The 72,089-nt window shown below is 32.2% G+C and overlaps 1 protein-coding gene across 1 annotated transcript; it reads right to left on the bottom strand.

The window, feature by feature from the left end:
• Positions 1 to 14,748: 14,748 nt before the first annotated feature.
• Positions 14,749 to 67,348, bottom strand: LOC127704548 (uncharacterized). Its single transcript, XM_052208634.1, has 12 exons — positions 67,006 to 67,348; positions 36,646 to 36,885; positions 33,082 to 33,174; positions 31,631 to 31,825; positions 27,677 to 27,724; positions 25,665 to 25,727; positions 24,253 to 24,468; positions 23,888 to 23,941; positions 22,220 to 22,459; positions 21,331 to 21,360; positions 20,101 to 20,586; positions 14,749 to 18,052 (listed from the first exon to the last, which is right to left on the bottom strand). Exons 1-12 carry the CDS (start codon positions 67,091 to 67,093, stop codon positions 17,361 to 17,363), a joined length of 2,445 nt encoding a protein of 814 aa, XP_052064594.1. The 5' UTR covers positions 67,094 to 67,348; the 3' UTR covers positions 14,749 to 17,360.
• Positions 67,349 to 72,089: the final 4,741 nt, after the last annotated feature.

The raw sequence follows: 72,089 nt of genomic DNA, 5'->3' as shown, positions 1-72,089 counted from the left end.
TTTTCAATTTAGACTTGTATATATATATATATATATATAAGTCTAGAGATTTGCACAACGATACTAATATAAGATGGTATTATACGAAGATGTTGTTATTAAATCGTGTTGACAAATATTTCGGCTTAACAAATAGCCTTCTTCCGTGTCAATAATTTTAACAACTGTTAAAATTATTGACACGGAAGAAGGCTTTTTGTTAAGCCGAAATATTTGTCAACACTCTTCGTATAATACCATCTTATATTAGTATCGTTGTGCAAATCTCTAGACTTATATAATTTTTTCCTTATCTGCACAGTATCGTCTATTCTAGACGATCCGGTACATAGTAAATTTGCTGGTTGGTCCTTTTTATAGACTTCTATATATATATATATACATACAACTCGTCTAAACATCAGCCCAACAATGTTAGATCTGTAAATTTGCTTTCGCAAATTTTTTGTTCTTCCCTCGCCGGGATTCGAACTCATGCTTCTGAGATATCGTGGCACCAAATCGCCTGCACTGTATCCGACCACACGACCACCTAGGCTTCACAATAACAAAGCTTTCGGTTGCCGGGTGTTACCTTTCCTCGTCAGTTTTAATCTAGCGTCGTAATGCAGTACATGATATATAAGGCATGAAGATGGAATTGTTACAGATCAGCTGAAATATCTATTGTAAAGGATCCTACAAATTAATGCAAGATACAGTCACAGAAATAATTATATTTATAAGTACGTCTGAACCAGTGACAACTCTACAACAGATTTATCCATCGGATCACCGGCAGCAGTGATGGTGATACATGGCTGTGTACATTCTGTATATACAACTCGTCTAAACATCAGCCCAACAATGTTAGATCTGTAAATTTGCTTTCGCAAATTTTTTGATTCCCTCGCCGGGATTCGAACTCATGCTACTGAGATATCGTGACACCAAATCGCCTGCACTGTATACACTGTATCTATTAGAACATTTGTTTAATAACACCCTTGCTTCTTGGCTTATATCTTGACTTCTAAGTTTCTTAGTAATTGGCTCACTATCTTTGCGTCATGATCTATCACAACTCGCTCGTATTATAAGCTCATACGAAGATATTAACGAAATCAGAGATCTATATTTTAATATTTATCATGTATTATGTTTCTTGTCACTTGTGTATACAATGTACTATGTTTGCATTTTAACCCGCCAGGGTTTCATGTTTTGCAATAAAGTTTATTTATTTATATTTTAATAAGATTGTGCGTCATGGATCATCATCCGAGCTCCTTAGCTAATACATTGTAATATTCCGTTGAACTGATGGAAGAGTGTCTTTTGACCCGAATGAAATATGTCGCGACCATGATGAATGTGATATAAATAACCTTTTGGGGCCCATTTTAGGGTTTATTATCATATTTTCAAGGTCGCTGGATAACGAATCAACTACGGAAATTCGTTTTGTTTAAATCAATGATTTGTACTATATACAAATCATTGATACCATAATGATTTTTAAAGCCGAGTCTTGGCTAACATAAAACATCAGGTACCTGTAAAAAGAGAGACGAAATATGCCAAAGGGATAATCAAACTTATAAGTCGAAAACGAACTGACAAATACTATGGAACGCCCTAACTGCCTTATGTTGATGATCAGCATTATATGCAGTGGTCACAACATTATATGCAGTGCTCACACCATTATATGCAGTGCTCACACCATTATATGCAGTGCTCACAAAATTATATGCAGTGCTCACAACATTATATGCAGTGCTCACAGCATTATATGCAGTGCTCACAACATTATATACAGTGGTCACAACATTATATGAAGTGGTCACAACATTATACGCAGTGGTCCAAACATTATATACAGTTGTCGGACCATTATATGCAGTGTTCACAACATGATATGCAGTGGTCACAATATTATACGTTTTTTGTTGATGAAGGTGATGATAAGTGATGGTGATGATGATGTTTGATGTATGTGAGTGATGGTGGTGGTTCAGATTCAGTAAACTTCGGTTTTTTTTAGCGGAAATTACCGAATCCATAATCATTAATGCCAAGCAAACAAATTGAAACAGTTATTAAAGTCATGTTATCAGTAAGGCAGTTTACAATATTTAAAACTGTTTGAAATAAGGAAATTAAGGAGTATGATCAATTTACCACACATTTATTCCACACCAGGGCATTTTTAACTTATTTTGATGATTAGTTTCATCATATTCACAACTTGATATGTATATACTTTAAGTATTTAATAAATTGCTTCGCCGAGCGCAGCTGGATACGACCGCAGAGGTCCAACCCTGAACCGTTGGGACAAAAATGGACACAATATTCACGCTTGATACAGGTCTGAATTTGGATTGTAATTAAATATTTGACACAAAATAGGTTTCTGACACAGAATAACTGTAGTCAAAGAACTTAGAATTGGTTATATAATTTGAATTTGTACTTAATTTTTTGCTTTTGCACTACGCTCTTGCGAATTGCCCCACCCCTCCCAAAAATAAAAAAAAAATACCCCCCTTTTTTTTTGATTTTGTGCAATACACTATGCTGTTGCATATTGACCCCAACCCGAAAAGAAAAGAAAAATGTATCCCCCACTTTTTTTTTCAAAAAAAAAAATATGAAAAAATTTTCTTTTTAATATCTGAAATCTGGTATGAGAAATATAGATTCTACCACTGCATCGAGTGTGATACGATATTTATCCACTCGAGACAGATAAATTTTCAAATTTAAAACGCGAGGCTCGCGGAGCGTTTTAAATATTTAAAATTTAACTGTCGAGAGTGGATAAATATCGTATTACACGAGATTCGGTGGTGGAATCTGTTTCTGTAATGATTTTCTAACAATATGCAGGCAAAGTTATTCCTTCTTTTCGAATGATCTGCAAAAAGATGTGTTTTTTCTATGTGACGTCATCAGACATGGTCGCCCTTTTTCATGCCGTCACAATAGGAAATTCAGAGGAAAGCAAGAAAATTCGACGTCATAATCGGATTTTAACCAATGATGAACTGAGATCAAACGAACCACACGTTGATTAAATTTTTTTTATACAATGGGTGCAGAAAGGGATAAATTGACGAAGAATTAGAGAAATATTTTTTTCACACCGGTCAGGAAATGTTTGAAAATAGCACAAAAATTAGAGAAAAAAATTTCTTTACACATAATTTTAAAGTAGTGTAAGGGAGGTAATCAAACATTATGTTTGGATTACCTCAATATATTTGGATTACCTTCCTTACACTGGTTTCAAATTGTCTTAATTGGCCATTAACCAAGAAACCCTGGTTTTTCCCTCTTTTTTGTCTCTAATTCCTAAAAGGTTTGAGTCATAACCTCTCACTCCAAGCCAATCCTAACCATCCCGTTGTGGTATGGAAACTTGTGGTATAATTTCAGAGAGATCCATACACTTAAACACAAGTTAATGTCTGAAAACTACAAAAATGTTTATTTGGGCCCCTAATTCCTAAACAGTTGAGACCATAACCCCCAAAATCACTCTCAACCTTTCTTTAGTGGTTGTGAACCTTGTGTTAAAATTTTATTGATTTCTATTTACTTATACAAAAGTTATTATCCGGAAACCATCTGTCTTTGGATGACGCATGACGACGACGACGACAACGTGATAGCAATATACCTTTTTTTTTTAAATTTTTGCGGTCGTATCAAAACATATATATTTATACACATATATGATGCACAGATCATTTAACTCTTAATAAATATCTTCAGATTACTCGGGACTGCAATTTAGATATGTTATGACCCAGTATTTTTCAAGGAGAACCAAATATCTGTCAGAAGTATACTGTTTTTTTTTTTTTATTAATGTTGGTCAGCAATGTTATTCGAAATAAATTTTTACTTAAACATATACGATTTTCAATCTTATTTTAAAAGGCATGGCACAGCAATTTTTAGTGCAAAATAACTATTTTGTGAATTTTAATCCTTTTAAGTATATAATTCGGACTATGCTATACATAATAAAAGTCAAAAAAGTTTCGACAATTTTCCAATTTTACCCCGTGAGTGATCCATATACAGGAGAAAGAAGCCCCACAGAAACAATCAAGATCCATCGTCAAAAGTAACTTTCCAGATAACGAAAAATATTCAGATATGAAATTTTCAACCTCTTACATTGATCCTAACATGGGATATGGAAAAAAATTGGTAGCAAAAATAAAAGAAATCCCCAGACTATAGACACTAAACTAGTAGTTCTCCATTAATATAATTATATTACAATTATATATTGACATAATAACGAGTGACGAGTGTCGTTTTTTTTGTTGTGCTTCTGATATGGTTACAAAAATTTTGTGCGGACCTTCAATAAAATCAAAGAAGTGCTCAGTAACAAATAGCATTCCTCTTTTATGTGTTGTTGCTATCATCTGGACCTTAACACAAATTGTAATCAGAATTAACCAATCGTGCGTAAAATATAGGTCGAGGCGACCAACTTTTTTCAAGGTCCATTGTTATCAAAGAAGTGCGATCTAAAAGATATCATTCTTCTATGACTTAATGTATCTTAACCAGAATTAATTAGGTCAAGATTACTCTTTTTTCATGGTCAATCGTTACTATCCAATAATAGTAAATCATTCTTTTTTTAATCACAGTTTGTTTCAATCTTTACCTAAATGCAAAACTTAGATGCATGATTTTTTTATTAGTTGTTAGTGGCTTTGAACTAGCTGTCAGTAACTGCGAGTACTCTCAGATCAGTACTTAGTGTCTTTTTGTTGTTGGGATATACAAGTACCCGGCCACGTCCACTCTGTTTTTTTGTTAGATGTATTTATATTTGTATCCATCTGATGAGTTGAGTCTTTTTCAACTGATTTTCATAGTTCGTTCTTATGTTGTTCTGCTACACCGCTGTCCCAGGTTAGAGGGATGGTTGGGATCCCCTTAACATGTTAAAACCCGCCACATTCTGTATGTTTGTGTCTGTCCCAAGTCAGGGACCTGTATTTCAGTGGTTGTCGTTTGTTGATGTGTTACATGTTTGTTTTTCGTTCGTTTGTTTGTACATAAATTAGGCCGTTAGTTTTCTCGTTTGGAATGTTTTACGTTTATCATTTCAGGGCCTTCTATAGCTGACTATGCGGTATGGGCTTTGCTCATTGTTGAAGGCCGTACTGTGACTTATAGTTGTTAATTTCTGTGTCATTTGGTCTCTTGTGGAAAGTTGTTTCATTGGCAAGCATACCACTTGTTTTCATATATTAACCGTGCAGACTGACGAACAAACGTAGTAAACGTTTTATTCACCCCACAAACTCAGTTTTCATAAGAGATGATACCTATAAATGAAAATGTTAAACTGGGTCTTGAAAGGGTAAATTTTTTTTATGAAAGTTTATATGTCTATTTAAGGCTGCTGCTTATATTTAGAAGACAAACTGCTTGACGTGCTAAACAGCTTGTAAAAAAATGGAATAAATGATGTAAAGTTATGTTAAACACCTACAATGAAATGCTTTAAACTGCATTTTCCATATCTGTTAGATACTTATTCATGTAAAAATGCCAAATTCTGAAAATCGATGCCAAATAATGACTCTACCAAGACATATATAAGCTAGCGTAATATGGCACTTAGGTCTTATAGAAAGCTGACTATTTTATTTAAAATGTAATTAAGCTTTTTAAAACTGAGTACTGACTATAAAAAATTGAAAACAACACGTTTAATAAATTCAATGCGTCCGCACTGTAAAGTGTCACCTTGCTAAAGTTCTTCAGTAAGAAATGAACTCGAGGCATATATCATACAAATTTTCCTTCGATATTTCATTAACTAAAATTTTCATTATTTAACTTACATTATGCCATGCGTATTTCTTACGACGAATAGAACTATCTCATTCGTTCACCTCTTAGTTTCATCTTTTCCTCAGAATGAACTTCTAATAAATTAATAAAATCATGTCTGTCCAATTGCAGACAACAGCAGGCGTTATTTTTTTCTGATATAGTTTTCAGTCGAATTGCCTTGATAACATGACTTCAACAACTGTTTCAATTTGTTTGCGGGGCACTATCAATTATTACTGTATTCGATAATTTCCGATAAAAAATTCCGAAGTTTACCGAATGAACCACCACCATCACATACATCAATCATCATCATCACCATCACTGATCATCACCTTCATCAACAAAAAACGTATAATGTTGTGACCACTTCATATAATGTTGTGACCACTGCATATAATGTCCCGACTCCTGCATATAATGTTTGGACCACTGCGTATAATGTTGAGACCACTTCATATAATGTTGTGAGCACTGCATATAATGTTGTGAGCACTGCATATAATGTTGTGAGCACTGCATATAATGGTGTGACAACTGCATATAATGTTGTGACCACTGCATATAATGCTGATCATCAACATAAGGCAGTCATGGCGTTCCATACGAACCCCTAAAAAAACTGGGGGTGATCCCATGTGCTCCAGAAGGGTAAGCATATCCTGCTTCACAGATGGCACCCATCGTGTTGCTCATGTAAAGTGTAAAGTGCAAAATGAATTGAATACGAAACAAAACAAAACAAAACAAAACAAAACCAAACCAAACCAAACCAAACCAAACCAAAACAAAACAAAACAAAACAAAACAAAACAAAACAAAACAAAACAAAACAAAACAAAACAAAACAAAACAAAACAAAACAAAACAAAACAAAACAAAACAAAACGAAATGTAACAAAATCAACCTTTTTTTATTGAAAATAAAAGTAAAGTTTGTATTTTTTAACAGTGCAAGCAGAGACATATAGTACTATACTTAATGTATCTGATAATGATTATCATCTTTCAAGGTATTTTGACTTTTATTGGCTTGTGAATGTGAAAGTATATACATTTCTAAACTTTATTACAGAATAAATTTTAAATTTCACCAAAAATACATTCCGGAATAACGAACGGGTAGGACACACAGTAGCGTTTTGCGGGAACGGGGTGCAGTTATGAGAAGTTGTGTTGGCATGAACAACTTAAGTAAAATAAAGTCAACTGCACTATTTTTGCCATGATGGACAATAACACCCATTGTTTTTGTCGAACCAAAGACAGCGGATCCGCCCCTAGATTGTCTGTGTTATTTACATTTATTCTGTATACAGTAGCACGGACCAGTTTGAAGAATGTTTCATATTTTCAGCGTGTCAATCTAGTACACAATATGATAGTCATAGTCTTATAACATAGATTGTGTTATTTTCCTGAAAATGCATTTTACACTCGATCGTGAATATTAATTACATATTCATCATCTGAAGCTGTTGTTTTTTTTATTAATGTGTCACTGTTTTTATTATTATCAAATGAATACAATAAGAAACACCCAGATAAATATGCGTCAATTTTTTATACTGGTTTCAGAAAAACAAATATCGCGGCGACAACGAAAGCTATATTATGGCAATATTTCACAAAAAAAAAAAAGTGAATTTTTAATTTATTTCAAGAGTCAAATGTATTGATTATATATATTTAATTAAAAATATATACCAGAAAAGTTCAAGCTGGCACGTTGATTGCCTTCAAGAGAAACCACATGATGCCAGTTTTGAATTCTTTGTTACTTTTACCCGACACAACAGTACTACAACTGCCCGAGTAAAGCTACAAACATTGTATATTTGGTGCTTACAGTTATAAAAGATTACTGCAGCGTGTGAAATTTTCTTATTTAGTTACGTTAACTAACCTAGTTATAGCTTTTAGGTCATCAATAATAATTTTACGGGGATAACAAATCTGCCTCACCCGGTAAATAGGTTTTTTTAATTGGTTTTACCCTATTTCTAAAGATAGCTGAAACTGTTTAACAAAAAAAAAAAAAAATGAAGTCATGTATTCTGCTGCTCTATGATGACTTCATTATCTTCCTTGAACATAGATTGATTACAGGAAAGGCTTGAAATATTCGGGTTACGAGTAATAAGCGGTGTCAAACAACGCAAATCGCGGTATGTCACAAATATCAGTGATTAGAAAACCGATGATTTTTTAATTATTACAGTGACTTTGTGTCAAGACATTTGGACTGTGAAAGATACCCAAAGCGCAAGAATCGTGGCACACATTGATATAAAAACATGACTGGAATAAAGAAATGGACACTAGCAAGTACATGTGCGATATAATTTACACTGTTTAGGACCGTATGTTGAATACAAAAGGTCGACCAATGTATAGCAAGATTTAACCCCAAACTGTCCTTTTTCGTTGAAAAACACCAAACACCCTCTGTACGATGCCGCTCAATAAATTCATAAAACAAATTCTCTTTTTGGTTAAGTTCATGTTTTACATTGTATGTTTATATTAACCAGTTAATACAATTATATGTGCACCTTGCATAAGAATCTTAAAAACAACATCCCTAGTATTTCCAACACATTTTGAGTTTTCACTTAACTGAGTTACTCTGTACTCATAATACTTGTGTTTCATACCAAAGCATATTCATTTTATAGGCACTATAAATCATAGCTTAGAAAGCAAAAGAAAATTGATGTAGGTACCCTTAAAGAAAGCCTTCATCCTCTTTTTTGCCATTTACTGAAAATAGGTTTCTAAAGCAATTAGAACAGTGATTCCCAATCAGAAATATTTATTTTAGAATTGAAAAAGTATCAAAATTCTTTATGTATACATAATAAGCTTATTATTACCCTGGCATATGAAGAACACAATTCGAAAGGGTTTCAGCGAAAAATAAAAAAAAAATAAAAAATGAAATCCTCCTACCCGCCCCATTTTTTTTTCAAAAAGCTAGATGAAAATCAATTAATTTTAGTTAGCCTAATAGCCCTAATGATGTTGATTTGACCATCGCAAATTATTCACTTTATGTGTATCTGTCTAATTTGATATTGTGCTTTAAATATAATTTATCTGAATAAATATGTTATGTTGTTATTTTAGCATATTAGCATGTCGTAGCTTAGAATAATACACCGATTTGAAAATATAGACTTTATGTTGCAACCCCACTTAGGTCAAAGGTTGTAATAAAGTCGGAACTATGAAAACTGAAATAAAACTCAAATATCATCCAAAACAGTTAAAACAACTATATATTTTACAAATAGTTCAATTCATAAACCGATAACCATGTATTACTATTTCAAAAAACAACGGCAGACATTATCTGTTAATCAAGCTCTGTTCTTTACCTGTTAATAAATTACATCAAATTTTAGAGGATTGCAACACAATTCCATATTGCAATCCTAAGTATGAAATCGTCCAAATTATTAAATTATTATTCTAAACTGTTTCCCAAAACTGATCGCCTTGAAGATCATAATTTTTTTTTATTAAAATCAAATATGTCAATAAAGGTTTAGATTTTGTAAATATTGCCGGTATTTTTAATGATCATTCTGTTAAGGAACAAATTCCTGGCTATTATGATAATACTGAACTCCCTCTTATTTATTATGTTTACAAAAAATCTACCCAGAAATATGTGTTTAATTAAAGCGAAGTGTGTAAAGATGTTAATATCAGTAACAATACACCTACGTCATGAAATTGCAGTAATTCCGAATACACATTTATGGCCCCAGTTCCCATGTTATAACAGGAGACCTCAACATCGTTCATGACCGAGAGTTGAAATCGTTCCTCAGTAAAGGACCTAGATATCGTCCCCCCTCAATTATTTATTGGAATGAGTGTCGTAACAACATCCACGACTCACTCCGTACTTAAAGCTCGAAATGGATAATACGAGAAAAAGCTGACAAGAAAATCCTTAGATTCTTTTTTTAATTCAGTAGTGAACATAGTTGATATTCGTATTAAACATTTTAAAGAACATTTTACTCCTAACAACAACCATAAAAGCCCTATTTCTCGTATCAAACATAAGCTAAAAGAACTCGCCAAGGAATTTGTTTTTGTCCCGGCTGATAAGGCTGCTAATAATATCATTATTGCTTGACGTAAATTTTACATTGAGGCTCTGCAAAAGGAAATCACGAATTCACAAACATTCAACCTGACTCCATTTTTGGAAAATGACATCTGTAACAAACATAAACTTTTAGCTACCTCTTAACAAGCAGAACCAAATACAATGAAAGTTCCAACTATGAACTGGCTTCCGAAGCTGCACAAAACACCTTACAAATATAGATTTATTTCGTCTTCAAGCCATTGTTCCACTACTAAACTGTCTATTCTACTTACTAGTACACTTGGTATAATCAAAAACCTGGTAATAAATTGTTCAAATAAGGCCTTTGATAATAGTGGAATTAATTACTTTTGGAGTGTTAAAAATTCGTTGGAAGTACTTGATAAATTGCATGCTTATATTGGTGATTTCGAATCTGTTCAAAGTTTTGATTTTTCTACCCTATATGCCACTTTGTCTCATAACCTTATTAAGAAAAAAATCACACACCTAATTAAATGGGCATTTAAAAATCAGAATGCAAATATATATGTTCTAGGTCATTTTTTAATAACAACAGACAAAAGAGCTATGTCAGTTGGACCTGCTTTGATACGATAACTGCCCTTGAATTTTTACTTGATAACATTTTTGTTCGCTATGTAGATTCCGTATATCGTCAAGTTATCGGAATTCCAATGGGGACTAACTGTGCACCACTTATTGCGGACCTGTTTCTGTATTGTTATGAGTTACAATTTATGACAAAAATCAGCAAAGACCCATCGAAACAACATCTGATACAAAAAATTAATAACACTTTAAGTTATTTGGATGTTATATTGGCTCTCAATAATGACGACTTCGGTATGTACACTAAAGGGATGTATCCTGCTGAACTGACTTTAAATAAAGGTAATACTAACAATGAACACTGTACTTTCCTGGATCTTGATATCTATATCTTTAACGGGAAGCTTAATAACAAACTTTATGATAAAGAGATGATTTTTCATTTCCTATTGTTAATTATCCATTTTTAGATGGTGACGTTCCCTTGTCACCATCTTATGGTGTTTATATATCTCGACTTGTTCGATTCTCTCGTGTATGTAACAACGTATTTGATTTTAACGAAAGAAACCTCTGTATTACTGAAAAATTATTACACCAAGGTTTTCGATATCACAAACATTTACTTAATTTTATCATCGGTACAAGGACATCATTCGTAAATATAAATCAACATGCAGACATCTTATACGTTCAGGTATTTCACATCCAATATTTTATGGTAATATTCTATACAAAGCACAACAATGTAGACATTCACCTCAAAAGCTAACCAAACCTTTAAACAGACTTATTCAGATGGGATATAGTTACGATACTGTTGTCAGGTCATTAAAGATGGCATATTTTGGTATTAATATTGATTCACTCATAGGGTCTTTGCATCAGAAATAAACGCATTTATTCTAAAACCAGTTGTTGGCATGATACGGGTTATGTTCTTCTCATATATTTTATGATGGTATGATACTAAACCCCTAAAGATGAAGACATAATATTTCAATCAGTTTAAGCATGTCAGTAACTGCTAGTAGTCCTTTGTTAATTTATGTACCATTGTCATATTGCTTAGTTTCTTTTGTTACCTATTCTGACATCGGACTCGGATCTCTTTTAAACTGAGTTTTACTGTGTGTATTGCTGTGTGTTTGTTTATTCTACATTGGCTAGAGGTATAGGGGGAAGGTGGAGATCTCACAAAGCATGTTTAACGCCGCCGCATTTTTGCGCCTGTCCCAAGTCAGGAGCCTCTGGCCTTTGTTAGTCTTGTATGTTTTTTAATTTTATTTCATTTATATGTTTTGGAGTTTAGTGTGACGTCCATCTTCATTGAACTAGTACACATTTTTGTTTAGGGGCCAGCTGAAGCCCTCCTCCGGTGCGGGATTTTCTCGCTGTGTTGAAGACCCATTGGTGGCCTTCGGCTGTTTTCTGCTCTTTGGTATGGTTGCTGTCTCTTTGACACAATCCCCATTTCCATTCTCAATTTTATTTGTACTATTTTGACAGGTTTTGGTAAATCTGTTACTTTTATTGTTTTAAATAACATTCTGACCGGGCGTGGCTGCGTATTTATGTATCCCGCGCAACCAAACAGACGCCTAACTATGTCACGGGTTTTATTGCCGCTCGGAAGAATACCAGAAGCGACAATATTTTTTACCCTAGTCACCCTTGTGGTTTATATTAATTACTAATGTTATTTAATTGCAAAGTTACAAAAAAAAATGTACAACATGTAAAAGTATTTTTTGAAGACCAAGACTAAACTTATGATATCGAAATCCAAGGGGTGTATTTTTATTAAAGCAGTTTAGAAATTGTGATTAAAAACTCATGAAAGATACCAGGCTAAAAATTCGATACGCAAGATAGGCGTTTCGTCTACATAAGACTCATCAGTGGCGCTCGAATCAAAGCAGTTTGAAGGCTTCATCAAATACGAAGTTGAAGAGGACAAAAATGCGAAAATTCATAAAAGTTGTGCCAAATACGGCTAAAGTAATCTATACTAACAGTTTTACAGAAATTAGTATCTAATGATATTTCATGACTCAACACAAAAGTGCTCACTACTTGTAATTAAGCCATACCCCATCGTTGGCCTCATATGCAATTCAACTGTAACTGTTGGAGCTCATTTCCTAATGCTTGTAGAGTTAGACTTTGGTTGGGTTGCTTGCTTTGTTTGTATAAATGTTTGCTCAAGCATATATTATATTTAGATTCCTTACCTCCAGGATAACATCCAATCAAATTTAAGTATAATGTTTACAGGTTTAACTCCGCCTTCTTATATCTTATATTGTTTGCAGATGTCAATCTTAATTGCAATGCTTGAGCAAACATTTATACAAACAAAACAAGCAAGCCAACCAAACTCTTATTCTACAAACATTAGGAAATTAGCTCTAATTATGTCCACAGTTTAAATAAACAATGTATGATCATGACTTCTATGTATTATTGGTCGTAAAAAACTGTTGTCCACATGTATAAATTATCCGGATTTGTAAGACACTGGTAAATAACTTTATCAGCAGAAAAGACATCACATGTTAACGTCGTACGGACATAAACACTAATTCTCTCAAAAAAGACATGATCGACCAAATCAAAATGTCAAGTATGAAAATGGTCAAAATAACATAAACGGTACCAATGTTATTGCACCAGATGCGCATTTCGACTATTAATGTCTCTTTAGTGATGCTCGAGGCCAAAATATTTGAAAGTCCAAAACTTAATACATATACAAATGTTGTAGAGCTGATAAAACCATAAATGTAAACAAGTTCTACTACATCATTCCACATTGATCCTCAAATCTTTACATAAAGACTTAAAACATGTTGAAGTTGTGAAACTGCTATCATTGTATTGTTTTCTGTGAGCGATTTTGATGAAGGTAAATGCAGAAAAAAACACACTTCCGACGCAAAAAATTAATAGAGGCCTTATTGCTACACTATATTTATCAGATTTTGTTTTCAACTAATCGGGCGGAGTTAACTTTTATTTTGTATAAGGACAGTCTATTTGAAGACGTGTGTGATAGGGATGAAAGCCGTTATATCATAAGTACTGATTTCTAATCGCACATCAGTATCATCTGACAGCATTGCAACAGATTGAGTGGATGTTTTTGTAAACATCCTCAGTTTCATGTTTCCACAACTTCCAAAATATGACAATGTTTTTGACATGCTAACTCCGTGTTACAAAAAAATCAACAACTGTGTCAACTATTTACTTTGCGAATACACATATAGTTTACATATTTTAACCTGACCAATTAACAAAAACCGGACACTTCGTTATTGAGTTTATCCCAAAACACATGATTATAGATGGACTCATCTATGATTAGCCAATCGGTTATGCCCCCAACCCACCCACGGTCAATTGAAAAACATCAAGTAATATGTTTATTATGTATTGAATCGTTTAACGTTTTTCCGAAATTTGTAGCCTTTAATGTAGAAATCTGTTTATACTAGCATTTATGCTTTTGGAAAGATCTTTATGAAACAAATTATGGCCTTTTTGATATTTTGTGTTAAAAAAAAATATAAGAAATTAAAGCCCATATTTGACCAGACGTAAACCTTGTCCAAATGTAATATGCACTCTCAGAATTTGTTAGTTTTTCGAGAAATGGCAGTTTAAACTTCTGAGGAGCAAAAGCAAAATTGCATAGTTACGTTTAAAAACAAGAAAACATTTTAACAAAATAAGTCTGTAAATAACATATCGAATTGAAGGTAAATTCGGTAAAGTTATAATAGCAGAGTTATGAAATAATTGTCAATAGAAAGCCGTAGATAAAAAAAAAACACTATACAAGTTTCGTGCGTCCATGGCTCTTTTTTGGATTTGCCTTCGCCAGGAACGCTCAATCTAAAATATTTGAAAGCCACGAATGTATAAAAAAGTAGACAATGTATCTTATAATAACAAATGCATACAGAAAAATATAAGGTTTCAAGTCCTTATTATTCTGCTAATGCCAGGAAATCTTGTTCTTAATGCGAGAAACCATATTTCCCACATTGCTTTTATGGGAATAGTCATGATCGGATGAGTACCATATTGAGAGCTTGCATTATTTCCGGAATTTTTGCTAGATAAAATCTATTAAAAAATAATAAGAAACTTTGAAAACTATAACTAGTAAAAACATATGTTAAAGATAAAATATGAAGTGATTTTTGTCAAACATTTTATTAACAAATAAATGATAAACAATGCTCTAAGCAATGATGGTACTAACAAAACAATACACATATATAACAGTATCACAATAGAAAACACAACCTTTTTAATAACAATAATCGCGTATACACAAAACTAAAATATACATTGAATTTATATACAGTATCACACTATGAATTGAAGAGCTTATATATTCCGCCATTTTTTATCATAAAAAGCATGATCACAAAAAACACAAAAGGATGTTGGAATTACGCATGTACCCACTACAAGGGTAACTATATTGCTATCTATTGTTCAAATCATTTTTGAAATTGAAGGAAGTCCTATTCAGGCACTACATGCACGAATCTTTTGTCTTATTTCTTATTCTTTAGCCTTTTATTATCCTTAGTTGTACAATTAGATGAAGTATTATTTTTTTTTATACAGAAACAAGAACGAAAAAATGATCAATGTATGATAATAGGATAGTGCTGCAGAATTACTGCACTTCAAAAACAGACATTTGAATTTTAAATCAGAATTAGAAAATTATTACCATAGAATTTTTGCTAATTGCTACAGATTCGTTTTCTTTTTGGAAAGAGGTTCGTCTTCCGGTTTGACAAAAGCACACTTAGCCTAGTCCCCTTACCATTAATGTGTACAGACAACCTAAAAAGCTGTATCGTATAATTTTGTTTTTGCCATATATATTTGTTTGTTACGTCTTTTTGGAATTAATTTAAAACAGAATCTCTGCGCGGAATGCACATATAAAAAGGAGTGTATAATTTCGACAGAAAACATGGGTACTGGAAAAAAGCTCATCAGTAACTGCACTCACAGAAGAATCTAATACTGTGGAAGTCATTCACTGTTTAGTAAATATTACGCTGTGAACGTTCTTGATGAAGGTAAATCAAGAAGAGCACTTCGAACGAATACAATTTATAAAGTGTTGTTTTCATTTTTTATGGAGGTGAAACTTCGGAGGAACCTTTCATGAAATAATATTATTCGATACTATAATTGGATAGCTATTGACCTCAAACAAACACATTCCTATGTTGTTTCAAGAATTTTTTAAACGGAACTATAACTAGATACATTCAACTAGTGTGTTAATGAGTATAAAAATAGAAGCTTGCGTAGTAACAACACAGTATGAATACATAAAAGATGGATTTATATTCCGTATTCGAACTCAACTTGTAATCTTTATTCAAACACTACTGGATGACATAAACATGAACATTATGCTATAATAAGTACAACGATTAATGTGCAATTTCCTATATTTTGTGACGCTATACTCGGATGTTATGACAATAGATACAAAACAATTTGTAAAAATGGGATAACTCTTTAATCAGATTAATATGGTATGCTACAGTATTACACAAATACTATGATAAGACTTCCTTTTTAACACAGAATACTCATTATCTAATCATATGTGCACTGAAAGGTATATTTAAAACGCACAAGTTAAAAGAACCTTTTCCACATTCATCAAATCATCTTTCATAACAAATGTACAAAAAATAAACAAAAGTAATATGTCCTATCCTAATGTGGCTCACCCACTGGTTAGCCTGTGTATGATCACGGTGTCAGTTCGGAATTCCAGGGTTAGCTACTGATGTTATTATGGGTAAATAAAGGTAACCGTAGTAAACTACTGTTCAATGGGTAAATTTGCAATGCATGCAAAGTATATATTAAGTATACCTGCTAATTTTGTATTCAAAACATAATCGTGAAAACTCCTATACAAGTAAAAAAAAAAACAAACCACAACAACCTGTCAATAGAATACACACCCCACTAGTACATCATATTTCTATGTTCAGTGTACCGCAAAATCTATTGAAAACCCTATTTTGGCATCTATTTTAAAAAAGTGTACTTCACAATGAATATCTGGTCTAAGTTTCAAGTTGGTGTGACCAAAGATTACCTTCATCAAAAACTTTAAACTGATACAGGCTAGACGGACGGACGGACGCATAGACCGAAAAATATAATTTCCTCTACATCAATAATTATATGCAATTCTGAACCATTTCATTTTTCGGTGACATATTTTAATAAGATATAGGCATTATCTAAATGTCCTAACGAGCTAATGCTATAGTGAACTGAAAACTATGAATCTGAGGTGTTAAAGTCACACGATATTTGAACATCTGAAATTTCATCGTTAAAGTATGCAATCAATCACTAATAATACGAATATATACTGGAGGTTATCTAATGGTTCAATACAATATAAAAGCGTACTTGTTATAGTGGGTTTACAACGTCTATCTGTCATACAAGAGTGAAAATAGATCTCCAGGAACTTCCATACCTATATTGCGATGATGATCAATTACAAAAGGTGCTTATAAACCCAATTACATGGGTAGTGAATAGGTCTGGTACTTCTGTTACCAGTTCAGAAACTAAACCAATTCCAAAAACTGTTTTATGTAACATTCACCGTTTAATGATTCAGGTCATTGAAGTGTTAGAAAAAGTATTTAAAACATTAGATAAAATGGCTTACACTTCTTTGGTTTAACAATGATATTATAATTGAACCAGATCGTTTGTATTAAAGATATTTTTGAAATCATAATTTTATCTGACCTGAAATATCACTTTTAATGCTACCACATATATCATCATAGGCCGGAAACAATTTGATTGTTTTGTTTGAAGTAGTGTTATAAATATCTGATAAAAGAATTTCTAGCTGGGCAACTGGAGCAGATATGACAACGCTGTCAGGAACATTTCTAGCATATAAAGCATATGAAGCAGTATCTGCGCCTTTGATGCAGCATCCTGCGAACCAAAATAGATATGGAACAGCTACCCCATTCCCTATTGTGCTATCAGCATCGTTTAATGATACTGCACCTGATATTACATACATCTCTGGATGGTCACGTGATACTCTGTTTCGTTGTCTCCTCACGGGATTTAAAAGTACTGGAATTCCACACTTTTCGACAGCGAAAGTACGCGCAGTTGACAAAGCAGTTTCCCACATTCCATGTAGTGATGTGTGAATTGGCGCCGTATTAGTCAGTGTGTATGTTGCTATTTTCTCTCTTACGTCATTTCCTGTGAGACTGTGTGGTAAAAGTTGTTGCATTTTGTACTCTGAGGTATCATAATCGGTGTTTACAGCCTGAAATTGACCTAGATTACAGACTGAAATTTCACCATTGTCGTAGAACATTCCTTTTCCTTCTGCACCATTCAGCCAGTTGTATACTGTCGATACCACACTTTTATGCTTTTTAGTTGACACCAAACCTATTGAAAATAAACCCAGAAAAAGTTAAAATAAGAGACATCATTTTGGTAATTTAATCTTTTCTCGACGCTTTACTTGATTCGATCATTTATTTTATTTCAATTTATTAAAAAAAAACAAAAAAAAAAAACTGGACATGTCAGTGCGTGCCCTACTTGTTACAACATAGGGTCTGAACACAGATTTAACATATTTACGAAATTGCATAGGCCAGTTTCTTTGTAAATTTGCATAAACATTCGCCAAAATACTTTCACAAAATGCAAACTCAATCTATACTCATAATTACACAATCATATAGAAAGCAGTATCCAGTATCTACATGAAGGAGAGATGTATATAGTTTTCTCCGTCCATTTGCCGTTGAGATATCAAAGGGACACGATATTAATAATCAAAATAAAGTGCAAATAAGATACAGTTTGAATGATCATGCACAACTAACCAAATACAAAATTAGCGTATACACAGTTTCGTTTCTGCAGCATAAAATAAAAGTTCATATGTGTAAAAAGACGCAAACTTTATCTTAAATTTTATCATTTATTTAGATGAATATAAGACACCAGTACAATAAAGAACAGTTCTAACAGCCCCTTTTTTCCCACAAAGATTGATGGAAAAGGTACATTTTGTGTAAAACTGGTCACGTACACATCGATGTCCAGACTTATCAAAACTGGATATCCAGACCGATTTTACCAAGCCATGCTATCTGAACCATGTGATATTCGTTGTTCTTTTTCTTTGTTTGTATGTCAGTTTATTTAAGAGGAGTTAATTGTTGGTGATTGATGTGGTCTTTGTACTGTTCTGTATTTTTGGTGATTCCTCTTATATAAAAATGTGGTATGATAACCTATGACACAGTTAACCACCAGAGTCAAAATGACGTAGATATAAGCAACTCTATATCCTCGTACGACCTTCAACAAGGAACAAATATTCTTTCATGTATTAGAAATAGACCTAGTTTTTATAAACAAATCGTTGTGTGTTGCATTAGATTAAGCGAAAAGAAGTGCTTTCAAAGTATATTACCTCTTCATAAAAAGTTGATGATTTATTTTTATTATATGCTTATGTTGTCCTTTCAATAACACAAACAATTGAGCCTGGTATGTATGACGAGGTTGTTTAGTTTATATTGAATTGTTTTCCTTGCTTTGAATAAAACGATTTTATCTGAACCATGTGATATTCGTTGTTCTTTTTCTTTGTTTGTATGTCAGTTTATTTAAGAGGAGTTAATTGTTGGTGATTGATGTGGTCTTTGTACTGTTCTGTATTTTTGGTGATTCCTCTTATATAAACATGTGGTATGATAACCTATGACACAGTTAACCACCAGAGTCAAAATGACGTAGATATAAGCAACTCTATATCCTCGTACGACCTTCAACAAGGAACAAATATTCTTTCATGTATTAGAAATAGACCTAGTTTTTATAAACAAATCGTTGTGTGTTGCATTAGATTAAGCGAAAAGAAGTGCTTTCAAAGTATATTACCTCTTCATAAAAAGTTGATGATTTATTTTTATTATGCTTATGTTGTCCTTTCAATAACACAAAAAATTGAGCCTGGTATGTATGACGAGGTTGTTTAGTTTATATTAAATTGTTTTCCTTGCTTTGAATAAAACGATTTTAGAATATTTGTTGTACAATTGAACATTTATCGGTGAACGACAGAATTAGACTTATCACCGGGATTGTACTTTCAAGAGCAACACGACGAGTGCCACATGTGGAGCAGGATCTGCTTACCCTTCCGACGCACTTGTGATCACCCCCGGGTTTTGGTGTGGTTCGTGTTGCTCACTCTTAAGTTTCTATGTTGTGTTTTGAGTGCTGTTGTTTGTCTTTTGGTCTATTTTCTTTTTTTGCCATTGAGTTGTCAGTTCATTTACGACTTATGAATATTAATGTCCCTTTGGTATCTTTTGTCTCGCTTATTATCATTTGAAAAATAAAATTAAGAGTCTTTTTAAATATATATATTTTCCTCATATTCCTTTTTCGGTAGTAATTGTACACGGACTTACCCTTTTCAATCATAAACGTCATTAGTGGTTTTGAAGTATCTGAGAGGTTTCTTAGTCTTCCAAAAGACATCAGAGGAACACGTTGTTTTGTATCATAAACAGTACCATAGAAAGCCTTCCTAGACGTGGATCCTATATACGTATCATCCTGTGCAAAGCGCTGACAAATGAAATATTTGTCATATATCCCTGGAAAACCTGTTGGTAACTGATCTCCAAGAAGGAACTTTTTCCAACAAATGTGTTTCAAGTTACCTTTAGACTTCAAGATATTTTTCTTTTTACGAATACATTTTTCTGATTCTTGACAAAACTTTTCTAGGGTACCAGAACACTGTTTCGTTGAGTCGAAGAACGGAACAAAACGATCCCTATTTCTACACCAAACATTTTTGTCCCCTTTGGCATCAAGATCATCGATTGTCCATTTCTTGTGTATAAATTTTGCAATTCCAATATCGTATAATGAGTATTCACAATCTGACACTGAAAAATACAGAATTAAGTAGTACGTTTCAAGTACTTTTCAAATAAGGAGTGAGTTCAACTCCAATGGAGCATAATATGTTTACCCTTCTGGAAGACTTGAAATATCAAAATAAATAAAATTCTCGTTGCTCCTTTTACATTTTGTTTGGAATGTTTTTTTGTTGTTTTATCTATTCTTTTCATAATTGTGTTTGCCTTTTCGATACTGAATTTCAATTGACTGTCTTGCTGATTTTGCACGGTCTTTTTATGTTACAGGGTTTCATCAAATACAGAGATAAACTGTGTAACTTATATTTCTTTATTGTTTACTCACACATACATTTCTATTAATGTGGTGTAACATTGAGCTGTCACTGTACCTTGATTTCTCAATTCTCTAATGTCAATATTTTGTCGAGGATAAATATCATACAACGTCATGGAGGATTGCACATTGTATTCCCTACAAATAGCCCATGCAATGTACATGTATGTTCTCATATCGCCTCTTGTTTTTACTCCTTTTTAAAGAACAGTTTCATTTAGATACGAACCAGTTTATGATATGCGCAGGTCAACCTTACGAAAGACTTTATGATTGACTAAGAACAATATAATGGAATCGCATAAAGATGATCTGATATTAAAATAGATAATAATTTACCTATACGACGCAATTACGTTACTGTCAAATATTTGTTATACAATCAACACGGTAAACATATCCGATTCGTTATGGTAGTATAGTATCTGACTTACCTTCATCGTGTAAATGAGGAAAAATATCATCTGAAAGAGTAACAATGATAATAATAAGAAATGATTCATTACCAATGTATACCAACCACATCATATTTATACGTTCGAAGTTAGATATAACTACCAAATTGACTATCTGCTGCGTACTAATAACCGCCTTATATCTTTTATAAGTAAAATTGACAAAAAGCAACTCGGGTAAAAATATCGGTCTAGTATAATGCTAAGGATCTCATAATATTCCCCATAAATAGTAATGTTAAGTATCAATAACCATGATAACGACGATTGGATTCGGTTCATTCATAATTGAGTCAATTGCAAATACTCAAATCTCGTTTTGTTCTTTTCTTTTTTTACTCACAGTTTCAAATGAGTATTTGGTATCTATAGATTTTTCGTTCTATTTGCAACCAGCGTACATGTTGAGAGTTGCATTTGAGATCACTCCCGGTTTTGGTGGGGTTCATGCAGTGGGTTCATGTTGATCAGTCCTTAGTTGTCCATGTTGTGTTTTGTAAACTGTTATCTATGCTTTGGTGGTTTTTCGTTTTTTGCCATGACATTGTCAGTTTGTTCTCAACTTATGAGTTTGAATATCCCTTTGGTATCTTTCTATTCGTTTGATGTGTTTGAGCTTTCGATATTGTCATTTGATTTGGGACTTTCAGTTTGAATTTTACTTAGAGTTTTGTATTTTTGTTATTTTTAAATTGTTTTCGTCTTTCGTTTTGGTCTATAAAAGTACCTTTTTTGTGATAAACAATGATAAACCAAGTATCACATCACAAAACTATAAATTCTTTATTTGATTTGATTATAATGTATTATATATAATCAAATATCAATTCTTTATCAAGGGGTATTCATTCTATAACATTTTACTTACCAATTCTAGATATCTCAGATAATTGAACTCCGCTGCATGAGTATTCGTATTCTTGTGTTGTTTTTCCTGACATAGATCTGCACGCTCTTGTTTCTCGTCTGTTACACTGCCGAACTTGCATCTGAGGGTCGTTACAACTGTCGTCTGCTAGTAAATATAAACCGGAACGTTTGCAATACCTAAATCTGAACTCTTTATCACCTGACTGTATCCAAAGTGACCATGGTGTCCAGTAAGGGTCTGTAGATATAACATACATAAAGTTTGTAAGAAAATATATACATCTACATAAGAAAAGACATAAGAAAAGACCCATCTCCCAGAAAACAAATGCCAACACAGGAGTTAAAACTGAATAACAATTACTACCTGGGCTGTCAATAAATTACCTTGCCACACTATCAATCCATGGTAACTTGTTTTCTGAAATAGTTTCAATATTTACAGAACAAGGCACTGAAGACAATTTTCTCATACATTTATTGTTTGACTTTAAAGATGTATGCATATACTCTAAAAGATAACGTGTATATAAATGTTTAATGTATTATTATCCCGACTATTGATGTCATCAAGAAAATCGTTTTTTTAGAGTTACATCTTGGTCCTGAATGACTAAAACGATTGATTGATTGATTGTTGGTTGCTTTACGTCCAGTCGCAAAAGATATTCAGATCCATTCATGAAAGTTCAAAAAATTATCAGCTGTTTTCCAGTCGTTCCGTTGGTTGATATAGTCGAGCTTTTTGTTTTGTCATTTTTTTATGAATTTCCCTTTTTCAAATTTACCTTGGAGTATTTTGTTTTTACATTTTTATGAGAGAAAATAAAGTTTGGAGACATTATTTAATATTCAACAACTTATTTACTATCACAAAAAATCATGCTAATACATGCTAGATGATTGGAAACTTCGTGATATAAAAATTATGTACAAATGATATTTACATTTCATCACATAGTTATGTATATATATATATAATGTGACAAGGGAAACGGTTCTTTTATCGGTTTAAAATTTTGATTTTATTCCTCAGGCATATGATAGAAGACAAAGTGTCTTATTTGTAAAACCACCCACTTACAATTCTATTTAAGCTCATTATCTTATTAATAGGTTTTTGATTTTTTAAATATTTTGGCCTCGAGCATCACTGAAGAGACATTTATGATCAAAATGCGCATATGGTGCAGATAAAATGGTACCGTTAATGTCCATATACAAAAAATATGGTAAATTGCGTGATACCGATTCCCTTTGCGAGAAAAGTGTTTCTGGAATAATCTTTTTGCATTTCGGTCGAAACTACAAGTTTTCAGAGTTATAATATAGAACGTTCGAACAAATAAAAAAAAAATAAACAAAACAAAAGGGCCATACCCGAACAGAACAACAAAACTGTCTTAGACGAACTTTGCCTGAGAAAGTTTTGCTCTCAGAAAGTGTTACCTTAAAATTTAAGTATTTGCTCAATTAATGTAGCATGTATATTTGGTAAGTAAACTTTATTGAGTGTTTTCATTTGTTTATTGTATTTCTGGTATCTTTCGTAATATTTGACAAATTGTTGTTTGCTTAACGTTCATTAGCATTTATACTATTTGAAAGGGTGGGAGGTGAATTACAGAGAATTGAAACGAATAGATTTATATGGCATTGTACTTACATGATGTTTTACATTGTTGTAATGAATTAAATGGATTATTGTCATTTTGCAAACCTGAAAAAAGATACAGATTAGCTATTTCATTTTGTTTTATCAAGTATATATGCAAATGTTTACACGCAAATCTGTACATATATATTCAATAAACGTTGTGAAATATAAAGTAAATTGGCAACTTTATGTTAAAGACTATTGCTTATCAAATTTTGTAATATATTTAATAAGGATAACTAAATGGATAACTATCTGTTGTTTATTAAATATGCGTTGGTTTTCAAAGTTTTGTATATTCATTTCATTTCTATACTACATACTATTTCAAAAAAGTCATGACAAACTTTATAAACAAAATTTAATCAACTTACATTTATCAGAAGAATCCAGAGATATATTGACCTGAAGACTACAGGCCTCTAGCTGCAAATGACAGAGGTTTTCATATAGTATACCGTCGGAACCACAAACAGGATTGCCTTTGAAATTCTCACATTTCATATCACAGACACATCCCGTTTTAACACCGTTTTGAATCAGACACGTTGCGCCATATTTGCACAAAATACCTCTGCAGTTATACTCATCTAAAATATAAGGTGCATGTTAATTCATCATTTTAGTGCAATCAACGGATATGTTAATTTTTATGATTTTTTGTATAAAATGATATCATTTTTTATTTATTTTGTGGTTTGTTTTGTTGCTGTGTTACTGATGTATACTTAAAATATTCTTTAATCAATCTTTAAAGTCTGAAATATATAACATTTGTGGAAAAAATGTTCCACATTTTCATTTAAAAGATAAATTTATACCACAGACTGTTTAGACGAGTTGCAATACGATGAATGCCATTTGAAAAAAAAACCAAGTTCCTTACAAAATCTTAAGAACCAAAATATATAACATCACCAAACCTGGCATTATTATGTCTTAAGGGATGAGAAAGACTGTTATCGATTTCGGCATCTTTAGGTTAAAGATGTGAAGGTCACAGCAGCTATTGAAATACAGACACAATTTGAGTTTGCAGATTTTATATTTTTAATTTAGCTTAGCAAAAGTAAAGTAAAAAAAATTCCAAGGAAAATTCAATACGGAAAGTCCCTTATCAAATGACAAAATCAAAAGCTCAAACACTTCAAACGAATGGAAAACAACTGTTATATTCCAAATTTGGTACAGGCATTTCCTTATGTAGAAAATGGTGGATCAAACCTGGTTTTATAGCTAGCTAAACCTCTCACTTGTATGACAGCCGCATAAAATTCCATTATATTGACATCGATGTGTGGACAAAACAAACAGACATAAAAGGTAAAAATGTCAAAATTTGGGTACAGCCGTCAACATTGTGTTATAATCTTAATCACAATATAAAATCAAACAACTATGTCAACAAAGAAAACAAAATGGCTTGTAGACACTCTATGGACAAAGCATATAAGCGAAAATATAAGACAAGAATACATAAAATGACCATAGCACAATAACACAATGGCGGTTTATGTAACCATTATGCTTCTGTAATTATTCAATGTAAGGTACTTTAGACACCCAACGTTTAATGTGTTTTAATTGTTATCCCGATGGTTTATATCCTCTTCCATGTTTCATGCGTTTAGATCTCAAAAATTTGGTTTAACGAGAAATGAAAAATTCGAACTGCAGATATAATGCATCAAAGTTACTTCGGTATGCTGTAATTTAATATCAATCGAGAAAAAAAACTTTCAAAACTATTAACCTTGTACAAAGTTTATTAGTTTTATTTATTTACCTCTGGTAATGTCCTCTGTTTTCATGGGAGACGTTATATTTAATTTCTCCTCGTCGTCTGAAACTAAAGATATGACAGAAGTACAAGTAAAGTAGAATATGCGATTGATATAATATAGTATAGTATTACTATCAATTGCCGACGTGCAATTTATTGACCAAAAACAAATAGACGATTAACTTTACGATGATACAGCAGATTTGCCGATAATAACACATGGTTCTTTACTAGAAGAATAAATGAGATTTACCACAATTATATCATAGACACATAGTCAATATGGTACTTTCATGAACGCTTATACCAGCCTCATTGAACGCATTTGATAGATTTATGCAATATATTTTTTATTGCCTGTAATAATCACAAACAACTCATATTGATCTACTCAAAATGGAAGATGTTTACCATTTCCCCCTTAATCTTCATTTAGTGTTTTTTAAAGTCTTTTTCTAAAAGTTACACTATGATGACAGTCATATGAACGTATATTGCAGTTATGAAAATATTATATATTTGAACAGGTAATCAAATTGCAAATGCTAACATGACTAAAAATGCAATTCTGAAAGAATTTAAAAAAAATTACTTTTATCCTCAAAATTAATTAAAGAATAATCCGGACCAAAACCATTCTTCTATCGCAGCTATTAGAAAGATACAATTTAATACTAAATTTGTGTGATTTCGGTTGACTTTTGAAACAAAATGCTGCATAAAACATACAGATTGCATTAATGTAACATATGCTAATGTATAGAGATGAATACCATCTAAAATTTATTGATGCAAGACATTTTTTAGACATATCATATAATGTGAAATATCTTGTAAAATAAAATCAATAGCAATTCACAAATTGTGTGTATCTGAAACTCTTTTCTTGATTAACTTTTACCAGGTAAACTCAAAACTAAAACATTGAAAGCCAAGGGATGTATCAATACTTAAGGAACTATATGACCAAAAAAGACCTTAAAAGTATATCAAAAAACATTTATAGCCAACTTTGCGTAAGGGGGTTGGAACCTTTTTTTTCTTCACAATTTTTATATTTATCAACAGAAAATGGAAAAAAGCATATGCTATAAATCATGCCAGGGACGAAACACTAACGAGTGAGCTAACGATACCCTCGGTGACGTACAGTTAAAGGGTATTATTAAGACTCATTTCTAATATGGTTAGATTTCATCAACCTTCTAATTTTGCCCTTAAAGTGAGACAATAACAAATTGGCTATAATCCTTAATTTAAGGAACTTAACCTTAAACTCAAAATAACAGTGTTTCAGATATATTTCGTTCAGATAGAACATCGCTATACATATTGAACTTCATATTTGGCCTCCCAACGTTTTTTTTACTCGGGCGCCACTGATGAGTCTTATGTAAACGAAACGCGCGTCTGGCGTATCATATATAAGCCTGGTATCTTTGATGAGTTTTTACCCAGTGAAATTCGCATAACAAATTTAGTTCCCAATAACGGGCGACAATCTTTCCCCAGATAATTCGTTAGAACGCTACACAAAATCAAACAGTGCAAATAATGAGCCTTCGATTAAGGGATTAGTGACCGTATGGTGATTTTGAATTCAAAGAACAAAACAGAACAGGAACATACAATTCAAATGTGATAACGGAAAAAAACCACAAATACACCATTAGTATCGTCTGGAATCACAAATAAAACTATAGAACACTTGTTATAGTATAAAAAATAACCTTCTTTGTAGCATAAGGTATAATTGTTTCTTCTTTCTCATATTTGTGGTTATTAGTATTACATTTTCATTTTATCTTTTTATCAGATTGGTGGTTTCTAGAAAATAGGAAAGAGGTCTTGAATAACTCGCCTTATGGCACATACTTATATGTAAAAGCAAACACGCACATATTCTGCATCTTATTATATTGTACATCTTACGTCCCATATTGATTGGTGATAAGCCATATGTTCAAATTGTTGATCTTTAGAGGTAAATACACATTCTTAACTGTTTTGCTTACCTTCTTCTTCCAATCCAGACCCGAGTTCTGTTCTGGCCTCAATAAAATCTTAAAATGATAATAATGATATTCAAATATTCATAACAATTCTCGCATTAGCTTGAAGACTGAAATAATTATTTTAATATTAACTGTTGTACTAAATGAAAGGTGGTCTAAGTAACAAATGTATTAACTATGACACATGTAAGTTTGAGGCAGTGCACTACTTATATACAAGTATCATCTATAATACATAACATATTCATTAAAAACACTTTTCGTTTTTCATTGAATTACAACATGAACAAATGATCAATCTAGATCGATTTTGACTTGACCTCACACGTAAGAAATACCGAAATGCACGAGTTTACTTTCTTTATCATTTGATTCTTTTTATGAAAAAATAGAACATACAGAAGGAGCATTCTAGATTATGGATTATTGTTAATCGAGTTTAAAATTCGAGATTTAAAATCAATTATCCTCAATAGATAATCAGAAGATACTTTAAAGTTAATGAACAATTTGCACTTGTTGCATTTCTAGCGATTAAATTTCTGTTAAAAAAACATGAACACCAAAAGATGCTTTAATACATTTGGGCTACTAAACAAAACAGAAACCTTAAATAAATAAGTAGAAACTGTATAAAATTAAAGATAACAAAAAATATCTGAACTCTAAGGAAAATTCAAAACGATAAATCCCTTATCAAATGGCAAAATAAAAAGCTCAAACACATCAAACGAATGGAAAAACAACTGTCATATTCCTGACTAGGTACAGGCATTTCCTTATGTAGAAAATGGTGGATTAAACCTGTTTGTTATAATATATACTGTATGTATTTTCAACAACATAAACATACTTGTGAGAATCTTTGTCAAATTTACTTTCAAATACATCTGTATGTTGATATTTATTTAGGATGGTGTGCGACTAGTTTTCATGGCAAATAATATAATACAAAAAATCGACAAAATTTATATGTAACCCTGAGTGCCTGCTTAATTATAATATATAGTGGACATAAAATATAACAAAATGAGACCAAGAAGTCCAAGAACTTGATCAACATCTGTTTGTTATTGCAAGTTGTATTCTTTTAACAGATTGTTTGTACCGTTCAATTCATATCTTAAAATGTTTTCTTTCATATTCATTTTTGTTATATTTTCATATCATTCGGCATTCTGTTCGTTTATACTATTGTTTGTTCTTTCATATTATTTCTGATTATGTTCTTTTAGTTTAAATACTCAAATCTTTGGGTTCAGGCTACTGGTTGTTTGGTTTGTTCTTGTTTATCTGTGTTTGTTTTCTGTTCTTACATTTTTTGTTTTTTTGTAATGTTTTCCCGGCTTGTTTCTCTTTATTTGAATAGCTTATTTCATTATTTTGAATTATTGCTTGGTATATTTTTTCAGAGAATTACATATTCAATCTATATGGATTATTTATTGTTCCCTTGTGCCTCTATCTAAATTCGAATTAATGATTGTTATGCTAGTGTGATTGGCCTTTAGCTTGATACTGAGTATCTATGAAATATATGCCACTGGACGGAAAGCACATATAAATCAACCAATCAAGTCACTAATTTTCCTTAAAACTGTATACTTTGTTCGTAATAATATATGCAGTCAACGTATGCGTGTGTTTTATCTTTTTGTAATATTATTTATTGGTAAGTCATATGGATGTTCTTTTCATATAAATTACAAATTAATTTGTTCATGCACATACTAGTCATTACTTTTAATTTTTCTATCTTGTTTAGCTTGCAGTTTTTATAAAAAACATGTCTTATTATATGTATTATATTATCTTCCTGACCCGATATCTACTGCAACTGACAATGTTTTTGACATCAGACAATTAATTTCCCTTGTGATCGGATATAATATTTCATATTATTATTTTGTTGAAAAATACAATTATGATGATAACCAAGTTATCATTTATTGTATTGGGAATTAGAAATATGAATAAGTCTTGTGAAATTAATAATATTTTCTATTGCTGCTGTTATTGCTAAAATTTTATAACAGAATAAAACTGTTCAGCTATCTCATTTTTCTCAGATTAATTCGTCAACGAAAAATTATTTCTGTAATATGAATAAGAAATTAAGCACATTAGTTTGATAATACTTCTATACAAACTGCAGATTTTGTGGAAGTAAATAGTTGACACATGAGAATTATGGTCAAAAGTGATTCGTAACAGCGAATACTGTAATAATTACTGGAAGCGTGGTTAGCCTGTAAAATCAATCTTGCAAAAACGTCCATTGGCATTGTTTTCATAGATTAGAAAAAATAATTTAAAAAACAATATCGCTAGTGTTCGAAATGATTCATTGAAAAAGGGTCTATTTCTTGATGTATGACAAAATGATACAATATTACACCATAAAAAATGGTTGAAATATTATGAATTATTATCCACCATCCACGACACAAATACACTTTTAAAGGGACTTGAATAGTCACTAAACCGTACATACACGCACACAGTATATGTTATATCTCAAAAAGTTGCATTTCGAAAATTTTTTTTATGCATTTGCAAATAATCACTTTTTTAAAAACAAATGGTTAAATTGTAGGTAAATGTTTTAAAACACGGAAGATATTTCATTTTAATATGAAAATGATAGCGGCAATTTTGTTTTCTGAGTATTCGGTTCACTTCATTTTTTTCATACGATCATGTTTCCCTGAAAAATGCTGATAAACTTCAGAACGTTCCGAATGATTCTTGTTGGAATATTTTTGTTTTGGCAAATACCAAAAAAGAAAGAACAATTAAATCCTTAGGATCCCACTCCAGCGGAGGTCGTGAAAAAAATGAAAATAAACCCTATCTGCAGCACCTGATAGGACCCCCGGTTTTGGTTTTTGGTTCGTGTTACTCAGTATTCAGTTTTCTATGTTGTGTTTTGTGTACTGTTGTTTGTATTATCGTCGTTTTCGCTTTTCGCCATGCCTTTGCCAGTTTAGTTTCGACTTATCAGTTTGAAAATCTCCTTGTTATCTTTCGCATCTCTTATATAAAATGTTTGGTTGTTGTGCTTCTTTATTTGCTAAGGATGTAGAGTAAATTGAATATGTGGGGATAAGTCGCTTTTGGGTTGAAGATATAGGGAAAGGAGGACATGGAATTTTGGGATAAGAAAAGTAGAATCTTCGAAAAAGAAGAAACAAAGTGGAAAGAGGTGAAAAATTGCATCAAAAAACGGAAATTGGCACTCCCTTAATAAGTTGAACTGTCACTGAGTGAGTTGGAATTTTACAAAGTCATCAACGTCTCAATAATGAGTGCTTACAACTGTCGATACTTTATAATATAATCTTTAAGAAAATCTAAGTTTTTATCTCATTTAACTAAGATTAACTTTAAACGTGTTTGTTATTCTTTGAGGCATATTGAAGAATAGGCTTCTAGGCTGTCCGTGTTTACATATACGTCTCTAGATTTTTTGGCCCGCAGCAAACGTACAGCCACTCTCATGTTTAAATTGAAATTTGCAGAATATGCAGTAAAATTATTACTGACTATTGTCATAAATTCGTAAAACTTTTTTCTGGAGTTACTGCCTTAGGCTTAGTTATTTTCAGAATTCATCGAGTCTTGAAATCCAATATTCTGACTGCTACTTATCGTTTATTTTCCGCACTTTTCAAGGTCGTTTATATTTCCTCCGGGAAAACTTAATCAGATTATATAATACATGATGTATGGTATCCATTTCGATAGAACATTCAGTGAAGCTCTTTAATTCTAATGATGTATAGTTATTGAACAATACTGAGCAATACATCTTGAAAACACTGATAAATCGAGAGGAAGAACATCTCTAACGACCATTCTGGTAATTTTTATACATTTTAGTTGTCAAAAATATACGCCTGTTCTTAAACGATTTTTTCGAGTGTTTTTAAATGAAACAAGAAACATAGTTACCATCACCATCTTCATCGTCAATTTCGTCGTCTGTCTCAATTTCTTTGCTGATGTCTGCAATATTTGATTGTGTTGTTGACGTTTTAGTGACGACTCGCGTTGTTGGGATCGTAGCTGCACCTATCGTCGCTGATTGACGTAATATTTCTTTAACATGTTTAATTTCTTCATTGTCAACATTAAAAAGGTCAACATCTATAATAAAAGTATCTTTTGAAGAAAAAAGTATCTTTTGAAGAAAAAATTATCTTTAAGTAAGCAACCGGTCAATGACTTATGTGGACGTTCACGATTTATTATTATCTATTTTCTTTTGTACTTAATTTCATTGTTATTCATGGTGGATAAATATCATAATTAAAGGGGGAGACTTGGAAACTATTTATCCGTTAGTATAATGCAAATGTCCGAGTGTAATATTCTGAATATTGTTTTTCTCGATAAACCCAATTCGACAATTTGATAAACGTTTATCCAAAATGTATTTAACTGATCAAAACCAGTCAAAATATACGAAGAATTTGAGAGATAAAATGTACTACAGTTAGTATTTATGTCATTTCAAACATGAGGGTAATACTATCATAGTACTTCCGACTAGGTTTTATCTCTTAGGAAGTAAAAACAATAAATTAATTTAACTACATATGTATTATTTAACATTATCGATCAAATCACGTAATTATCTCTTTTAGTACAATACTCATAGGACTATAATTATACAAGACAATAACGTCGTCGTTTTATTGACATAGTTACTGCATTATTTGGAGAGTCGGAAAAAAATACCAATTTCAGTGTTTGACATATGTTTTGGAATTAACTTCATAAAGTACACTCGAGACCAAACGATTAAGAAGACAAATAATAGAGCGTTGTGGGCTTCATTTCAGTTATCGATAGATGTAACTAATTAGCACACGTTTTTCTTTTTCTAAATATTTATTTACTGCGTGCATAAAATTCTCTCTATTCGGTCAGAATTAATACTTGCAAATATATGAAGTTGGTATTGGATGGATCAATGTTACGTATTCACCTCAAATTCGAATATAGCAAAGTATTTCCCTGCACATGGATGCTCAATTAGAAAGCCAATAATAACGCATTTAAAATAACTCGGTTAAATAGTGTTTGTTTGTTTTGTTTCTGCTTTTGTTGCCTTTTTAATTTTAAAACTTTTATGTTTTTAAATTTTTGTTGTATTCCTGTTTTGTGGATTTTCTTTTTAAAGAAAAGAACTTTGTCGAAGTGAAAAGAGTTCACAAATGTTACAAAATCAAGAATAAATGCAAACTAATCTAATAATTTCAATATAATAGTTTTTATCGATACAGAAGCCTCAGCTTTCTTCATTCCCTTGGTAAAAGCAATATTAAAACAAATTGATTTGTGTAATCAAAAGACGTATACATCAATGGTACATTTGCTCTATAATTAAACGTCAATACCTGTATTAGGCTCGGGCAGACGACGAATAGCCTCGTGCTGTTTTCCTATCGTCTGTTGTTCTAGTCTTCCTGGCGTTTGCTCAGTGAAATGGCCTGGAATATCAATGTTTTATTAAATTAATCATCAAATTAATCAATAATGTATCAGATACTACATTTCAATCTATTCATGACTTTGATCTGAATCGATTTTTAGATAAAACATTTGATTCATCCATAAAGTAACATGTCTACCAGAATTTTAGTTGGAAATGTCTGGAATCGATTCGACATTCGAACGTTTATTTTGCCATTTTTCTTGTTTGCGTTGGACCATATATCAGACAAACTACAAAACTATCAAAGTATCATTTCCGCAGATAATTAACACAAGATGTATCACTTAATTCTCACGAAATTAATGTTTTCTTTCACTTAAAAGTATAATCTATCTCTGTAATTTCCGTTCCTACTTCAATTTTCTTATCAACAATGTCACAAAATGAAACCAACAACCACAACCAGTAACATATGCGATGTTTTTTATGAAGAAATCTATTAAACAAAATGATATGATGGGGCATGCGTCAAAGAGACAGCAATCAAAGGACTTAGAATAACAAAAGACATCTAGATGTCACCAAAAGGTCTTTATTGATATATCAATGGCAAGTTCCAATATTTAAAGGTCTAAATCGCAAATATCTAGAATAAAATATAACCTTAACAGACATTGTTATCAACACAAAAATCTCTCAACAGAAGAACTATACAAAGCAAAAATGATAACTGATTCACTACTGACGTGATTAATGACCTGGGACTTACGCTGGCCCGAGAAAACACTAACTATTTAGCACTCAGTCTTTTGCCTTTTCATCTCGATCAGTAGAATAACATAAGGTATAGAAAAATATATAATAATAATGATAATAATAATAATAATAATAATAATGATAATTATAATAACCCCAAAAAGGAGATGCAGTTTTTCCGCAGTGCAATGCGTCTAATATTGAGTTAATGCCCATTTTTAAATGAATAACACATATGTAATTATTAAAAAATGAAATACGGAAAGCAAGTTTGTCGACATCGTTAAAGGTACACATTATTCTAACACATTAATGTTTGTTACGTTAGTTTTGATTGGTTAAATAATGAAATAACGTCACAATTTATGGATTTCATATCAACGATTTGAAATTTAAACTCATTAAAGATACCATGCTTGAAAACTGTTAAGCAAGACGCGCGTTTCGTCTTTATGAATTAAAGCAACAGTAGCTTACAAATGTTCAAATTTTATAAACACATACAAATCAAGGTAATAAACAAAAACTGAAGTAATCGCATGAACTCCAAAAGGAGCAAATGAGTGTTTATTAATTATTATTTACATACTATCGTATGAAAGTACTCGGTTTTTATTTGGCCTTCCACCCGTTTTGATTCGAACACCACTGATGAAAATTATTTTTTGGTATCTTTGACGAGTTTTTACAACCACTGGCCGGATGCCACTGCAGGTGGAAGTATCGTCCCCTAGAGTATCACCAACCAAGAAGTCAGAATGTTTGTGTTGATATGAAATATTATTAATATTTTCCTTACATCTTTAAATTTGTTTTTAAAGAATAATGAATTATTCGGAACACTAAGGATTTTCTACCCGAAGATTGCCTTAGCCCTGATATCACAGCTTTTCGGAAGTTGTGTTCCTTAATGCTCTTTGATTTCGTATGTTATTTGGTGTTCCAACTATTTTGATTCGAACGGCATTGATGAATCTTATTTAGACAAAACGCGTACCAGTTCAAAATAAGAAAAGCCTTGTTTGTTTGAAGATTATTTCTTAAAGGTAAAAGTTGACATATTCACCTGTTCACTGGAATGATTATGTTATTCATTACATTACTAGAATAGATGAGTTGTCATTGTCGTGGGCCCTCTAACGTATTCATTTGTCTCTTTGGAGCATTTACAGCAACAGTAACGATAGTGTTAGGAGTCTCACCGTTGATGTTAAATAATTGATAATAAGGAAGGGTATCTATAATAATTTTCTGTTGATTGTTCTCTCTGCTGATCCATTAAATTCTCTTGTAAACATATATTGCCCTTATTCTACTTATCGAATTCGAAAAGTGCTAAAGTTGTATAGAAAAATATAAAGGTCTTTTATGATAGATGGGGCATCAAAGCTGACATCGAATCCTGTGAGCTTACATTGACATTTGAAATCCAATTCCCCTGTATATTACGCTATATAATGTATATGAGGGATAAGGATTGAGCAATTATAAAGGAATGCATGCTGAACTTTATACGGATGAACAGCGATGATCTATCCTACACTACAACGAATTGAGTCACATTTTTGTTGTATTTTTCTACCCTCTAGTAAATCATTATTGAACGGTAACATAATAACATTGTAATGGTATACTTTCTGTCATTTCAGTACTGCTGATTCTTACAGCTGGTTGTGGGACCAGATTTTATCCACTATTTTCTTCGGAAAATGCCTGTGCCAAGTCAGGAGTGTGACGGTTGTTTTCCATTCATTCCGTTGGTTGTGAACGTTTGATTTCGTCAGTTTTTATAACTTCCCCTTTTTGGATTTGCTTTGGAGTTCGGTATTTTGTTATAGTATGATATAGTATAGTTACTTACTTTATGGATTCGTACAGCTTTGTTTCGGGACTGATTATTTCAGTGAAGTTTCAGTACTGTGTCAGTACCAATTAATTTTAACAATGTTTAAGAACGTATTGTTTCCGTACTGTTTCAGTGCTGATATTTTCAGGGTTGATATTGAAAATTCAACAGTTACAACATTGTGGTATAATATAGTTTTCATCTATTTAGAACCAAACGTATAAATAGTCACGCTATCCAGCTACACAAAGGTTCCTTAAAAAACCCAAGCCAGCGCGATTTTCAGTACATCTTTAAAAGATATGTATGAAACGACAGCGGTATCATCTTTTGTAATGTGATGAGTATTCGTTGTTACGTTTTTACAGCACGACGGTTACATGGGATGGAATCAACGACCTCCGCACTCAGTGCGAGCACTTTACCACGAAACCCTAAACTGTCGTAGAAAAATTGTTATGATATCTACGTGTAGAGTTGTACCTCATTTTAAGGTTTTGCCATTGATACTTAAATGTGAGCAACAACTTCACCCGAAAAAGACATTTTGCTACAAATATATTTTACAAAGATGCTTATATGTGTGTAGAATATCTTTATTTGGTAAAGCTGTTACTCATATATATTTTGACAAGAAAAGTTTGCATGAAATGACAAAATTAGGTCAAATGTGTAATTGTAGTCGTGTTTATGACGTCGTATTGGCATCACTTGCGTCCTCTCGGCTCAAAAGTGTCCAGGTACTATTAATATGTTCATTTATAACTTAAATTACATATTTTTAAAGGCTTGAATAAGTTTTCTGTTTTTCAAATTTTAGGGATCAAATAATGGCTTATCACACATTTTGTACCTCCTCCTTTAATCAAGAAACAATTGAAAATGCAAAAACACATAATATTCTTCAAACAAATAAATATATACCTCCTTCGTTTTTTTCTTTATCTAGTTGTATCCCATCACCGGAACCGGAACCATCGATATTATCCTCGTCATCAGATACAAGCCGAGGTAATTGCACATGTTTGGGTTCCTGGTCGATAATAATTTGGTTGTACTTCTTACTACTTTCATTAACATTTGTATTAAGCACTTCATTCAGCCAATTGTCGTCTATGTTTATGTCGTAACCATTTGTATTTCCAATGTCATAAGTGACGGAATCTGCAAACGAAAATATGATATGTCATTATAAGGTAATTGTTAGATAAGTTAAGTTAATTCACCAGTTTTCAAAAAAGTAGTTGACACAGGTTTAGAAGAAAACAAAGGATACATAAGGGAAAAATCATAAACAATAAGTCGGAAAAGACTGACAACACCAGCAAAAAAAGTCAAACAAACAGACAATTAACAGACCACAAAACACTTCACATAAAATAAAAAGAAATGACAACATGAACCCTAAAACATCACCACAGCAGTGTGAACTCGTCCTCCAAAAGATGTTATCTTATGTGCTATCTACCTGGATTGTACTTTTACCGATTGGTCATTTTAAGCATTGCAATAATGTGTGCAGTTTGGATACTTATGTTTATGTACCATCGTTTCAAGTAACCCTTTGTTGACCAAAAATGAGTACGGAACAAAAGTAAAATAACAAAAATACCGAACTCCAATGAAAATTCAAAACGGAAAGTCCTTTATCAAATGGCAAAATGCATCAATAGCAGATCAACTCTAAATGTCCAGCTCTCCAAAGGCTTACGGAAACATTAGAAAAGAGAATTGCCATTTCTCAGTCCATATGTTAGCTATAATATTCTTATGAAAACATACGCCTTTTTGTTGACAATGTATTATGTCTCTAACCACGTGATTAATTGCAAGTACCAAACTATTTAAACAAAATTTTTCAAGAGTTTCATCAAAAGCTTTTCATTTATCTACATATTTGTGTATTACAATTATGATTTACATAGTCAGTCGCATAACTGTCAATCCACACCACGTTGACAAACGCCAGTAATGTGGGTATCGTAAGTTTTTAACAGAAAGTCCTGTAACAATAATTATTGTACGGAAATTAATATACATGCGTTTGAAAATAAAATAAAAGTTTCAATGAAATCCGCGATTGCAATTTCCGATCTCATTGTCGAAAAATGAAATTGATAAATCGTGAAAGAGAGAAGAAGCATAAAATTGCGATACTATACAGGAAATTGACATCCGGCAGAAAATGGTTACGTAACAATCCTGCATTAAGGGATAAAATTAACTTATTATCTATAAATTTAAACAAAAAAAAAAAAGATCTCTAGGAACAAGAATTACATAATACTCAGTTTGAAAAACAAGGAATGGAAACGTGAAATTTATTCATAATACACAATGTACACTAAAACATACTATTATCACACAAAATACGTTTAAGTGAAAGTATTCCAGTTATTTTGGGAATGTTCTATTCTTCTTAATGAAGTTATTGTTTCTGAAAACAATCAAATGCCATATAAAAACTAATTCAACATGGTAAAATCAATGTTAGGAAATAAAAGAGATGATGTTCCAGACACTTGATAAAAACGCAGATGCCATTATCAATTGCCGCAAGTGACAAAATCTCTATGGTAAAACATTTGTTGATAAAACGATAAAATATAACTTAGTTATTGCCTTTAGAATCGACACTATAGTGAGATTAGTGGAACAAATATTTTAGCTGTATCTACAAAATTAAAGTGAAATCTCATTTAAATTAGGGCATTCTTCTAACCTTTGGAAACGCAAACAAAAACTAAACATACATACTCAATTGTATCACTTAGGAAGACTGACAACTATCAAGAGAAAAAAAAAAGGAATGATTTAAAAACTGTTTGCCATTTTTGCAAGAAACGTAATAGTTTGAATGTTTATTAGTGAATACAAATCGCAGACTGAGAACAAATTAGGTTATGACTTTTTCATCTTTTTATTTTTATTTAGTTTGTTTCAACCAGAAAATTTGTGAATACCGTATTATTATCTAAAATCGGGGACAATAAATATATATAAATAAATACGTTTTAAGGAGCATGTGAAAAATAAAATGTGATAAGTATGAAAACAAGAAAGCAGCAAAAATGAACACAATAAACTTTATTTGATATAAAACTATGTTTGTGATAGAAAATACTCAACAAACAGAATATCTATGATAAAAAGGGTGTCGATTTTCTCTTAAAGAATTCCCATTCTAATTAAATTGATTTTGATAGAATTTTCCGATACGGGAGGTGTTTTAGATGAAAATCTGATACTACGTCAGTGCAGTTAATCTGGGGGTTTCTAAACAAAATTTAATTAATAATAAAAATAGCACTTTGCAAATTTTATGCATCTGAAGTGCATTTCTTGATACATCTTCAACAAGAACGCTGAAAGCCCCCCCCCCAAAAAAAAGAGAGAATTGAGGCAAAGAATGTTCAAGTACGGAAACACATGCTATACGACCAAAAGGAACATACAAATAATTGCCAAAGCCATCATACATAATAAATCATCTATGTCTTATGACTTTGTTCCGAATGATAAAGTTCATCAAATGTAAGGAACTAATCGTTAAGTTATCGTGAATAAAAGACAACATTGTCATTCTTTAACACGATTTTAATGGCCAAAAACTAACTAATATTTCAGTCCTATATGTTTTATATTTTATAAAAAAAATGAACTGCAAAATTTCTTATTTTTTCAGATACTGAAAAAATACCAAAAATTATAAATATCTTAAGATATCCTCAGCAGTCATTGCCATTTGTTTGCAATAGTAAAAATATGTAGGTAAGATCACCCATTTATTGCTAGGTCGTGCATTATATAATAAAAATATATCTATTATCCTAGTTTCCTGTTTCTAACCGAGTAATTTTAGTAGATAATATGTTGTATACACAACATATCGTGACATAAGAGAGCTATTAGATTTGCCTAGTCCCAAAACAGTTTATTTGCCATTAACCGGATTTCGTTTATGATAAAAAAAATGATAATAATTGCATATTTCCAAATTGATTAAGTATTTAATAATTAGAATTGCTGGTAGAGACTGAGTTTCGGTATTAATACGTAATATTAGAGGTTGAACAACGGGTTCCATGTAAGATCTGGTCTTTGTTTCCTCCTTTCGTTCGATTATGTCATTCATTGGGACCTATACAACATTTTATAATATATAAATGTTGCTATTTGTCTATTTATTAACCCCAGTTTTCGGTGGGGTTCATGCTGTTCAGTCTTTACCTTTCAATGTAGTGTTTTGTGAACGTGTTTTTTCTTTGTTGTCAGTTATCTCTACTTGTGAGTTTTGCATTTCTCCTTGGTATCACCCGCATTATTTCTTGTACATCTACACTACATCAGTTTCACTATAATATGTATATCAAATAAGTACGGAATGGTTAAAAGCATACCTCAGTCGGAACTCTGCATGCCAACATCATCATTCAACTCATTTTATCAGGGAGACATTTTGACTGATTATATATGGCAAAATCTGTGATATAAGTTACACATCCAGATTTAGCTTATGAATGTATTAGTTATGGCCTAACAAGCTGTGAAACATTGCATCAGCTGTTTTGAACACTCCTTCACTGTTTGAAAAAAATATTCTACTACTTCAATGAATTTCGATGGATCGTTAAAAATTTGATATATATCAATGACAACCAAATGCTTCCTTTTTCTACTGATTGTGACATTTCAGCAGGAAACAGTCTGATAGATGACAGTCTGCCTGCAGATAAACCAATATTTAACCGTGAATATTGTTTTCTTTACCTAATTTATCCATTGAAGAGTAGTATGTTTGGTCAGAAAAATCCCGTAAGACTATTCATCATAACAATTTAATATGGTTTGTTGTAAGTCGTTGCTTGAATGTGGAGGATCCGACTGCATTTTTTTTTTACCAAATTTTTTACACGTTTAACATCTTATTCAATATAAATAATTCATAAATACACAGTGGTTTAAATATTATTGACAATTCATTATCTGATTAAATATTAATATAACTAGGCTGTGTACTCGTCACATATTCTCAATGTTCGATCAGTGGTGAATCCTGGGTTTTTGAAAGGGGGAAGTAATTGCAGAAAAGGAAATAGATACCTTCAAGCGGAGCGAGAGAAAACGAATTTTGAACGATTCTATGTTAAAAAATCATATAAATCGTTAGAAACATGAGATTTTTCTTTTTTTTTGGCGATGAAAAAGAGGAGGGGGAGCGTAAGCCCTCTACGTCTTATCCTGGATCCGCCAATGGAGATCATATGAGTTTCGTCATCCAGTATTTCAGAATCAAATTAATTATACCTGTGCTATTTATTACATATAACATATGTAAACCATTGTTTATCAGAATGAAGATATATATAAATATAATCAAACGCATCGTAGTAATTTCAAAAGCGCCCACCAAAAATGTTGTCTTACACAGTCTAACACAATCACAGATGTTCGACCAACATCGTAACGTTCATATATTTTTTTATTTTAATGTAGGAACAATGGACGTTTAGATTCTGAAACGTCAAATTCAATTACAGATGAAATATAGCTCGATTTTTAAAACTTAAGATTAATGATTTATCAATTACGGACATAAATATAACTATTCGATTGGATTTATAAATGCATAATATCTATAGAAAATTTCAAAATACAATCATTGCTAATCGTTTCACATAATATATAGCTACAAATGTGAAAAGTAACTCTACCGCTTGGTATTGCCGTTGTCATCATTTAGTATGCTGTCTCCAAAAAAAGATAGCAACTAACTTACAGTGGTGTACTTAAAAATTAGAGTAGAACTTTCGCGTGTTGGATGTACACAGAAAAATAACTGCCGATCCTTTCCCTATTAAATAACATGCCTGTTAGATGACTATAGTCATTATTCAGACTGTAGTGATTTCTAGTTTACAAAAGTCATCAGTCATCATTTTTTTCTCCTGGAATATCAGAGTTACAGCAATTAAGCTTTTTAAAATGACAATGATAAATATAAAAGTTTTTGTGATGGACAGAAATTGTACTGTAACTGATCACTTGCAGCTAAGTCAAGTTATTATTGTTCCACATATGTCATTAGGCAAAAAATGCTCCTGTATATTATGATTTTTGTCATCAACACAACTCATCATGTGATTTCTGTGCGGATAGTAGATTATATTTCTTGACTGTTTGTTCTAGGGTAGTTAGGACTGTAAATGTTTATAAAAGTTTATAATTTGGTAGGCTACTGTGATTGATTAAATGATTAATGTTTGTATTTAACGCCACTTTTATCACTTTTTGCTATATCACGGCGTCGGTTTTTAAAAATGAAGGAAGCCGGAGTACCCGGAGAGAACTCATAACCTCAGTGTTGACAGGGTAGGCCACTGTGCTACTACTGCCAAAATATTTATGACAATACTAGACAGAGGAACCTAAAAACAGAAAAGGGACATGTACAATAGTGAATCAACACTAAAAATAAAACATAAAGATATAGTCAGAACCTCCCAAGATAAAAATTGCGAAAAAGGGTTGGGACGTTGCTTTTTTAGTTTAGACATGAAGCAAAAACAAATTGTGTTTGCACATTTTACAAACCATATAATACGTCTTGAACTGTAATAAGTACATAAAATACACATAGATGTAATTTTCTATTGACATAAGATTGTAAATGTTAAAAAAATAGGTTTTGTATTTTCCCCTCATTCTACCCCGAATATCTTCTCTGTTTTACCAATTTTTATAGAAATTATGTGTCAGAATGATGATTTTGTATGCAATTGGCAAATATCCTTCTTCAAGCTGTGATGACTTATAACAGGATTCAAGAAAGGAAAGTTGCTATTCACATAATTGATGAAAATAATAGTCATTCGATATAACAAGAAATACAAAAAAATTGATGATTCGTACGTTTTCCTGATTTACCAATGTAAAGCAAAGCAATTTCATAAAAAAGAAAGCTATTTCCTTTGACAACCCATTAAGAGGAAGTTCTGTCACTAGTAGTATGTATTTTCGGACTATAATAGGTCATTTGAATAATTGGTTGCTCAAACTGGCACAAATTAATAGGAATGTCTTTTCCGTAGTTTATTTCTAGTTCCAGCATATTTATATCTATAGAGCGATGTACTCTACACAGTTAAAACAATCCGGCTTGAAACAGGAGAAATGCACACTGAAGCTGTTTCTCAGCCTCGTACAATGCATGACAGCCGATATTGAAATATACTTAACACATATTGTCTATCTAACAGTGTAATAAACGTGATAAATACATTTCACTTATTCTGTATGCATGTTAACTAGTTCGGACCAGTTTGATAATTTTTGTTAAGATCACACGTTGATTAGTTAATTCAAGTCTCATTTAATTTCCTTCCATATTCATTTGGAACATTGCACCCGACATATTCCATTAAATCAGTATAAAAACAAATTCCACCATTATACCATTGACTACAATATTTATCGATGCTCGATAATTTAAGAATGTTGGGTAATCCTCACATTAAAGTTTGAAAAATACATCTCGAGTGGATCACCAGGGTGACGTGGTAGAATCTATATTCATTTGGAATGAATATAACGTCACGATCACTTTTTTTATTTATAAATATTTTATTGAAATGGGAAAGTTTCTCGACAGTCAACTTTATTGAAAAAGGCATGAAACAAGATATCTCAAGACTAACTTAAATAATCATTACTGTGAACTTTTCAAAGCATTGATAAAAAATCGCGTTTTATAAGGGTTAGTTTCATAGGCAAATAAATATGATGGTGGTAGACTGAAAGCAGTTTAGACAAGAACACCCGTGTAACTGGAATCAAATTCATACGATTAAGCCCCCATTTTAACCAAATTATGAAAAAGTTCATGAATTTATATTGGAGATACTAAAACAGGATGCGGATCAAAAACTAAAAGTACAAAACGAATCTGTAAAAGTTTTACAGACGTGACAAAATGCATTGTTTACAATGGAAAATTCCTTTCATTGGAGAAAAAATAGATCAATAGAATATTATATAGTCTGACAGAATACGTTCGTCTCTAGAATTTTGAGACACTATAGGTAAGACAACCAATTAGTGATGACAACCATAGAAGTGACGCATTCACTCGATTTTCTTATCATTCTATGGAGCAGATTTTGATATAAGGGTACATGAATAAAGATCAACTTCTCGTCATAAGAAATTTAAGTTCAGCGACTGCAAACGAAAAGCACAACTAAGGCGTTTTGAAACATTACTTTCAAACAATTTTGTTTTACAATGTACCATAGAGCATTATATCCAATGTTCTTCTGTTATGAACATGCTGTTTGTGTAGGTAAGGAGTGATGATCTTCTACGATTTTGTTGAACATCAACCTTTGTGTCAATGGCTTATATAAACAAGTTTATGGAATAAAAAGGTATTATCAGCTAGATCAATTATTGATTGGGAGAGAAAACAAACTTCAGTACAACGTTCTTATAATTTTGAGAGCAAAATATTGTATCCTAGCTAAATACACAATTCCAATCTACAGTTGATATTACAAACATTATAATATTAACTAGATTGAATACTAGTAACTCTTTTGATAAAAACTGTAGAAAGACATTTCTCGTACAACATTCGATCTTCAGTCTAAGACCATGACAGTAAACACATAAAGACCATGACAGTAAACACATAAAGACCATGACAGTAAACACATAAAGACCCTGACAGTAAACACATAAAGACCATGACAGTAAACACATAAAGACCATGACAGTAAACACATAAAATATCGTATATCAACTTATTCGAGTAGGCGACAGTAGAAATAAATTACAGTAAATGTGTGTGGAGTCCATTATCAACATGAAAAGACAGGAAGATACAAGGGCTACAATCAAAATAATAATCAGTTGAAAAAGGACCGACACCACCATACATAGAAAATTAAAGATTGCGCAGAATTAACCCAGTCAAAACTGAATAAACTCAGAAACTATGTAAACGACGATCCAGTATCACCTATACAGTGTTATATCTAGCACAAGCCTATGGATACTTAAGGGATTTATCATTTATATCCATTCATGTCCAGTGCACAAAGTAGTACCGATATTGTTGACATCGCAAAGTAGACAATGTCGACACAATATTGTACAACGTTGTCGATATCGTTTCATACTCTTGTCTACATCGTTGACATTGACGATATCGCGAAGTAGACAATGTCGACACGATATTGTACAACATTGTCAATATCGTCTCATACTCTTGTCTACATCGTTGACATTGACGATATCGCGAAGTAGACAATGTCGACACGATGTTGTACAACGTTGTCGATATCGTTTCATACTCCTGTCTATATCGTTGACATTGACGATATCTCGAGGTAGACAATGTTGACACGATATTGTACAATGTGTCAATATCGTCTCATACTCTTGTCTACATCGTTGACATTGCCGATATCGCTTCCACATTACTCGTGTCTACATTGTTAATTTTGATTACAACGATGTCGACATGGTGTTGTACTACTTTGTCGATATCCTTTCACCATTTTGTTTCAGCATGGTTGGCATTGCCGACATCGCGAAAAAGACAATGTCAAACACTGTTTTACAACGTAATCTATACTGTCAACATTGCAAAGATGATGATGATGATGATGATGATGATAATGATGATGATGATGATGATGATGATGATGATGATGATGATGATGATGATGATGATGATGATGATGATGATGATGATGATGATGATGATGATGATGAGGAGGAGGAGGAGGAGGAGGAGGAGGATAGAGATTTGCAAACATTAAAAAACTGTCCACATAAGTTCTACTCTACTTCTTGTCACTACATGGTTGGCACGATGTTGTCAACATCACGATGTGGACGATGTCAACGATGTAGACAGGAAAGGGGGACGATGTAGACGATGTCGTCACGATGTTGTCAACATCACGATGTCGGCGATGTCAACGATGTAGAACAGGAAAGAGGACGATGTAGACGATGTCGTCACGATATTGTCAACATCACGATATCGGCGATGTCAACGATGTAGACAGCAAGAAAAACGATGTAGACGATGTCATCACGATGTTGTCAACATCACGATGTCGGCGATGTCAACGATGTAGACAGGAAAGGGGGACGATGTAGACGATGTCGTCACGATGTTGTCAACATCACGATGTCGGCGATGTCAACGATGTAGACAGAAAAGGGGACTATGTAGACAATGTTGCGAGCAGGTATAAAATTATGAACGAAGTTGACAATATCGGCGATATCGTCACTACATCTTGCACTGGACATACCTCTTTATATCAGCACATATCTTATAAACAAACATAATGGAAAAGCTTGAAACATTTTAACCATAAACATTAAATCAAAATATATTGGAATATTAAAAGAATAGAACTACCAGAACATGCCCTTTTACCCCCTAAAACATCAATATCTAATAACATTAAACGGTATTAGTTTTTATGAACTTTATGAAATTTTGACCACCAATGTCTCTCCAATGATGCGCGAGGCCAAAATTTGTGAGAATCCAAAACGTAATACAAATTTTGAATAGCGGATATAACCGATAAGGACAAAGAGTTTAGCCAAACCCGAACAAGGGATTAGAGCTATGTATTAGATGAATACATTCATTAAAAACTTGAAATGATTTCCTAAGTATTATGAAATATAAAGTTTTAACAATAGAGTACTGCTAGATGGGACGTAGATTATGTTTTTTGTGTAGACTGTATCTAACTTAAACCGAAGCGAAGCTGCTCAGATGTATGAAGGCAAAAAGAAGAAAATATAAACAGGAAGATGAATACGGACGGTTAAACATAATGCATACATAGCAGCCTCTTCAAAAGTTAATGAGCTTTTGCAAGCATTATCTCCGAAACGACAGACTGAGTGAATAGTATAGTTTTAAAATACTGTCTCTGGAGATAATATATGGCATAAATACGACAACACCATCCTTTTCAATAGATATTTTTCCACAAAAATTGAAAAAAAAACCCAAACATATGAAAATGACAGTTAATAATCGCTCTGCTTATTTTAATATGAATTTTACTGGTCTGTTCTTTTATGGTAAACAAAGACATGGAAAATATTGGAAAACAGTTTCTGATGATCTGTCATAATGAGGTATTATTCTAACGGCATGTTCAAGGTTGATTTTTGATAAATCACGCTAAATATACATATCTAGCTTTCAAAAACATTCTGCTGTCAACTTCCAGATATTACGCATTTCTACTTAATGAAATTAATTGGACTTACGCCATGATTCATAGAAAAATTCAATGTTAGAATTTATAATAAACACGATTTTGTATTTTTATTCATACTGTAGAGCAGGAAAAAAAAGAAAAAAAAAGAAGCCAGACAGAGAGTAAGGTAAATCAACATTATCAACTTACATGGGGATAAATCAAATTTCCGTCTAAATTTAGATTCATTAATAACATAACAAAAATACTGCCTAAAGGTCTCTATTTATAAGAATACTATTTACATATTGCTTTTCAAAACTACATTTATTTCTTCAAAGCTCCTAGACGATGTAACATTTCATGAGGCGGATTTCCAATATATTTTAATCCGAGAATTTTATCTTCCCTTCTAATTGTCTGAATTATCGACTACCGCAACAATTCTGCTCAAACGGTCAGCTCTATTAGCCTATAGATAAGATTATTATGGTAATCAAGGAGTTCAGCTAATATAGAATTCTATATGACTTTTAGGCTAACATCAGAGTGAATCCGAAAGTTTTCTTAAGTATTGCGGCCGTTGAAATTGCTTAATGATGTTGGCTGCTGTTTTAAAATAACAAGCTTTTAAAAGTTATAGTCTGTGTACAAATAAAGGAACTTAAAAAGCAGAAAAAATGAAAGGTCTGTGTCCTTGTTTTGGGGATAAATTAAGCCTTTTTTTTCTCTCTAGTTTTAGCATTTCCAAAAACGGCTTTTAAACAATATGTTATAAAACTTTGAAAATGAAATTATGGGTTAGTGTGTAAATCTTTTAATGGTACTACGTGAATAAAACCAGAGGATACCGAATATCTGACATATAGTCAAAAACAAGATTAGCGAACGTCCCTTAGCATGAATAAAATGGGATTTCATACACTTTGTGAGACAGCAATTCAACGACACAAATAATCAACTGATACCCAGTTTTCAACATTCAGTCACTGACAATAGACGGGTGTCTATACAATACGTAAGCTTTCAATCAAATTAATATAGATTTGTGGATTAGTTCATGGCTTATATATATACAGAATGAAAAAGATCTGATTATTGTTTCAATAAGAATATAAAATTCATGGAACTGTCCAATACTAGCACAGTATTGTTTGCAAGAAATATCATAAGCGAACAAAAGCAAATATAGAAAAATTGTATGAATTCCAATAAAAAACGAGGATGATATATGAGTTTTTGGAAAGACAAGCATATTTTAAAAACCATGTTATAACGGTTGTATGACATCGGCGTTGTCTTTATGTTTTTATTTTTTTCACTTCAAACCACCGAGAAAGTCCCTAACCAAAACGAAGCAGAGTTCAAATGGTTTATCTGCTTATTCCTACTACGTGATCAACTATATAATTACCATTGAAAATCAATACAAAACATGTGCATATGTAGATGGGTTCTGTTTGCGTTGATCAATCATATCATTCACATTGACAAGAAAATTTAAGTGAGAAGGATGACACGACATATCCAACTAAGTAAGACATCACGTGATTTCGATGACGTAGCAATCCGCCATCTTTAGTAAATTTGTCTCATGGAAATTGCATCGGCCTTTCAATAAACTTTAATTTTTCCGTTAATCCGACCCGTTTTCTAACTTTTGCACCTCTTTCCTTTGTCTTCAAACATAAATCTTTCTTAAAATGTTGACCCTAACAGGTTAAATTTAGATAAAGTTTCGTTCCAGATCAACTGTAAATATTGCTCTTTTTCTCCTCCTCTGCCCGTTGACTGTATTGTAAAACTAACAAACAATCGTCTTCTTATACATCAATTTCACAAATTCCTTTAACAAATGTATAACTTTGCACCTATATTGTAATATCTGAAACATACGTCTAGCGCTGCATCCTATTTTCAACTGCTTAATTCGTTGGCAAAATACGTCCCTAATCGATTTAAAACTATGAATTTTTCGACGATGTCGGGATTTTTCGAAATGGCCGCTGTGTCATTTGTCGTGTTCATACTTCAGATAAATTTGCCTTTCTCCTTATTTATTTGGCATATTTCTGTAGGTGGCATGTTTTATCCATGATTATTTTAAAAGTATTTTTTTTCGATGCAAAAAATTATTTTTGTTACGGTAAGAACATATCGACCCTTTACAAGCCGATCTGTACCGACAGAGTTATCGATCCTTTAAGTTATTGCGACTTGTATAGCTGGGTTTATTATACCTCAGTTATCATTTTCTATATTAAATAAGTACTCAATATTTTGACTATTTTCTAAATTGCAAGCGTGGAACTATTTGACCGAAAGCGTCATTATATTTCGCGGAATTTCAAATGCAGCTACGGGATTGGAGGATGTTGAGAATACCGCGGGATTTGCGACGTCATGTTTTACCTATTGTATCTAGGGTTGACGTCAGTGCAGGACGTAGCCTTAGCATTCAGAATATATATGAGGTAAACGTCAAACATTATGGTTGTGTTTCTGCTTTTTATATTACGATAGTTGATTAGCCCGACATTTTTTGTCTGTTGTCTCTTTCGGTATAATAAAACACTTACTGACTGGATATTCGTGGAAAAGTAAGTTTATTGTCCCCTCGGATACAACTATTGTCCTCGGCTACGCCTCAGGGCAATAGTTTCACCTCGGGGATAATAAACTTACTATTCCACTCATACCCAGTCAATAAGTATAAAATATCTTGGGGTCAGGAGGTGTTCGTGGTTTGACAATTCTCTGTTCTAAAATGTTCATCATTCGCATAATCGTGTAAACGTTTAATTTTTTCAGGTCAAGTAATCAAATAGACGCCTATGAATCAGTTCAGCATGAGATGTCTAGACCATGTGTCAATCAAACTCTCGTAACAAGAACAGGCGTGTCTGTTATGTACATACTTGAAAGTGATATGTCTGGAGGCTGTCTCTTGAGACTTCGTTGTTGTCATAGATTAAGAATGGACAGCAAGACGGAAGAAATTTCACAGATGTGTCTTCCAAATAAGTGATTTCTTTTATTTTGCCATTAATCAGTAATGCCGTCCATTGTACTCTTAACAAACGATAGGGTCAAACAATTGTATGTTGAGTAGAAGGGTGAATATAGTGGTTTTATATTAAGTGTGATTTTTTTATGCAAGAGTTAAATAATTAATTTTTCTGACCATCAATGGGAGTCTTCTTATTTATATATGTATTTGTTTTCTATCTTGAAACTGCTGTATTTCTGGGAAATTTGTTAAATTGTATAATTTTGAGATTTTTGCATTTATAATTTGCTATCTGCAAAAGCCTCAATCAAAAAGTAGAATGTCACAGGAATGTATGGCCTTAAAGAGATCATACCCCCAACCCCTTACCATTACAAAATGATTTAATTTTGGATGTAACACGTCTTCAGATTGGCTGAAAGTGTTTTGTCTATCAGCTCATAGACATAATTTTGTCATGTGACCGTGCCGTCATCAACGTTGTTTTCAAAATTTACTCCTTAAAAATGAAATTTAGAATTAAATTATAAGGAATGACTGTAATAATATTTCTGTCTTTTCGAAATAACCTAAAAAATGTGGTGCACACTTTTAAATAACCCGCTACGCGAGTTATTCAGTGTGCACCACATTTTTGATGTTATTTCTTCATAGACAGAAAAAATATTACAGTCATTTCTTAAATGGTTGGTTACTTATGTAATAACCTATAGATTATGACGACCTCTTTCATGTGAAAATGAATTAAAAGATTATGTAAATTATGACCAATAGTTCCACAAATCCTATTTTATTGTATTCGTGACGACCTAAAATTGCATGATATAAAACAAAATTAGTTTGTGTAATATTTTAACATCAGTTGTTCGGAAATGAGTTTTTATTGATCGAAGCCCAAACTACTCTTTTCCTTGATATTGTTTAATGTCAATGCTCAATTTGAAGTCAAATTTCCGATTTAAAGATCTGTTATTCTGATTTTACACGCTATTGACACATGGTTTGACAAGGTTAATTGAGTTTCAATATAAAGTTTAAATAATCTAACAATCTTCTGCTGTTTTGTAATTGTTTTGAATGAAGCGAACAATTACTTTTAACAACAATTTTGATATTCCTAGCAAGCTCTTCGTATTGTGAAATTAATGGTTATTCTCGTACCAAGTGGATAGGGATTTATAAATTGCCTATTTGGTAACAACTGTCATTATTTTCAACTATAGACAAAACTTTAATTGGGTTGCTGTCTCATTGACGATTAACTATACAATATATTATTGATCATGATCAAACAGCTTATATCTGTAGGTCTTCCCGAGAGTTTTAATTAGTAACAACAAAGGAATTTCATATACTAGTATCGAATAAAGTTTTTATATATTTGTTTTTAGAACGTAAGACGTAAATGTCATGTCCAGACAAGAGTATCTTGAACAATAAAATCTAAATATAACGTTTATACCGCTGATGAAAGAGAGTCGTGTCCTCAAAGGTACGACCAAGCATCCATTCAACTATTTTCATTCATGCGTCACTGACGAGTCTAAATATGTAGACAAAACGCGCGAACGGCGTATTTGATTATAAGACTACTACTACCTTTTATAATGTTTTATATTATCATGTTATATATTATAACAATTTATGGTAGATCCTGTTTAGTTTAAAATATAAAAATGATGTAAAAAACAATAAATCATTATATGAAATAAATGCAATTACAAAAAAAGTACAAAAAAACTCGAACTTTAAGGTAAAGTAAAAAAGGAGAAGTAAATAAAAACCGATATAATAAAACAATTCCCCCTTCACGTTATACAATGTAAAGTAAAAAAGGAGAAGTCAATAAAAACCGATATAATAAAACAATTCCCCCTTCACGTTATACAATGTAAAGTAAAAAAGGAGAAGTCAATAAAAACCGATATAATAAAACAATTCCCCCTTCACGTTATACAATGTAAAGTAAAAAAGGAGAAGTCAATAAAAACCGATATAATAAAACAATTCCCCCTTCACGTTATACAATGTAAAGTAAAAAAGGAGAAGTTAATAAAAACCGATATAATAAAACAATTCCCCCTTCACGTTATACAATGTAAAGTAAAAAAGGAGAAGTCAATAAAAACCGATATAATAAAACAATTCCCCCTTCACGTTATACAATGTAAAGTAAAAAAGGAGAAGTCAATAAAAACCGATATAATAAAACAATTCCCCCTTCACGTTATACAATGTAAAGTAAAAAAGGAGAAGTCAATAAAAACCGATATAATAAAACAATTCTCCCTTCACGTTATACAATGTAAAGTAAAAAAGGAGAAGTCAATAAAAACCGATATAATAAAACAATTCTCCCTTCACGTTATACAATGTAAAGTAAAAAAGGAGAAGTCAATAAAAACCGATATAATAAAACAATTCCCCCTTCACGTTATACAATGTAAAGTAAAAAAGGAGAAGTCAATAAAAACCGATATAATAAAACAATTCTCCCTTCACGTTATACAATGTAAAGTAAAAAAGGAGAAGTCAATAAAAACCGATATAATAAAACAATTCCCCCTTCACGTTATACAATGTACTCAGTTCTTTTTCACATCCTCTAATCGTTGATAAAATATGTTTATTTCCTTGCCTCTGTAAACATGTCATATATTATATATACCATTACCTCTCCAAATTAAATCAACCGTAAGTTTTTCGTTTGATTAGTATTCCAATAACATATACCGAAAGATTTCATATTGCTCTCACGCAATTTTAGTTCATAACATTAGTATGGATAGTTGTTTCATTAACAGTTTCCAGGAAAAGAGGAATCGATCTATACGAAAAACGTTGTAGTATCCTATAGCATGTTAAGATCAACTTAATCATATAAATATTTCATAGATTGGTCCTAATCAGCTTTTCCAAGAGGGGAATGCATTAGCAATCCTCACAATGATCTCTCTATTGAAAGCTACATGTATCAGAGAAAGTCTTGATGGCATCAGTTCATATCATACATAACATGGTGAAATTTCCAGTTTGATATTGTGCTAGCAAATTGATATTTTTACTGAACATAGGGGTGCTGGTAAAAGACATAAAAATCAATTCTTTTGCATTTTTCAGGGGATGACTTCACTTATTTTGGAATATGGTGTGCGAATTGAAAATATACATGAAGGTACCAGTATCACTTTAAAATTGAGAATGGAAATGGGGAATGTGTCAAAGAGACAACAACCCGACCATAGAGCAGACAACGGCCTATATTATATTTTCCTTTGAATAAAAGGTGGTATCGGTATATGTCAATGAGGTACACTTTGTAACAACCAAATAACACACAAAAAAAAACAAAAACAAAAAAAAACACGAGACATAGTTCTTAACGTTTGTATAGATACGTTTAGTTCATAAAGAAGAAAAATAATGTGGAATCAAATTTATAAACACTTGAATTTATGTTGTTCTTATTTGATTTAGCTGTGTTTTGAGAGTGGAAACATGTTTCATTTTCTGTCTCATATACAAATTCAATAAATTGTTATGATATTTTCAATTCATACCGCTGAACAAATTCTGAATAGTAATCATTTGCTATTTTAGTAACAATGACAAAGTCTATTTCTATTGGACACATTTTAATTAATTAACAAATGAGAATAACTCTTTATACATTGATTGCGTCCGACGCATTTTATGGGAGCTGCCTTAATCATGAACGTCCAAAGCCAAATATTTGTAGGTCAAGGATGGTTAAGTAAAACCTTGTTCCTTTCAAATATATATTTCATATAAACATAATCAAGCTCATAAAAAATGTCTACTTATACTCCTTCATATCTATAATAGAAAACTGTACGCCATGAAGAGTAATATGGAATTAAATTCACCAACACTTGAATATATATTGTTCTGATTTGATCATGTTCTGTTCTGTTTGGGAATGCAAAACATATAAATAAAAGTAGATATGGGTGAATAATAAATGAGAAAGAAGTTTAAGAAATCGGCATATGCAGTCGACAGCCCAATTCGACAACTCCGACTTACCTGAAGTCTAGACAAGTACCGAATGGGTTCAAAAAGACATTAACATATATGCCATCAATTCAGTAAAAGGATACATAAAACATTATAGGCAAACCAAATTTATTCGATTAGCAAGGCATAAAATGAATCGAAGCATATAGTACTAGTGTTTGAATGATACATGGCGCCCTTATAGCTCTAATATAAAATACCAGAAATCAATAAATTGGGTCTGATTAGCATCGAAATGGAAGTTGAGAAGGCAATTGTAAAGCATTCCTTATATTGTCTAACTCTGTTACAACACCATTGTTGTACTTGCTGCAAGTAATTTCCTTTTTGAAATTTTACTGCCGTCCTCCGGTAATTAAAGTTGAGATCAAATTAATTGTTAGATTCTTTTTAAACTTCTAATACAATTTTTAGAAGAAAATTCCATGATACACCAATATACGTTCTCATGCATGAGAGGAATTTCGTTTTAACTACAACTTGATCAATTAATTATTTCTTTTCTTGGGAAATATCGAAATGCGTTTTTTAATAACATTTGTAATGGATGTATGGTTACTTCATATATCAAAGATGTTTTACTTCGGAAATGCAAATACTATAGCCCTTACTCATGACTGCAAACTTTTGCTCTTTAGCTGTTCTTTATGACAAGAACATTTGAACTTATAGCATTCTTCGTGAAAAGAACATTTGCACTTTTACCATTCTTCATGACAAGAACGTTTGTATTCCAATCATTCTTCATGGCAATAACCTTTCATTTTAACCATTCTTCAAGACAATAACGTTTGCACTTCAAAAAATTCTCCATGACAAGAACCTTTCACTTTAACCATTCTTCAAGACAAGAACATTTGCACTTTAATCGTTTATTCATGAAATGAACATTTACACTTTAACCATTCTTTATGACAAGAAAATTTGCACCTTAACCATTCTTCGTGGCAAGAACATTTGCACTTTTACCATTCTTCATGACAAGAACATTTTCAATTTTTCCATTCTTCATGACAACAACATTCAAACTATAACAATCCATCATGACAAGAACATATGCACTTAAGCCATTCTTCATGACAAGAACAATTGCGCTTTAACTATTATAATACCATATCTAACGGTATTATTTTGCAAAAATACCATAATACTTACAGATGGTTTTATTTTTATTAATTAGTGTTTTTCAATACGATTATTCTTCTTTTTTGCAAGAACACTGCTAAAGACGAAAATGCTCTGTTGCTGAAATATATATAGTTATAAAGTAGCAACTATATATTTCCGTAAGGAATAAATTTATTCTCATTTCAATAAACACTTATGAAAATATTTCACTCTTTTCTGTGTAGTGTTTTTTGGCCAATGACTGTTGAGTATTGTTTGTCTTTTTGTCGATTTTCTTTTTGGCAATAGAGTGATCTGGTTTTATTTTACATGGTTTTTATCGCCATTTTGGTTCGGAAAAGTAATTCGGTAAAATCTTTGTTTACTAACTCATATATTGCAAATACTTAATTTTATTTGTCTTTTCAACTCTACGGCACCTTTTTGAAAGCTTCTCTGAACAGATAAATCAAACTTAGATACAATAGAATTTAAAACGTAAATGTTACAAAATTGGTTTTTAATGCACTTCACGGATTCCTTTCCATTTATAGCGTTAAGTCATAACTGGAATTTAACGCAAATGGAAGATTTTTCAAGTAGAAATTTCACCAATTACTCTTACGTAACGTCAACAATTACACGACAAAAAATGTTGTTTTCGATCGGTTTTATCAATTTATACTTTAGCCGCAGTGAGATGTAGTGGATTGTATAATAATTTTCTTTGCAAATTTGGTTAATTTGGGGACGCTTTGTTTGATAATACTGTAATAAAATCACTGATACTACAGTTCCAACAAAGATGGAGAACGAACAATTGCGTAATTTACTGCACTGCAGTTAAAACAAAGTCACGCATTTTGAACTATATCAACGTTTACAAAGCAAGTAAATTGAATTCACATTAAGGAAACGAGATTTAAACAAGATGCACTATTACTAATGCTCATTAATTATACCCCCGCTCAATCACGGATGATGACTTAATTTGATCAAAATTTCAAATATGTGCGTGATATTTTAATGAAAGAAGTTTTAAGTAAACAGGAAGCAAAACATCGAAGGAGCTGAAAAAGTGTCAATATCTTTGGAATAACAAGACAGAGCTTGATGCCATATATTATGAGACTTGGCCTTGTAAGTGCTGCTAGAAATATGCCGAAAATACGAGATTTTAAAGATAATACATATTTTTTGTCAAACTGGAAGTAATACATTGAAGGAACTGAAAACGTGTCTCACGGTATGACACATACAATTTGAAATATAATTGTTTGGTACCATATATCGAGAAATTTTGACTTGTAGACGGTGATAAAAATATGACATTATCACAATATTATTTTCGGCTGACAGGAAGTAGAAAATCGAAGGAATGAAAACGTGTCACATGGTATGAAATATTCAACTTGAAAAAGAAGTAGAACCCCAAAAACAGTAATCGTGTCACAGAGAATGGCATAAATAAAAGATAAATGTCACAGTAAAGCGTTATACAGATGGACAGACGGACCGAGGAAAACCAGTATATCCCTCATTTGATACGGGAGGTGTAAAAACATGCCTTATCGATTATTATGTACAATGATATTTGTCGAGTGCGACATCAAAAGAATGTGATAAACGTATATCAAACAAAAATGATTTTTTAAACATGAGGTTGATAAGGGAAACACAGTAATGACTGTTTTCGATATTTTTTGTTACACTTTACCTGAAATTAGTGCAAAGGTTCCACAGGGTTTATCTTTACCTGAAATTAGTGTAAAGGTTCCACAGAGTTCAATTTTATTTTTTTTCTATACCTGAAATTAGTGTAAAGGTTCCACAGGGTTTATCTATACCTGAAATTAGTGTAAAGTTCCACAGGGTTTATCTATACCTGAAATCAGTGTAAAGGTTCCACGGGGTTTGTCTATACCTGTAATTAGTGTAAAGGTTCCACAGGGTTTGTCTATATCTGAAATTAGTGTAAAGGTTCCACAGGGTTTATCTATACCTGAAATTAGTGTAAAGGTTTCACAGGGTTCAATTTTATTTATTATCTATACCTGTAATTAGTGTAAATGTTCCACAGGGTTTGTCTATACCTGTAATTAGTGTAAAGGTTCCTCAGGGTTTATCTATACCTGAAATTAGTGTAAAGGTTCCATAGGGTTTATCTATACCTGAAATTAGTGTAAAGGTTCCACAGGGTTTATCTATACCTGAAATTAGTGTAAAGGTTCCACAGGGTTTGTCTATACCTGAAATTAGTGTAAAGGTTCCACAGGGTTTATCTATACCTGAAATTAGTTTAAAGTTCCACAGGGTTTATCTATACCTGAAATTAGTGTAAAGGTTCCACAGGTTTTATCTATACCTGAAATTAGTGTAAAGGTTCCACAAGGTTTATCTATACCTGTAATTAGTGTAAAGGTTCCACAGGGATTATCTATAAACAATTGGTTGTTGTATATGTTTCAAACGTAATGTACAATGTATCTATATACTAATTTATCAGAGATTGCTTTTAATGGGTTACAACCACAACGTTCTTAAAGCAAAGACTATGAGTTTTACCAATGGATTCAAACATATGTTGTTATATTCACGAAAAAACGAATGATTTTCCTCCCAAGAAAATCCATAAGAATTGGTTCATTTTGAAAACTTAAATCCCCCCCCCCAAAAAAAAAATAAGTGACATATATTTATCTGAATTTTGAATGATAAAGCAAATTATCCTATCTTTGGACAATATTTAAAAAAATACTTTTCATTTGGTGATGATGTTGCTAATATAAATGTTCTTCCCCTTTTTCTTAATTAATTTTACATAAATATTTCGAAATTGAGAATTAAATAAAGACCGATTTCTTCTTACTGGTGATTAAGCTACATCACATTCAGGAGGTAAATGTATGCAAACTCAATGAAACAACTCTTTAGCTTATAAAATAGGGGATGATATAATCTTACAAGAGATGAAAAAAGAAATGTGCTGATTTTAGAAGTGTGAAAATAAATGTGGATTTTGTATGTCAGGAATGAAGACACCTGTTATCATGGACATACCTGCCTTTAGTCAAACTCCGAAACAGTGGTAACGTCTCTTTGCTACTCTACGTTGAAAGTTTAGCAAAGCCATGTCACCGCTGTTTCGGAGTTTGGTCTTTAGTTAGCTGAAATAGGATCCCAGTTACAGGATACCATCCCAGAATCCACGAATGAAGTCCCTTAATAAATTTACTACTTTTTTGGCAGCATGCTGTTAAATCAAAAAGAAGTAAGATTAGGAGGTGTGGGGTATACGTCACTGAAAAAGCAGCGAAACAACAAAATACTCTAATGAATTCTAGAGAGTAACACACAATCTTAAACAATTAGGCAGGTTTCTACACATTTGATATATCAATCTCTAAATCGTCCAGTCTATAAAAGTTGTGAATTAATTTAACCGAAGCAATCAAAAGAATATTGATTGATTGTTGTTTGCATAACGCCCAGTGGCATATATTTCATGCAAATTTAAATCGAACTCAAAGAAATATCATAACATGTATGATCAAGTACATTATACAATGTGACTGCTACTTACAAGATGCAACAAACAATTTCTTTTTTAATTTCTTCATAAAAATAAAAAGGCAGTGACCACAACATAAGTAGATGGCAATATAAGCCACCTACATGTATACAAAAAGCAAATCCGTTATCAGGCGATTAACGTCAGCTAATAAATGTAAATGTCATGAACACGTAGGATTATCCTGAAGTACATTCTGATTTAATAATTTAATCTTCTATTTATGAGTCTATGGAATAGTATGTGATATCAAAATTTACATTAAAGGAGAAAATGTATTAAGTCAAGAAATTTCAACAGTTGAAGTTTCATTGGAATGGCTTCCCTGGGATTGCATACTATATACAGTATCTATAAATTAGAATTATAATCGGAATAATAAAGCACTCTTCTCACTTTTTACATTTCCATAAGAAAAAGTCTTGTTCGATATAGCGCGTAGAATTAAAAACAAGAAAAAAAAATTATCCACAGAAACAGAATTGAAATAAAAAATAACTTAAAGGAACAAAAGGACACAAAAGGAAAACATTCAAAATACATTGAAACCAAATCAAAGAAAATACTACATTTTCATAAAACATAATGATATTATACACAACTACATGTTCTAAAATATATGGTAAAGATGTTCATTCGATAAAAAATTTTCATTGTAAATATACCCTAGAATTGATATTATCATTGATTCCACGATTTCATTTCTTATGGAAGTAATATAAAAAATCATGTCTCGTCAAGAGTACGTTCATGTCAAATTCTTATTTTTCAATCAAAAGATTCATCACCTTAAGCAAAAAACACCCATTTATCATATAATTTATCAGAAGAAGTAGAAAGCAAATTCAATGGATTTCATTGATTTAATGCAAAACTGGCATCGTTTGTAACGTATAATCGCAGCACATGCAGATGTAAAAATGATTAAAGGGCTGGTACGAGCCATCAGCAATATGCTTGACTAATGTAATTTTGGAATTAATACTAACTTCTGTTTGACATAGTAAGAATAAAACAACAACAATATTCAAAACGTATTATGCCAGACAAACAGTTACCAAACTTTAAATAATGAAAAAGTCAGACTAATATGGTTTCGTCGTAACATACATCTGTATACATGATAACTTGGGACAAGTATGCAATCAACTAAAGAATAACTACAGCATTAAAAAAACTTACATATGCATAGACCAAAAGACTTTTTTTTCTTTTTTCTTTTTTTTTTTTTTTTTTTTTTCATATTACCGACTTTTGACACCGGATTATACAATTTTTCGATAGGTAACCTACTCTGTGGTCGCTACAGGCACAATGGAAGCGCTTCATAATACTAATGAACGCACGATAAACACTTTAAAGAAATTTTGGAATCTTCTCAAGGACTTGTTTTACTTGGTTCTCTAACGTGTATAGAAAGAATGGAACTCTTCTAACATGGGTCATAGGAGTTAACTTCTTCACTTCAATTTTGCGGAATTTCCTCTTGTTTTTCATAACATTTTTTCGCTTAGATAGAAGCAGCAAATAAAAAAAGCGAAAAATCAATTATTGTCCGCAAACAATGAAAACCACGAATAATAGTTCTTTTATTCAATTATTGATATCTTCTTCTAATTTCTAATAGATGAATGTTTTTCAAGATTTTTCAATAAGAAGATAATAAAATTACCATGATGTAAAGATTTGTCTTTTATCCATAATCCTATTTCTGTTATTCTCGATATAAGCACAGATGAACTTTTTTTTATCGATCTGTAACCACAGTATTAAATTGCTGAGGCTTTTAAATTGTAAAGTCGTGATTTCTAAGTTGTGAGCTGTCACTTAACCGAATGCTGTTTTATAATCTAATTGTTCTATCGGCTAAAGAGTTATCTATTTTTCCTAAATTCTATTCCAGATTAAACCAAATAACGCAATTATGGTCTTTTGTGAAAACGGAAGTTTTAAAATCATTTTTGTGTTAATTTACGACAACTGTTACTAATTATTATTATTAGCCTCTCTTCGAGACTCCGTGATGCCGTTCTTTCTAGACTTTCTCTCCTCATCCAGAAAATAGGTGGCAACATTACATATAGCTATATTATAATAGTATAGTATGTCATAGTCTTTTAAACTGAAGCCTGATACATATGTCGATCTCTATTGTGACAGTTGCTAGTAATAGTTTTATGATCAATATCCGGAAAACAATTATGTTTTTCTAGCCTCTGAAATAAATTCTTAATTCTTCAATCCTATTAATCCTGTTAGTTTTAGAGGGGTATTAGCTACGATTTAGATAAAAAAATTAAAGTAAGATTCTTGTATTAATAAAAGCGGAATTTTGAAATAATATTTTGTTACAAGTAGTCAGTTTGGCCTATTTGTTTCAAAATAAGCCCCAAGACATCGCTGACTTGCAAGTCAATAATGCAACCTCAGTTGAATCCGTATTCATGTGATCTTCAATTTTATACCTGGAGATGGATTACGCATCTACTAGGCGTGCTCAGCTATTAAAAGGAAAAGAATGCCAACATTGAAAGTGAAACAAGGGTGCATTCGTCGACTGAGTTGATCCAAAAAAAAATCATTCTTATACCGGTAAAAACGATGATTAACATATTTATTTAACCTATAACATGAAATCAAATAAACCTAGACAAATCTGATTGCACGTGCTCTCTATATATGTTTAGGCTGTCTTTTAATTTGACAGCTAATGCCCTTTAATAAATAAATAGGATGATATAATCTGGACACTATGACGTTATAAATGTCTTGAAATTGACATATGTGACCTAACTTGTTCATTTTACAGATATATTTGGAAAATTAGATATGTCTTAGAAATATTTTTTACCCATACTAACATTTTTACATTAAAAATTTGTAGCGAAATATATTTTTTTGGGTACAGCCATGGCTCATAAATAAACATTTGCCAAGATGTGAAAATGAGCCTATTCCAAAAGTATTTCAGATTTCTATAAAAACCCTGAAGTTTGAAGTTCAACTCAGTAGTTATAATGTTTTTGAACATCTGAAGCTTGAATTTCATTTTGATAGATTTATAGTAACCTTTTGATTTTCGAATTCAATGATGTTAGCTGCATTTATGGGTCAACAGTGGTATACACATATGGTAACCTTGACCTCTTCTGTTCGCAGCTAGATTGCTTTATATCTATTTCGCTTTAGCATACTCTCTTTTTACAAAAGATGACCCAAAGAGAAATTGCAACAGTCCCAAAAACAGTTTTCATATTGGGGTCGTTTTTCAAAATGATAATCCCAACATTCAACCAAAAGGCAAAATGTATGATATGCAAATTGATTGATATCAAAATGTATGATACGCAAATTGATTGATATCACCACAAAAGGAACCATTTTGTTTTAAATATGTACTACTTTCCAGTATGTTCTTTTTTGACCGGGCCCGATTAGGTGGTGTTACGTCTTACAAAGTCCATCCAAATTATTTTTGCAAAGATTTCCGCTCAAGCCGGTGCTAGGGGCCGTCTTAAACTTGCAGTGAGGTGAGAGTTTTTTTTAGCTCCGTGTTGAAGGCCTCACTGTGATTTTGAGATAAAGAACAGCAATAAAAGCGCTGTTCCTTTGCTTTTTGTTTGTTTTTTTTGTTGTTGTTGCTGTGCATGTATTGTTTTTCTATTTTATAAATCTTTATTAAAATTCTATTTTGTATAAATTTGAATATCTTTAGCAACAATATTTCTGGCGCAGAGAAACAATTTCGTTTGACTAAATTATGTTCATTTGTTGAATAATCATAAGATATACACTCCTTAAGTTTCAATTTTCATTATATTTTAAAGACTTCCCTTATTTGAATCTGTGAATGAAACCCAGGGGAAATTGATCAAACCTCTATCCGGCCCTTCATCTCGGTCGACCCAAACTACAAAGCCCGTCTAAGTGATTTATTTGTTTCATTTGTACTCGTCCCTAATTTGCATGAATCATTTGCCGCAGGATATCAAGCAAACAAAGACCAATCAATAGCAATGAATTTTAAAACATAAAGGACAGAGCATATTGTTGCATAATATGCAACTTTATTGTAGAGTTTTATTTATTTATGAAAGAATTTAGTCGATAGTACGACAGTACCGGAATGCAAATCCGATTAGATTTCACATTTTAAAGCAATAACACACAATTGTTGATTTTTTAATGGATATGTTGTTAAATAATTCAGAGTATCACTTAACCTCAAATAAAAAGGTCATGTTTGTTTTATTGGAAACATTTGTACAGGAAATCACCTGTACAAGCGTTAATGAGAGGGCGTAATTAAGCTGTAGCTATTGTTTTCTGTCTAGCTTTTTTTGTTACTCGTCCTGAATATGCATTAAATATTCGCCACTAAACGTTAAGCAAACAACAATTAACCAATCAATCAAAAATAACTAGAGTCTCAAATGAGGCCATATCGCGCAGCTGACATCAACGCAAGTCACTCACGGTTCCTGCAATTTGTGTCTTTTGTCTTAGTGCAAGTTGTTTTTGTGCTTCGTGCCAATCTGAGTCAAGCTATTTCTAACTGGGTTGGGAGCAGTCTGACTGAAAACAGCCACAATGGGGGCTGGTTTTAATCAGACTAGGATGAGCTTTTTTAAATCCAACCACAAAGTCAGGGCCTGTTATTCAGTGATTGGCTCTCGTATTTGTTATTCGATTATTGTATTATCAATAATCATGCCGTTGGTTTTTTTCATTTGAATTGTTTCACATGTTATCATGTCTTGGCGTTTTAAAACTTACAATAGGGTATAGGTTTTGCTCATCGCTGAAGGCCGTACGGTCACATCTAGTTGCTTAAATACACGTCATATGGACTCTGTTGGATAATTATTTCATTGGCAATCATACCACATCTCCTTGTTTTGTATTATAGTAAGTTTAGAAAGCCAGACACTGCAAGATCAAACAGTTTGTCATGGCGACTGTGGAAACTGTTAGACTATGTTAATCATAACCCTGCTGGTCCAGGAGTCTTTTTTTTTAGTTATCACCGAATGTATACTTACATGAGCAAAACGAAATGTGTAACATGAGGAGCAGGATCTGCTTACCCTTTCGGAGCACCTGAGTTTTTGGTTGGATTTGTTGCTCAGTCTTTAGTTTTCGATGTTTTGTTTTGTAGACTGTTGTTTGTCTTTTGAGCGTTTTTCGTTTTTTGCTATGACTGTGTCAGTTTATCTTCGACTTACTGGTTTTAATATCCCTTAGATATTTTCAGCCTCTCTTTCAGTGAAGTTTACATCTGTGTACAAGTCCAAAATGTCTTCTAACAGAGTAATAGGTTATATTTTTAAACTACAAACTATAACAAAACATGACGACAATCTTTAGCGTTTGATTTCTTTGACCAATTGGAGGATATCTTTATGCCAACTATTGCCGACATGTTATAATATGGTAGACATAAAAAATAGTTGTAGGAAGACAAACGAGGATTCTGTAAGTCTAGAAAACAGATATAGTCAATCATCTTTTAAGATAAAATTTTGATTGAAATGGAAATAAGCGCAACAATTGACTTTTAATGATCTCAAGTGAATACGAAATATGTGATTTTGTTTTGATTAATTTTTCACCGACTATTCTGTCATTAGTCAAATCTAGTAGACATCCATGTCACCAAGATAAGTTTCTTATGGGAGTGTATATTTCGTATCATTAAAACTATATTACAAAAGTGCATGCAGCAAAAATTTAATTGACTATATGAAAGTTTCTTGATCATGTATGTTATGTCATAGTGCGTCAAGTTGGTGTAGTGACGGATTCCGTCAACTGCAAGAGAGAGAGAGGCAGACAATAACAAAGAGATATTTAAACTCATAAGTGGCCGAAACACAAAAAAAAACTACCAAACTAAAGACAAACAGTATAAAACACAGCATTAATACTCAAGATTGAGCAACACAAACCTTACCAAAAACCGAGGGTGGTCTTAGGTGCTCCGAAAGGGTATGCATATCCTGCTTCACAAGTAGCACCTGTAAGTATCACTTATGAATTATACAAGTAGTACATGTTGACAGTAATTTCCAATGTGTTGTCTACAACTTTTCGTTACGAAAAGGTGAGAGTGTTACTGTACAGGTAAAGAAGTAGGAATTTACATTCTCAACATTCACTCAAAATAGGTAAACGGTGTTTGGTGGTACTTGAACATCTTTTCATATCAAGTTTTGATATATACTTTTGAAATATTTCATAATCAATGTCAGTACCTTATAAGACACACGAAGAGCCACCAGAACATTGATTTCTATGTCTTTGTTTTATTGTTGTTTTTTTAACGAATCAAAGAGGTCAACTTTCGTATACACAGATATTAGCCTCGGCAGTGAGATACTTGCTACGGGGAGTCTATTTAACTTTCCTGCATATTTAAAAATACGCAGCCACTCTTAATTAAAAGGGAAATCTTAAATCCACTGCCTTATGTTGGGAAAGTGCTATGCTCGCTACACGTAAACTATGTTATATTTGCAGCGTCCATGCATGACCCTTTTCAAGTGTGTCTTTTATGCCCAATATATCCGCTCCTTTCTATGGCTGTCCAATATTAAGCCATTCCTTCTTATCTACGCACTTTAGAAGTTTTTGTTGTTGATTATTTTGCTAGTTCTGAAAATCTATGAAAGCAACTCGATCGACGTTCAATAAACCACAATCACTCGTATGTGAACAAGCAAATACGATTTATGCATAGATATTTATCATTGAATTTTATGAATAAATTCTATTCTTTTTTTATTTTTAACTTTTACCGATATAAAAAAGTGACCGTCCCATTTTCAAAAACTTTGATTCACTGCTAGATTGATCCTTCTTCTATCTCGTAAGATGTAATTAAATGCCAAGGGCTTCATCACTATATATAAGACCGAAACACATAATTCAAAAAGATGAACAAATTTTGACAATCAAATTGAAAAACAAATAATATACTGCCAATTTTGTTACAAACATGTTCCACTAAAAGAAAACCTCACCATACTGCCTTAGTTTTGTATGATTGATTGTTGTATACTTAACGTCCAACCTAAATTCGAAAAAAGCTACTCAAGTTCAATTAATCGTGTGTACATAGATCGACTTAGAACAACTGGGCTAAGTAATAGAATTGATCATATAATATATGTAGCTAGTTACAAATGTAGATCACGCAAATGTTTGATAATGACGAACATTTATAATACATAAAATTGAGAAAGGAAACTTGGAATGTGTCAATGAGACAACAACCCAACCAAAGAGCAGAAAACAGCCCAAGGCCACCAATGGGTCTTCAACACAGCGACAAAATCCCGCACCCAGAGGCGGGCTTCAGCTGGCCCCTAAACAAAAATGTGTACTAGTTCAGTGAAAATGGACGTCACACTAAACTCCGAAACATATAAATGAACCAAAATAAAAAAAAACATACAAGACTAACAAAGGCCAGAGGCTCCGTACTTGGGACAGGCGCAAAAAATGTTCACTTAACTGAATATCCACGTGCAATGCGATAACGGAAGACATTGTTTGAGCAATAATTCTCTGGTGTATTGTTTTTGAAGAACAAAAAAAAACATCGATATAAAAATATATATATTAATTAAATGTGCAATGCTACAAATGTTTCTGTACACAACAGTGTAAAACTATCATTTGCAATAGAATAAAATGAAGAAAAAAAACATTCAAAGTCAGCCAAAAATTTAAAACTGTGAGCATACAAAAGCACTGACAAAATGTCCCTTTAAAAAACAGTGAATTCATAAAGGTTTGAAAATATATATTCAATGTGACAACAATCCAATGACACCAAGAAAACCAAAAAGAATCATCAAAAGTCTGGATTCTAAGGGGTTAAAATATTTCCATGTTCTAATTATTTTATTTCGACATGGATTTAAAGGGTTTTTATTTTTTTTGGTTCCAATTACCATTAAACTTTTCAAACGCACCTACTGTTAATGTTCTAAACATTTTTAATTTATTTTAAGTTAAACTAATACTATGTAAAAGATATGTTTGTCACATAAATTTGAGGGTTTTATGTTCACCCTTGTGCTACAGAAAATGACCATACAAAACAAAGTATGGAGTCGGACAGCTAATACAAAAATAAAGATGTGGTATGATTGATAACGAGACTACTATCCACCGGGGACTATACTACAGGTCACCATACGGCCTTTAATATGATAAAAACCCATACTGTATAGTGAGTTATGATAATAGGCCACAGAAAGACAAAATGTGAGAAGTCTAATCGGATGCAAAATATAAAATATTCCTACCTTGTTTTTGTTTCTTTTCGGTATCTTCAGAAATTACACAGCTAACAAAAAGTCCACAAATTAACGCAAGCCTAAAGATGCTATTCATTCTGGATGACCACAAAACCAATCCTGTTTTCCCAGAAATGACCGTATTCCTTACTTCTCCGTCAACGTTCAACGTGAAGAAAATGTCTACCGGACTAAATTATAAAAAATCCGAGAATCTTTGTTGGAAGATAGGTTATTTTACACCTTTCAACCTTTCATCGCGTGGATGCCGGCAGAATTCCTTTGATCGATCTAGATTCACATGCCCGTATCATTACAATATTGGTAAAAATTATTGAAGAAGTGATGCAGACATTTTATTGATCCAAACTTAGTCATTGGCATTAATAATATAAGTCATCAAGTTGAAGCATGCAATGACAAACAGCAGTATTCGTAACGTTCTTGATTTTGATGTTTTTAATTAAGATTTTTTAACCATTGAAATGTGGGGCTAATAACGTTAGTTTCATATGTGGTATGCAATCTTAATTTCAAGAAGTAGGAAAGAATGAGGAGACGTATTATTTTTGCCAATAAGGCAACTATCCACTAGAGTTAAAATGAAGTGGTAGTAAGCATTTATAGGCCACTGTACGGCCTTCAACAATGAGAAAAATACATACTGTATAGTCGGCTATAAAAGTTTGTTTCAATTATTCATTTAGTACTTCAATTTTATGGTTGATTCTTCCAAGACCACAGTTTGTACTGATTTTTATCGTTTTTTAAACTGTCATGAATGCTACCTTGCGATGACAGACGAAGACGACCAGCCCCGTATATAACAGGTGTATTGTTATGACCATCGGTTTTATGGAAAGTAGCAACAAATGTAAGTTTGAGATAAAACGAGTATACACAGTCTATATCATAGGCCTTATCTTTCTCATTTAGAATTTTGTCACTAGAGTAATATAAAATAACAAGATAATTAAGCTAAGTTGACGCTTCATTAGCAAATTTCGAATAAAATTCTAACCTCATTGGTTGATATCTTTGACGGAAGTACATGGGATACATCCTCATTCTTTCAATATCCAAGCTGTGGGATGGTCGTGCTCCACGTGTTGTCGGCAAAGTAATTATATTCTTTAACTTTTACTTACATTTGCCTTGGTGGCAATATAGCCTTAATTGGTGGCTTTAAGACCTTGGTGGTCATTTATATATGCCTTGGTGGCAATAGACCTAGGTGGTCATTTATATTTGCCTTGGTGGCAATAGACCTAGGTGGTCATTTTTATAATTGTTTACATTTGCCTTGGTGGCAACATTAAAAAGAAAATACTAGCCTTGGTGGCTTTAAGACCTTGATGGTCATATATATTCGCCTTGGTGGCTTCTTAATAGACCTAGGTGGTCATTTTTGACCTTGGTGGTGAAATGTTTTGGGATTTAGACCTTGTCATGGGTAGATATTATTAACCCAGGTGATCAGATATTTGTTATGCCGTTTGTCGGTTAAACGCCGGGCAAAGTGCTATAGCGTTAAAATATTTTATGTATAATTGGAGTTTGTTAAAATATTTTATGTATAATAAGATTTTGTTAGAAAAGAATAGTAAGATTGAGAAAGGGAAACCATAAAGTGTGAAATTACATGTCATTTGGTATTAGTTTGTTGGCTGGAGTGATGTGTATTGAATTAAAAGGTGTCTTCGTCTAGGTCCGCGTTCAGCGGTCTGTTTGAATGTACATAGAATATGAATAGAATGTTTTAGTTTTCAGATCATGGGTGTTACTGACAAGCTGATGTCTGAAGGAGAAGCAATATGACATTCTACGATAATTCATGTCAATGAGGATCAACCTTAAAGGACAGGATTTTTCTGATCAGAATCTGGTGAGTACAAATTGCATGTTTACGTAATGATTTGATTTCAGGAAATATAATAATAAAAAAAAAAGAAATGGTGTAAATATAAATATAACACTAAATTATGTTTGTCTGTATTGAAGAGAAAGGCAGAAGATGCCAGTAAGGCGCGATACTTGAATTTAAAAAAAAAAACATGTGATGGAACAGCTTTATGTTAAATGAACCTATTTGAAAGTAATTCTAAAAATTTGCCCCTAATTTTGAGATGTTTACTAGTGGATTTGTATATAATTTCATTGATGTGTTTAAAGATGTCACAAAAATCTGTTTGACTTGGAAGATTAATTGTTGCAATATTTTTGTTTTGTTTTATCTACTAAATATAATGTTGAATGCTTTTGTATACCAATGTATACTAAAATTTTATGTATAGTGAAATTTTTAAATTCAAATTTCTTTGTCTACATTTCGAGGGGCACTGATTCCCTAGTGGTTTTCCACGTGGATTGTAGGCGAAGGGATTTTTCCTTTTCGAAGTGTGACTAATGCTGTACAAGTACAAATAAAAAAATTGTTATTGGTTAATATAGTTTTAGCAGAGTTGAGAAGAATCCAGTGGAAATACAATTGTCAATGTTCCTGATTGGGAAGTAAAGAGGAGTTTGATCCAACAACAGTAAAGTAAGCGACAAGCCAGCATAGTTGACACTTGGAGGTGAAGTCCCTTTGCTTACAACAAGCTTTCATCATGCTGAAGATGTGATACAAATAATGTTCATTTTGATATGAGTGCATTGCCTTAATGAGACTTTATAAATTTGTATGTGGTCGAATTCATGAGAACTTTTTGAATTGTGAAACTATTTATAAAGAACTGTGTACACATATCTAGAAATGGTGAGTTGCATTGTAAAGAAATAAAAGAATAATATTTAATAAAAGTGTGAAGACATTTTTGTTTTGAGTTTTGGGAATACTATTCCTTAAGGGAAAGCCTTGCTAGTGGTGTTATTTGAGATTGGCATGCAAATATGCTGTATGGACAACAGAGTTTTCTATGCCCATAACTAAACATGAACTGGATGCAAGATTATATCAATCACTGAGGATATGGGTATAACCTCATTGGTTGATATCTTTGGCGGAAGTACATGGGATACATCATCATTCTTTCAATATCCAAGTGGTTGGTTTAAGGGCTATATTTAGTCAGGCAATACATATTGACTGTTTGGGTTGATGAGATCCTTGATATGTTCCCCCCTCTCCCACCCATTAGTACCAAAATGTGGATAGGTTTTTCATATTTAGATTTTGATATTGGTATTACATGTATGCATTTTGGGTTGATGAGCAAGAGACAACATTAGAAAAAACACAAGAATTACTATGTGATCAAATGTTGACGGAACACACCTTCACTTTAGCGTCTGATGAGGCGATGTTCACAGGAAAGGTCAATGAGGGCAAGTGGATTTGTATATTTGTGCTCGCTATTTCATTACAATGGTAAAAATAAAATTATAGATCTCAGATGACAGTATTGTTGATTACCATGCGTCATTTTTTTATCTCCAGACTAGTTATGTTGTGAACAACTCGGAGCTAGATTACATTCACATTTCTGTACACATGTATCGGAAAGTTAAAACTAGAATTAACAAAGTCAATCTTTTCGTCCACCGTAAATATCAATATTCGAGTATAATCATGACATAATAAAAGTAACATAACTGCAGTCTTAGAGTTCATCTGTTGTTCATGTAATAATAAGAACTCAATAATAAATGTCTCCCCATCGTCTTCATCCCAAGTAATTTTTACAATGTTCAAACCCATGTTATACAACCTCTTAATAACATTCTTTGTCACCAAAGCATTTGTCGTTGTGACCGTTTGTTTTGCAAAACAAACTGTTTTAATGTTAAAGATGTTATAATAGAAGGAGGACTGATAGACATTTATATGCACTATTTTACTTTTCTTAAAGTTATTATGAAATTTTGTCACTATTTTATATTTTTACACACCTCCTCTGTGATCTCGTGGTAGCGTATTTGCTTCGAGTGCGGAAGGTCGTGGGTTCGAACCCCGGTCAGGTCAAACCAAAGACTTTAAAAATGGCATTTGCTGTTTCTCCGCTAAACACGCGGCATTAATAAGAAAGAGCAAAGGCTAGTTGGCTCTGAGTCAGAATAATGTGTTCGGGTAGAGTGTCATGTCTTCTTGTGAACTGCTACCTTGTGAACTAGCAGTTTAAAAATCCGGCTCATCGTGTAATGAAAATAAGGAGATGAGGTTTGATTGCCAATGATACAACTATCAACCAAAGTTCAAATAAAGTGGATGTAAGCAATTATAGTCAACCGTAGGGCCTTCAACAAGGAAAAAAAACCATACCATATAGTCGGCTATAAAAGGCCCCGACATGAAAAATATGAAACAATTCAATTGAGAAAACTAACAGCCTAATTTATAACAAAACAATCAGTAACGAAAAACAAATATGACAGACATGAACCAACGAAACAACTGAACTACAGGCTCCTGACTTGGGACAGGCACATGAAAAATGTGGCGGAGTTAAACATGTTTGTGTTCGCTCAACCCTCCCCCAAGTTAGTCTAGTACAAAGCAGACTTCATATTCATTACCATATTCTCGTCCTGAATATGCTTTTATTTAAATTTGCCGCTGGACGTTAAACAGTCATCCATCATCATCATTATATTACTTACATGGCGTTAGATATGTTATTTACTTCAATGATCATAACTGAACCAACTCTTAACTGTTATGTTTTTGTTATTTTATTGCTGTCATTGTGAAAAATTAAATATCATTTGGGACATTTTGAAATGGGCAATTGGTTGTCTGTTGTTTGATGTCTTACATTTCGATTTCCCATTGCATGATGTCTACCAAATATTCTAATCTTTATCGGTTTTTTTTTATTTTACATCTGACTGCAAGATTTATAGCATAAATCTATAGTAATGTCGATGCATGCAACATCTTTATACCTAGAAAGTTTTACTAACGCTTTGAAATCATGATTTGGTTGAAGTTTATGAAACCTCTATGGCACATACAAATGTATGATTATGGATATGTTCCACATGTTGTAGACAAAAAAATGCCCTCTTTTCTTCGATTGTGACATCACCAAATGAATTTTTCTTGCCACGAGCAACAAAGTGGGCACCACTAATGAACAGGTACATGGGTTCAT

The sequence above is a fragment of the Mytilus californianus genome, unplaced genomic scaffold (genome assembly GCF_021869535.1).
Source record: "Mytilus californianus isolate M0D057914Y unplaced genomic scaffold, xbMytCali1.0.p SCAF_6, whole genome shotgun sequence".
Classification (NCBI taxonomy): Eukaryota; Metazoa; Mollusca; class Bivalvia; order Mytilida; family Mytilidae; genus Mytilus; species Mytilus californianus.
This window is presented reverse-complemented; position numbering and strand designations above follow the sequence as displayed.

Bases quoted from the DNA above. Each gene is read 5' to 3' on its own strand.
- LOC127704548 (XM_052208634.1), bottom strand. From the start codon at position 67,093: ATGAATAGCATCTTTAGGCTTGCGTTAATTTGTGGACTTTTTGTTAGC. The intron at 33,175-36,645 runs GTATATATTTAT...TTGATATTCCAG, and splicing joins TAAAGAAAAAAACGAAGGAG to GCCATTTCACTGAGCAAACG. The intron at 20,587-21,330 runs GTAAGTCAGATA...TGTATTTTTCAG, and splicing joins TCCTCATTTACACGATGAAG to TGTCAGATTGTGAATACTCA.